Source organism: Sturnira hondurensis, unplaced genomic scaffold (genome assembly GCF_014824575.4).
Source record: "Sturnira hondurensis isolate 20B ecotype Veracruz unplaced genomic scaffold, ASM1482457v3 Scaffold0018877, whole genome shotgun sequence".
Lineage (NCBI taxonomy): Eukaryota > Metazoa > Chordata > Mammalia > Chiroptera > Phyllostomidae > Sturnira > Sturnira hondurensis.
In genome coordinates, this window is record NW_028091508.1 from 686,160 (window position 1) to 748,256 (window position 62,097).

Here is a 62,097-nt window from a genome sequence, read left to right on the forward strand (position 1 = left end):
GAGTACCGCGCCCCTAGCTCCACGATTACTGTTTGGACCTCTTGAGCTCGCGCATCCCTCCACCCAGGCTTTCTCAAGACCCTACTGGAGCCCCGGGCGCCCTGCTCACAGCCGGTCTTCCGTCGAATGTTGTCCGCGTCGGGGATCTGCGCGGCGCTGGAGCCGCCGGAGCCCATGGCCGAGCTACAGCTACAGCCGACCCGGGCGACCTGTCTTCCCGCCGGAGCGCTGCGCCTGGTGTCCTGGGGTCCAAAGGCCACAGGCCTGGAGTGGATCCAACCTTCTAAACCTGGGCGTTCCTCGCCTCCTACCCGCGACCTGGGCGAATAGAAAGCAACACCCTGAATGGAAGGGTCAGAGGGCGGCGCGAACAATCGGCTGTTTCAGTCCGAGCTGCCGAGGTCAGCGCAGGGAGAGGCTGTGCGAGGTCGGGTGCCACCTGCCGTACGCCCTTGCTGTGTCCGCGTTCTCACACTCGGCCCAGGAGCCCGGGCGCCTCCTTCTGCGGGTTCAGCCCTCCCAGCTGGACTCTCCCAGCGCCCATGAGTAAGGCTGGGGTGTCCTGACCTTCTGCCTCTACAGACAGAATCCAGGTCCTTCTGGAAAGGAGGTGATGGGTGGGGAGGGAAGGTATTCGCGTTGGTCCCAGTCGCGAATGGCCCCAGCCTGAACCCCCTCCCCAGGCAGGAGAGCCAGAGGGAGAGGCGTTAAGAACTCCCCCCAAAAAGTGAAGTGGAGAGGGTCCTGAGGCACCAGAGCTGGTTTAAGTGGAAAGAGCACTGCATTTCAGGACTTGATAACGTTATTGTTGTTTAATTGAGTCAATACTTACAAGTCAGAAGACTGAACCAAAATTCCAGATTCCCAGCTTCTCCTGAGAAACCATAAGTCTGATACCACTAGGTCCTCGCAGCTGCCTGGCACCATGCCTGGAACCACTGGACTGTAGCCCAGGAGCAGCTGCCATGTTTAAATGGAGCATGGTGGGCTGTCCTGGTGCCACAGTCCCCACCCAGCCCAACTCACTACCTTATAAGCCCCTCGGGTCTCTGGTTGAAGCTCCAGGCTGGGAACGACTCAGATCTCTGACCAGCCCTGAAGGATGATGGGTATTCACAGCCTGAGAGAGAGGTGCAAACATCACTGTGATCCATAAGAGAATAGTAATAGTAACAACATGGCCTCTCATTTTTCAACCACACTTCATGCGCCAGGTACTTTGCTGAGGCCTTGATTACACTAGCTCACACACTCCACAGTACCTATTAAACTGCCTCCTTCCTGCTTTTATGTGGCAGAGGCTGCCAAGGGGACCAGGTGTGAACTACTATAAAGCATGAATGGGGACCATACGGCCCCCAAGGGGGCAAAAAATATATATTTTATGTATCAAGCACACATATATATACATTCCATGGACACATATACAGTATATCTGTAGTATTAAAATTGCATAGGAGATGGGTAATTAGAAGGGAAGAATCTAGAAATGCTCTTTAGGTGGGGACAATAATGGGGGGAAAGGGGTGTTTAGAAACTTGGTTGTAAAAAACAAGCACTCCAGATGTCCAGTTGTGAATTTATCATTAGCCCTTTTTTCTCCATCATAGTCACACATACACATTAATTTCCCAGGGGAAAAAATGCAAGACATTCATTATAAGTGTTCAAGCTCATACCCACCCTGGAGAGAGAAATTGGAGGATCAGTTGATGCTCCAGCCTCAGGCAGAGGCTTGCATCAGATAACCCTTGAGAATATTGATCTAAGAAATGTTTGTTCCTCTTTCTGATACCGCAAAGATTAAACAACTGGCATAAGAAATGCTTGGCTCCCTTTCATGCACACATTCCTACCCAAGAAAAGCTTTTAGGAAAGCACTCTGCTCCCTAATGGGGCCCAGCACCATGCCAGTCCATAGCTGGGAGTCAGGCTGTGTATTCAGTGTGGGTTACATTCTGAACCTGGGTGGGGGGCAGTGGTGGGGATCTAGGTCCCTGGGACATTACAATAATCACCTCAGGCCAGCACGGGAGGCTGATCTTGGAAAGAGCTTCCACAGCCTCAATCTCTGAGTCAGTGCTACTGTAAGTTAGTCAGGTCCGAGAGTAACTAACTACTCCAATCTGCAAGCCACCACAAGCCTCCAGGAAAATATTGCTGAAGCCCATTCCTGCTGTATATATACAAGTAGAGTTTAAATCAACTTCACAATATTTGTGGCCACATTTTTTCAGTGCATTTAAAAGGGACATTTTGGGGGAAGGATTTCATCTGCAGAATCAAATGGACTGGATTCAGGCCAAATATTTGTTTTTTGCTTTTAAGCTACATAAAATTTGCTAGCCATTCTTTTTTTAAAATATAGTTTATTGATTATACTATTACAGTTGTCCCACTTTCCCCCTTCACTCCCCTCCACCCTGCACACCCTCTCCCACCCACATTCCCCCCATTTAGTTCATGTCCATGGGTAACAAAATAGGAAAATATAGGAAAATATAGAATTCTTACAACTCTATAACAAAAAAACAAATAACATGATTTTTAAATGTTTTTATTGTTTTGTTTTTTAAATATTTCTCCATTTGGAACACTGCAAATGTTACAATTCAGTGTAAGATGAAATTATATAAATCTCATACATTACTTAAGTTCTTTAGCTTCTATATTTCCCATATTATTCTTGCCCTCCCCCTGTCTATTTTCTGCCTGTCCTCTATGTTACTTATTCTCTATCCCTTCCCCCCTCTCTCCTCCTCCCACTCCCCTTTTGCTAACCCTCCATGTGATCTCCATTTCTGTGGTTCTTTTCCTGTTCTAGTTGTTTCCTTAGTCTGTTTTTATTTTAGGTGTGGTTGTTAACAACTGTGAGTTTGCTATACATGTTTTTACTATACATGTTTTACTATACACGTTTTTTATCTTCTTTTTCTTAGATAAGTCTCTTTAACATTTCATATAATAAGGGCTTGGTGATAATGAACTCCTTTAACTTGACCTTATCTGAGAAGCACTTTATCTGACCTTCCATTCTAAATGAGAGCTTTGCTGGATAGAGCAATTTTGGATGTAGGTCCTTGCCTCTCATGACTTGGAATACTTCTTTCCAGCCCCTTCTTGCCTGCAAGGTCTCTTTTGAGAAATCAGCTAACAGTCTGATGGAAACTCTTTTGTAGGTAACTCTCTCCTCATCTCTTGCTGCTTTTAAGATTCTCTCCTGATCTTTAATCTTGGATAATATAATTATGATGTGCCTTGGTGTGTTCCTCCTTGGTTCCAACTTCTTTGGGACTCTCTGAGCTTCCTGGATTTCCTGGAAGTCACTTTCCTTTGCCAGACTGGGGAAGTTCTCCTTTATTATTTGTTCAAATAAGTTTTCCACTCGTGGATGTTCCTCTTCCCCTTCTGGTACCCCTATAATTCAGATGTTGGAACGTTTAAAGATGTCCTGGAGGTTCCTAAGCCTCTCCTCATTTTTTTAAATTCTTGTTTCTTCCTTCTTTTCTGTTTCATTGTTCCTTTCTTCCTTCTGGTCCACTCTATTGATTTGAGTCCCAGTTTTCTTCCCATCACTATTGGTTCCCTGTGGATTTTCCTTCGTTTCACTTAGCATAGCCTTCAGTTTTTCATCTCATTTGCGACCAAATTTAACCAATTCTGTGAGCATCCTGATCACCAGTGCTTTGAACTGTGCATCTGATAGGTTGGCTATCTCTTCGTCTCTTAGTTGTATTTTTTCTGGAGCTTTGATCTATTCTTTCATTTGGGCAATTTTTTTTGTCTTGACATGCCTGTTACATGGTGAGGGGTGGAACCTTAGGTATTCACCAGGGTGGGGCAACTCATGCCACTGCATTGTGATGCTGTATGTAGGGCAGGGGTCTGAGAGGGAATAATGATGCTTGCTGTGCTCTCTGTGGGATTTCAGTCCCTTCTGCCAATTCCTCCAAGAAAACTGGCCTTCCTGGTGCTGATTTTCATGTGGTTGGGTTTGCATACATTCTAGTACCCTGTGGGTCTCTCCAGTGAACTTTCCTGTGAATCTGGGAGTCTCTCCCGGCACCTCAACCCCCACAGGTGTTTTCAATTGGTGTTTTGAAGCTTTATTTCCCCACGCCGGGACTCTGGGTTGTGTAGTCTCTGTCACTCCCCAGTTTCACCTGGTTTATCTGTGAGCGAATGTGGGACCACCCAGTCCGCCAGCCATGCTGTGCCCCTCCACAACCCGCTGTCTAACTGGGTCTGCCCGCTGCCACCCTACGCCTTGGGGTCTGCCAGCTATTGCTTTTTTTGCCGTGACCCCTCTCTGCCTGGCCACCCAGCTCTACCTCTCCTACCGGTCTGGATGAATATGTCTATTTCAACTCCTTGGTTGTCGAACTTCCATACAGTTCAATCTTCTGTTAGTACTGGTTGTTTTTTTGTTTTTAAATTTTTGTTGTCTTTATTTTTGTTGTGCAAGAAGGTATAGTGTGTCTACCTATGCCTCCATCTTGGCTGGAAGTCCAATTTGCTAACCATTCTTGATGAAGCAATACTGAGATTCAACTGGGGAAAAATGCAGATGCAAAAATAGGAAAATATAGAATTCTTACAACTCTATAACAAAAAAACAAATAACATGATTTTTAAATGTTTTTATTGTTTTGTTTTTTAAATATTTCTCCATTTGGAACATTGCAAATGTTACAATTCAGTGTAAGATGAAATTATATAAATCTCATACATTACTTAAGCAAACATTAATACAAACCTATGAAAAAAACTTTAAAGCTTCAAAGAGATTTGAAAGTTCTTGAAAATTTAATTTCTAGAAATATAGCAAAATAAACATTCTTCCTTATAAGACTTTGAAGGGTTTGACTGAACTGTGAAATATTCATAGTGTAGTAAAATGAATTGAAGAGGCAAATACCAAAGTGATATGACTTTGTTTTTTAACATAAATGATGTCAGCAAGGAAAAATGTCACATCATCACAAGAATCACTATGGCTGCTACGTGTAGATTTAACTGAGGCAAAAGTGCAGCTGGGAGACTATTGCAATTATTTCAGTGAAAAATAATGGTGGATCACAGTGCTAGCATGAAAGTTGTGGAAAGGGATCGAATTTAGACTCTGCTTAGAAAGGAAAGTTCATAAGATTTGCTAACATATTGGATGGAAGAAATGAGAGAAAGAGAGGTGTCAGAGATAATTCCAAGGTTTTGACACTAAACAACTGGTAGGTGCCATAAACTGAGATGATGAAAGAGAGTAAAAAGCACCTTTCAAAGAGAAAAAAATGTTAAAGTCTTTCAATTGCTTGTTATACATTCTAGTAAAGATATTACATAGTTAATCGGATATGGGAGTTTGGATTTCAAGAGAGAATTTGGGACAAGGGTTATTATGTATTTACCGTACATATTTCCATTTTTATTTCCATTCATCTGAAAGTTTACTTTCCAATTTCTTCTGTGATGTCTTTGACCCACTGCTTGTTTAAGAGTGTGTTTGATTTCTTCATGTTTGTTAATTTCCTAGTTTTCATTCTCCTATTGATTTCCAGTTCTATTCCATTGCAGTCAGAAAGGACACTTTGTATGATTTGAGTATTTTTAAATGTGTTTGTGACTGAATAAATGGAGGTTCAGTTGCCTGCCACAATGAAAGCCAAACTCATGAGGCAGGTGCTGGTGCAAAAGGAAGAGGTTTTATTCAGGTGCCACATGACCAAGGAGAATGGTGGACTCCTGTCTCAAAAGACCATCTCCCCTTCCTGCTCAAGCCCACAGTCCTCATAGGAATAAAAAGGGGAGGACTTTTTTTTCATCCAAGCCCTATCCATTCATCTTTCTAGTTTTTGGTGCACTCGGTCAGTATCCATTCATTGTTCTAGTTTATGGTGTGCTCAGTGTAAGAACCTCCCCCTGCTGCCAACTTGGTCAATGGCAGAGGCTCTCCAGCAACTAACTGTCTATGGTAACTCCTTCCTTCAAAACTCTGGACCCTTGTAATCTTACAAGGGTAAATGGATGAAAGTCTCATCTTCTGCAGTTTCTTCTGCTGTCAAAGGGCATAGTTCCCAGGTCCAGAGATTTTTACTATCTAATAAAGGAAGAGGGGAGTCAGGAATGGAGGGAGGCCTTTATGTGAAGGAGAAGAATTGCTGGCTTCAGAAGGTGACATACCTGGTGTCTAGAGGATGGCACTGCTGAGCAAGCAAAGATGGTAGACTGCTTTGTGTTTCAAGAGACAGCGTTCCAGACGAGCTTCCCAAGTGAGACCTATTGTGCAAACAATTAAGTATTTAGTGAGGGTTTGGGTTAGTAGTGTAGGGGGAACTATAGTGAAATCAGAAACTGAAGAGACGAAAAGATCCCCATGATCCAATCCTGAGTGAGGCTTTTGGTAACTCATCCAACAGTGGAAGCTACTGTCTGGGAAATGCACAATAAAGTGAAAGTATCATTGTCACTTAGCTTTGGAAGGTGCTTGTCCCTTTCCAAAACAGGAATTTTAAACCTCCTTCAGGAACTCAAGTACAGCTTTCCCTAGCAGTATCTACAACAGCAGCAAGACAAGAGTCCTCCTCAGGCATACCCACTTTATCTGTGTATAGTAAGTAAAAGGCTTGATTCCTGTGAGCTTTAGGAAAATGTGTTATCAGCAGGATGTCATAGGAACTGGTCTATTGCTCAGCTAACTGCTGTTCAGGACCTTGAGTCTTCCAGGTCTTTAGTAAAACTTGGTCTGCCAACTTGAGTGGGTGTAAGGGCTTGTCAGATAGGTAGATAAACCTGCAATGAGCAACCTTGTGCGAAGTTGTTAGGGTTTGCCCTAAACGTACATAATGTTTGATTTTTGATTCATGTTCTGAATCTAAAAGGGGTGTTCCTAAAGCAGAAACTTGGAAGGGTCTCCTATAAACTATCTCAAAAGGGCTTCATTTAAGCCCACTTCTGGGCACTACCATAATCCAGAGCAAGACAGTAGGAAGTGTCTGGCCCCATTTCAAATGTTTCCTGGCATATTTTCACCAGGCTCTTGTTTATTGTGTGGTTCATTTTTTTTCAGTCTTCCTCATAGATTGGGGTCTCCAAAATACATGTACTTTCCATTGAGTCTGTAGTGCTTGTCATATCTTTGGGAAGATTCTGTAGTGAATGATGGTCACTTTGAACACTGCAAGGAAATCCAAACCTAGGGATTATTTCTTTGAGTAGAAGTTTTGCTACTCAGTTGCCTTCTCAGTTCTAGTGGTGTATTCATCTGTCCATCCAGAAAATGTGTCTACAAAAACTAATAAAAATTTAAAATTTCTTGTGGTTTCAGGCATCTGTATAAAGTCAATTTGTTAGTTCTCAAATGGATATATCCTCTTTTTTAAAGAAAAGATAATTAATTAAATGTACTTTATTTAATATTTCCCTTTTATTAAATATTAAAAATATTATTTAAAGGAATAAATAAGCATGCCCTGCTTGTTCAAAATACAAAAATCCAAATTCAAAAATACACTAACATCTGATTGCTTCATTGAAACTTCATTGTATCATTAAGCTTTTTAAAATTATATTTAATTGATTATGCCTCTACACCGGTCACATTTTCCCCCTTTGCCCTTTCCACTCAGCACCCCCCACTCCCTCAGGCAATTCTCACACCACTCTTCATGCCCTGGGTCATGCACATAGGTTCTTTGGCTACTCCATTTCCTATACTGTAATTTACATCCCTGTGGCTAGTCTGTAACTACCTATTTGTACTTCTTAATCCCCTCACTGCATCAGCCATTCTTCCCTACCAACAAAATGCCCTCTGTATCCATGATTCTGTCTCTGTTCCTCTTGTTTGCTTAGTTTGTTTTTTTGGATTCAGTTGTTGATAGATATGTATGTATTGCCAGTTTATTGTTCATAGTTTAGAACTTCCTTTTCTTAAATAAGTCTCTTTAACATGTCATGTAATAATGATTTGGCGATGATGAACTCCTTTAGTGTTTCCTTGTCTGGGAAGTGCTTTATCTGCCCTTTGATTCCAAACAATAGCTTTGCAGGGTAGAAGAGTCTTAGCTGTATGTCCCTGCTTTTTCATGACTTTGAATATTTCTTGCCAATCCCTTCTAGCCTTGAAAGATTTTTTTGAGAAACCAGCTGACAGTTTTATGAGTACTCCCCTGTAGCTGCTGACTGGTTTTCTCTTGCTGCTTTTAAGATTGTCTCTTTTTTTAAGATTTTATTTATTTATCTTAGAGGGGAAGGGAAGGGGAGAGAGAGAAATATCAATGTGTATGGTTGCCTCTCATGTGTCCCCTGCCGGGAACCAGGAACTGGGAACTGGCCTGCAACCCAGGCATGTGCCCTGACTGGGAATCGAACCGCGATTGTGTGGTTCGCAGGCCCGCGCTCAATCCACTGAGCTACACCAGCCAGGGCTAAGATTATCTCTTTATCTTTAACCTTTAGCACTTTAATTATGTGTCTTAGAGTGGGCCTCTTTGCACCCATCTTGTTTGGGACTCTTTTGCTTTCTGGTTTTGCATGTCTATTTCCTTCACCAAATTAGAGAAGTTTTCTTTCATTATGTTTTCAAATAGATTTCCAATTCCTTGCTCTTTCTTCTCCTTCTCCTTCTCCTTCTCCTTCTGGCTCCCCTATGATACAAATGTTGGAATGCTTGAAGTTGTCCCAGAGGCTCCTTACAGTATCCTCAGGTTTGTTTGTTTGTTTGTTTTTTATTCTTATTTCTTCGTGTTGTTCTCATTGGTTGTTTTTTGCTTACTTATGTTCCAAACCATTGATTTGATTCTCTATCTCATGCACTCTACTGTTGTTTCCCTGTAAATTGTTTTTTATTTCAACTGGTGTATTTTTGTTTCTGATTGGACCTTTTTTTATGCTGTTCAGGTCCTCACTAAGTTTTTTGAGCATCCTTATAACAAGCGTTTTGAACTCTGTAGCTGATAGATTGCTTATCTCCATTTCATTTAGTTCTTTTCCTGGAGTTTTGATCTGTTCTTTCATTTGGGCCATGTTTCTTTGTCAACTCATTCTGGCAGCCTCCCTATGTTTGTTTCTATGTATTAGGTAGAGCTGCTATGACTCCCTGTCTTGGTAGCATGGTATAGTAAGTGTAGTAGGTGTCCTGTAGGATCCAGTGGCATAGCCTCCCCTGTCACCCAAGCTGAATACTCAAGGTGTGTCCTTCATGTGGGCTGAGTACATCCTCCTCTTATAGTTCAGTCTTGATTGCTGTTGGCAGGTCAATGAGAGGGATTTACCCAGGCCAGTCAGCTGCAAGGGTAACCACTGACCACTAACCTTCACCCTCTGTGGAGGATCAGTTGTGCAGGGGCAGGGTATTGCTCTGACATGATGTGTAGCTGTCCATTGGGTGCACAGGCTCTGGGGTTTCTTGGGTGGTGTGGGCCAAGGTCAGCCTTGTTCTGCCTGGGGCCACCCTACCTGAGTTATAGAGCAGTCTGAGATGGCTGCTACTTGTGCTGGGCTTGGAAATTCCCAGGTGAAGCCAAGCTGTGAGTCTAGGCTGGCTGCTGCTAGTACCTGGCCTGTGGCCACTTAGCAAGAGGTACAGGGAAATGGGGGCTCTTTGAGGTTGGCTATTGCTTATTTGAGAGGATTTAGGAAGTTGGGAGGCATGAGCCAAGATCAGCCATTCATATGGAAAAGCAACTTTGGTGGCCCTACAAGTTGCATAGGACAGAGTCTCTGGGGATCTCGTAGGTGGGGCAAACAGTCTTAGCCAGGTTGATAGAGTCTCAGATATGGCTCCAATCTTTCAGCTCTGTGGCTTTGTGGAGGGAGGGTTCAGAAGAGAGACAATGGCTTTTGCCCACCCTCTGTCTGAGGTAAAGCTGTCCCCCAGCCCTCACCTTGATTCCATACACTTGAGTTTCTCCCAGTATGCCACTGCTGCCTTTCATGCTGCTACTCAGTGCTGGAGCTCAGAGGGAGAGAATCTGAATAAGTCTATGTGTGAGTTCTTTAAGGGGAACTGCTTGGGACTCCAAAAGTTTCTTCAATCAACTCAATTCCTGCTCATTTTTGCTGCCAGAAAGTTATGGGGACTTATCTTCCTAACACTGGATCCCTGAACTGAAGGGCCTTGTGGGGGTTTAGGACTCCTCTTTCCCAAATTCCTCCCAAATTTTCCACCACAAGTCAATGTGGGACCTGCCCTTTCCACATCTGCCTCTCTTACAAGTTTGAATGGATGTAGTTTCTTTAATTCCGTAGCTGTCAGGCTTCCATTCAACTTGATTTCTGATGATTCTGAGTGATAGTTGTTCTCTGTTTTAGTTGTAATTTTGATGTGGTTGTGTAAGGAGGAGAGCTGTGTTTACCTATGCCACCATCTTGACCAGAAGTTGATATATCTGTACAACCATTATGGAAAACAGTATGGAATTTTCTCAGAAAACTAAAATTGGACCTGCCTTTTGACCCAGCAATTCCACTGCTGGGATTATATCCTAAGAACCCTAAAATACCAATCCCAAAGAACCTAAGCACCTCAATGTTCATCACAGCACAATTTACAATAGCCAAGAGTTGGAAGCAACTTAGGTGCCCATCAGTAAATGAATGGATCAAAAAATTATGGTACATATACGCAATGAAATTCTATGCAGCAGAAAGAAAGAAGGAGCTCCTACCCTTTACAACATCATGGATAGAACTGGAAAGCATTATGCTGAGTGAAATAAGCCAGGTGTTGAAAGACAAATACCCTATGATCTCACCTTTAACAGGAAGCTAAACAACAAAACAAACAAGCAAGCAAAATAAAAACAAAGACACTGAAATAGAGAACGGGGGACAGTGACCAGAGGGGAGTGGGGAGGGAATTTCAGGGGGAAAAGGGGAGGGATTTAGAGGAACCAATATAAAGGACACATGGACAACAACTAAGGGGGGTGAAAATGGGAGGGGGGTGGGGAGCACAGGGGAGTGGTCTGGGATGGGAGTAATAGAAAACTGTACTTGAAAAATAAAATGAAAATAACAATAAATTTTAAAAAATAAAAAAAGAAGTTGATATATCTGTTTATATTTTACTTCCTTTTCTGTTATAGCATGTTCTGTCTTAGGACTGTTTTTGGCACATCTGACAGATTTGGATAATCTTATGAATGGTCCTTTAAAATGAGGGTCCTTCAAATGTGGTCTAATGAGGACCATTATAGCATCTTTTCTATAATGGGTCCTGTCATGTAGGTATTTGAGGATGGAATATACTAGAGCTTCGAGTAGTAGGGTCATACCATGAGTGTTGATATTTTTTTATAGAATTAGAGTCAGTGTTAGAGAATCTCTATTCATCGGTCTGTTTCTCATCTCATTCAGTGTAGCGGGTTTTAAGTTCTCACAAGTCCAGGTCGGGAATCAAAGCCCCAAGAAACAGCAGCCTTCAGCAGCTTGTCTTGCTGCTTTATCAGCAGTTTGGTTTCCCTGGCTTGTTTGGGAACTGTTCTGCTGGTATCCAGGGTAGTACATTATGGCAATTTGGTTCAGTTGATTCACTTCCTTTAGCAATTTAAAAATCTTTTTTGCATGTCTGATGTCCTAATTTCCCAAGGTTAAGAGCCCTCTTTCTTTCCATATTGTCCCATAGGCATGGAGTACCATAAATGCATATTTAGAGTTAGTATAGATGTTAACATTCTTTCTCTGGAATAATTCTAAGGCTCTGGTGAGGGCTCTCAGTTCAGCATTTTGTGCTGAGGTTCCTTCAGCAAGAGTTTGGGCTTCTATTACCTTGTCTATGGTCAGTACCATGTACCCAGCTCATCAATGACCGTACTCCACGAAGCTGCTCCCATGTGTATAATTTCCACTCAGGTTCTGTCAGTGACTGGTCCAATAAACCTGGTCTACTGAAATGAACTTGGTCAATAATTTTCAAGAAATCATGCTGGAGGTGTGAGTTCCCCTCTGAGTCCAGGAGTAGGACAGTTGGGTTTAGAACATTGTTGGTTTGTAAGGTAACATTTGAGTTGTCTAATGAAATGGCTTGATATTTTCCCATGTACCCTGCCTGCCATCAGCCAATACCTTCCCATCTAACATTTCTCAGTAAGGGTTTCTATCCTTTCTTTTCTTTCTCTCTTTCTTTTTTTTTTTTTTTTTTTTTGAGTTTCAGGCAGTTCTTTCTCCAGTGGCCTTCCTCCTTTCAATATATGCATTGATTGACACCTGGTGGGTCTTTCCCTTTTCCTTGCAGGTCCCACCTCTCCTGGTTTTCCTCCACTATTTCTGAGAAAACAGTGACCTGTTTTAATTTCCTTGTTTCCTGGCCATTGTAAACATTAAAGGCTATGTTCTCTAGCTGGAACGGATTAATTCCTAATGCCCTGACTAAACATTGGTGCTTCCTTCTAATATCTGGGGCAATTTGCTCAATAAAATTCATGTTTACTATCCAGACATTTTTCTGGTGTTGTGAGTCAGCATCAGTGTGCTTTCAGTAGACCCAATAGATCTTTTCTAAAAATGCAGAAGGATCTTCATTTGATTTCTGTCCAATGGCACATATCATATTCAGGCTCTTTTGTTTAGGCACCCTTCTAATATGCACTTTTGTAATGTTTTAGGAAAGCCAGGTCCCCACTATCTGGGTCCCAGCTGGGCTCTGTCAAGAGAATTGCCCTGGCTGGGTTGCAGGTCCTGTTGGGATTCTCTTAATGGAGGCGATGAGCCCCTTCATTAGCTTTATTTATAATGACCTGCCTTTCATCTGCCATCAGCAGGATGTTACGGGTGGCGAGTGGCCAAATGGAGGTGACAAGTTCTGCCATCCTCCACATGTGAGGGGTTGGAATTCTTCCATTTTAGTCTCAGGTGGAAGATGGAGTATGGGCCCAGTAGTGATCATCTGGCTGGCCTTCCTGGTTTATTTTGCCTATAGGATATTGCTTCAAAGAAAATTGTTCTGTTCCACATAGGAATGCTCACTAGCAAAACTGGGTGCCCTGCCAGATCTTCAGGAGGGAGACAATTTCTTCATCATACAGGGATGAGGCTGTTGACCCTCTGGACTATTTCAGGAATATCTAGTAGCAGAGGTGATGGCAGGGGAAAACTTCCTGCTGGTAATCCTAGGTCCCCTGGGTTCAGGGCATTAAAGAGATACTTCATTTTTCTTTTCTTCCTGTGTCTTACTATCAAGGAGGCATTTTGAAGCCCATTTCCATCTCTGAATCATTAGGTTGTTCCCTCTCTTTGCTGAATCTTTACTGTGTAAAGACATAAGTGCTCAGACATAAGGAGTTCATCCCATTTCCTTGATTGTTGGCAAAACAATTCCAACTGTTTGATGGTGCAGTAATTTAGGGAACCATTTAAGGGTAATTTTTCTCATAATCTAAAGTATACATAAGCCAAGCAATGTTACAATAGAAAACCAATTCCTCTTAGTCATTGCATTATAATAGTACATGGATCAGTTTGCTAAAATTTGGCCCAGCAGGCTCCCTTCAGGAGTCTAAACAGAGCAACTCTTGATGGCACAAAAGTACAAACCCAAAACCATAGACTTAGTAAGACCCCAGACAAAGTGGTATCATATAAACAAAACTTGGATCCATAATTCCATTATTCCAAACAAGTGCTCACTAGCAAGCCTTACCTAATCTAATCTCCTGTCAATCAGTCCTAACCAGACCCAAATTGCATGAAGCCCAAGTGGCACAAAACCCAAGAGGTGGGGATAAGAGACCCCTGGTGTGCATGCCAGTCTGACTTACAGTCTTGGAGTTCATCTACTCCCCACAAACCTATTTCACTTGACGAGCTAAATGTTTCAGCCTTGAGGAGACAGGGAAATTCACCGAGAAAAGTTCTCTGCAGCTTCTGGGGAAATCCCTACAGTCCCACTCTGGGGTCAGCCTGCAACAGGCAGCTTGGGATCCAGGCCAGGGCCCTCCAAGACTTTGCAAGGTTCACACAGTACCCCCAAAGTTGCCAAAAACTGTAACCAAGCAAATGGAGGTTCAGCTATCTTCTGTAGTGAAGGCCAAACTCATGAGACAGGTGCTGGTGAAAAAAAAAAAGAAAGAGGTTTTATTCAGATGCCACGCAACCTGGGAGAATGGTGAACTCCCATCTCAAGACCATCTCCCCTAACTGCTCAAGCCCACAGTTCTTATATGGATAGAGAGGAGAGAACTTTTTTTAGTTCAAGACCTATTCATTCATCTTTCTAGCTTTTGATGTGCTCTGAGCCTTATGTGTTCATATTTCTAGCTTTTGGCACACTCTATGTAAGAACCTCCCCCTTCCTCTATCTTAGCCAATGGAGGAGACTCCCTGGTGCTCCAACTGGCTGTCTGCAGTAACATATTGACACTTGTTTTGTGTACCAGCATACAATTTGTCCTGGAGAAAGCTCCATGGGCACTTGAGAAGAATGTATATTCTGCTATTGTTAGGTGTAGTGTTTTATATGTGTCTGTTCAGTCTAGTTGTTTATAATATTGTTTAAAGTTTATTTCCTTATTGATCTTCTTTCTAGATGTCCTATCAAATATTAAAAATAGAGTACTGAAGTTTCAAACTATTATTGTAGAACTGTCTATTTCTCCCTTCAACTCTATCAGTGTTTGCTTTATATAGTTTGGGGGCTCTATTGTTTGTCACATAAAAGTGTGTAATTGTTATAGTTTCTTGAGGAATAAACAGTACTATACATGTGGGAATTATCAGTGTATATAGGGGTATGAAAACTATGAAATGTGATAAGATCATCTATGTTGTGAATGAAGGGAGAAAAGAAGAAGGCCCAGGACTAAATACTGGAAACCCTCTAATATTTAGAGTCTAGGAAGAAGAGAAGGAATTGGCAAAGGAGTCTGAGAAGGCACAGCTAGTGAAATAGAAGGAAAATCAGAAGTGTGGTTGTCCAGCTAAGTGGAGAAAATAAGTCTGTTAATAAGAATCAATAATGCTCATAAATTGAAATTCACAGCTAAAATGTGCATAGTTGTAGGTAAATCTGGAAATCCTGTGTATGAAATACTTTTCAGAATGAAAACTATCCATCTTCTCCTTTGCTGACTAATGCCAAGCTGTTGTTACAGGACAGGGTAAGGATTAGCTCTATCAAGAGTCGGAACACTTCTTCTGTAAAGGGCTGGATAGTAAATATTTGAGGCTTTGTGCATTTTGCAGCCTCGATTATGCTGTTGTGCAAAAGCAGCCACAGACAATACTTACACAGTGGACATAGCTGCATTAAAGTAAAACTTTACCTATAGACACTAAAATTTGAAATGTATCTCATTTTAATGTGTCACAAAATATTACTTTTTTTTCCAGCTACCCAAAGATGGAAATAAACACTATTCTTAGCTTGTGGGCCATATGAAAATAAGCACCAGGCTGGGTCTGGCCCACAGGCATGGTTTGCAAATCTACTTTAGATGATAACTTCTGCATTCTCTGTAGGTCTGTGCTCAGTAAGAGTTTCTCTAAGGAAACTAAAATTTGCATGAAGGCTGGCATAGCCTAGAACCAGTGGGGTCTATCATCTAGGGTGCCTCAGAGACTGATGGATACCAATGGAAATACCTGGTTTAAACCCAGCAGTACCATGCCATCATTTTGATAGACACCTAGGACACTTTCTCCTATGTGGGGAAGAAATCTCAGAACTAAAGCCAAACTGGTTTTTGAGAGAACAGGCTAAAGAATGAGGTTTGGGAAAGGTCATGAAGTAAGACAGTTCTGGACAGCATGGCAAGGCAGCACGAGTCATCCTAGGAACAGTGAGAGAATGACCCGGCTGGCCCTGCAGCTCCTAGGTGCATAGAAGGGATATCTGATTAATAGATACATAAAAGGAAGCTGTGAAAAAGGAAAAGGAACACTTCCTACATGCTGATATGGAGACACCTCCAAGATGATTTAAGTGAAAAACATAAGTTGCAGAAGAATGTGAACGAATATGCTATCTCTTCTGTAAAAAGTTGGGAAAATCATATATATTCATATATATCCACATGTATATATGCATATTTGCATAAGAAAATCTGGAAGATACCTAAGAAGTGGTCAGAGTGGTTGCCTGGAAGTTAGTAGGGCACAGCCCACAATGGGCAATAGCAGCTGAAGGGGAACTTTCCAGATAGTTGAAGACTGTCTCAAATAAACATAGTGGCTGCCATAGGACTAAGGGAAGAGACAGGTTGCCTCCCCAGACTGAGGCTCCTTAGTTTTAGATCTTCGTTGATTTCAATAACTGACCAGCTGGGCCACTTGGTCTTATACCTTTCCTGCTTTCAATTTTCCCTCTTGTGTTTTAAAGGAACCAGTAAAGAATAAGCCTGCAAAACACTTGACACCAATAAAAGCAGAACTCCAGGCCTGTGAATTCTCTTCACCTAGGACCTTGCTGAGTGCATCCCAGCTTGTCTTGTATGCTCCAGGGCCTGTATGTGACATTTTTTTTAAGTTTAGGGTTATCTCTGAAGGGTGTTTCACAATTGTGATAAGAAGCACAAGGGTCGGTTCAGTTGCAACATTGGTTTAGAAAGGGAAACAAGTATTTCCAGCCAAGAGTATTTCTACCAATAGACTGACACCCACACTAAACAATAATGTGTTGTCTCCTTAGGATGGCTACAATGACACTAGGTAATAAGAATTTTTCAGCTCCATTATAGTCTTAGGCCCATCATTGACCAAAATGTCATTATGCAATGCATGACTGTATTTCATAATTAAGGCTTTTACCCATAATTATCTTGAAACTCAAAATAAATGTACTCAATGAAAGCTCTGGCCCCCCAAAAGAGTACAAACTGTATGATGCCATTTACATAAAACTCCACAAAATATAAATTTATCTGTAGTGACAGGAAGCAGCTCAATGGTTGCTGGAGGATGAAGGAGAAGGAACAATGGGAAGGAAAAATTACAAAGGGACATTAAGAAACTTTTTGGCAAGATGGTTATGTTCACTCTCTTAACTATGTGGTGGTTTCACATATATCAAAGGTTATCAAATTGTGCATTTTTAAGTATATTTTATTGATTATGCTATTACAGTTGTCCCAATGTTTTTCTCCCCTTTATCCCCCTTTGCCCTGCACTACCCCACCCTCCAGCATTCCCACCCTCTTAGTTCATGTCCATGTGTCATACATGTAAGTTCTTTGGCTTCCCCATTTCCTATACTATTCTTAACCTCCCTCTGTCTATTTTGTACCTACCAACTATGCTTCTTATTCCCTGTATCTTTCTCCCCCCTTCTCCCCCTCCTCCTCCCCCTCCCCACAGATAACTCTCCATGTGATCTCCAGTTCTGTGATTCTGTTCCTGTTCTAGTTGTTTCCTTAGTTTTTGTTTTTGTTTTTTAGATTTGGTTGTTGATAGTTGTGAGTTTGTTGTCATTTTACTGTTCATATTTTTTATTTTCTTTTTCTTAGATAAGTCCCTTTAACATTTCATATAATAAGGGCTTGGTGATGATGAACTCCTCTAACGTGACCTTATCTGAGAAGCACTTTATCTGCCCTTCCATTCTAAATGAGACCTTTGCTGGATAGAGTAATCTTGGATGTAGGTCCTTGCCTTTCATGACTTGGAATATTTCTTCCCAGCCCCTTATTGCCTGTAAAGTTTCTTTTGAGAAATCAGCTGATAGTCTTACAGGAACGCCTTTGTAGGTAACTCTCTCCTTTTCTCTTGCTGCTTTTAAGATTCTCTCCTCATCTTTAGTCTTGGGTAACATAATTATGATGTATTTTGGTGTGTTTCTTCTTGCATCCAACTTCTGGATTCTCTAATCTTCCTGGACTTGCATGTCTATTTCCTTTGCCAGATTGGGGAAGTTCTCCTTCATTATTTGTTCAAATAAGTTTCCAATTTCTTGTTTTTCCTCTTCTCCTGTTTGCACCATGATTCGGATGTTGAAAAATTTACAGTTGTCCCAGAGGTTCCTAAGCCTCTCCTTATTTTTTTTTTGAATTCCTGTTTCTTCATTCTATAACAATTGGATGTTTATTTCTTCCTTTTGTTCCAAATCATTGATTTGAGTCCTGGTTTCCTTCCCTTCACTGTTGGTTCCCTGTACATTTTCCTATTTTTCACTTTGTATAACATGTATTTCTTCCTTCATTTTGCAACTGAACTCAGTCATTTCTTTGAGTATCCTGATTACCAATATTTTGAACTCTGCATCTGATAGGTTGTCTATCTTCTCACTGCTTAGTTCTTTTTCTGGAATTTTCATCTGTTGTTTCATTTAGGCCATATTTCTTTGTCTTGACACACCTGCTACATTATAAAAGGCGGAGTCTTAGGTATTCGCCAGGGTGGAACAACACACTTTAATGCGTTGTGACACTCTATGTGGGGGAGGGGTCAGAAAGGAAACAACACCACTTGCTTGGCTCTTGCCCCACTTTCCATTACTTCCCTTGCTCCCCTCAAGTGGATTGTGCCCTTTCAGGTGCTGATTCCCAGGTGGGTGGGCTTGCGTACATTCTAGGATCCCGTGGATCTCTCCAGCAGACTCTCCTGTGAGACTGGAAATTTCTCCCACCGCCACAATCCCCATAGGTTTTTATAGCCAGGGATTTTGAGGTTTTATTTCCCTGCACCGGAACCCTGGGTTGCATGGATTCTCTTGCTCCCCAGGTGTTCCTCCCCATTTATCCACATGTGAATGTGGTAAATCCCATCTGCCAGCCTCAGTCTCGCCCACCCCAGTCTGACACCGCCTTGCAACATGTTCTCTCTGCCTCTGCTGCCTGTCTCCACCCACTTACCACTCTGGATGAATGATTCTGGTTTAACTCTTTGGTTGTCAGACTTCCATGAAGTTTGATTTTCTGACAGTTCTGGTTGTTTCTTGTTTTTAAATTGGTTGTTATCCTTCTATTCATTACACAAGGATGTGAACTGTTTCTACCCATGCCTCCATCTTGGCAGGGACTCAAATTGTGCCCTTTTAATATGTGCACATTATGAATTATCTCTCAGTAAAGCATTTTCAAATTCACTATTTTCTCTATATTTACTTTAAATTTTGTTATATTTTATAATGTATGCATCTGTTAAATTAGGACAGGAATTATGTATGATTTATTAATAATATTACAACTTTCTCATTGAAAGAGATGTGTAATCACAAATGCATGAGAACTACTGGTTGAAGCTAGTGAACAAGCCCACACACTTAACTCCTGCACTCTGCTGCCCCCTGCTGTCAGTGGTCTTTTTGGCCTCCCTTGACCTCCTAGACTAGCACTCACAATTTCAATAAGGAAAGATGAATTGAGGAGCAAAGGATTTTTCCCAGAGATTTACCTAGAACCAAAATCTTGTAAACAAAACATACATACATATGCATACACATAACCATACATACATACATATCCATGCATACTCACATACACACACATATACTCACACACATACACACATACATACATACATGCACCGCAGTTGGGAAATAATGATGGAACATCACAATGCCTGCTACACAAATAGAGCTACTCAGCATCATGGTTCCTCAGCAAACCTGAAGCTGACACAGCAAGAGTTTTTTGGGGAGAATGAAGTTTTCTTATACAATATGCTTTATATTTTATTACAAAAATTAAACAAAACTGTTGTGTAGAAGACCCATCACACTTTGAACATTCATTCATGGGCCTGCTTCTTTATTTGTTTTTAACCTTTTATTGAAGTATACCCAGTGGTGTGCGGGTACATTTTTAACAACCGGCTCTCCAAATGCCACTCTAATGTGTATGTTGGCTGGTATTTTTGTCTATACTAACAACAAAGAAGGGGAAAATAAAACAACCAAGACATGTTGTGGGACTTCACTTGTTCTTCGGTGACATGAACAACTGCTTTGCTGAATCAAATAATAAGTTTTGAATAGTGGAGGAATATTTCCTTAACGTTTTTTTCTGCCATTTGCAGATACAACACACTTTTTGAAAAATCCTCACCAGCCCTGGCTGGTGTAGCTCAGTGGATTGAGCGCAGGCCTACAAACCACACAATCATGGTTCGATTCCCAGTCAGGGCACATGCCTGGGTTGCAGGCCAGTTCCCTGCAGGTGACTCACAAGAAGCAACCATGCATTGATATTTCTCTCCTTCTCTCCTTCCCTTCCTCTCTAAAGATAAATAAATAAAACTTTTAAAAAAAGAAAAAAATAAACTACTGATGAGTGTTTCATCTTGTTCTTTAAAAAAAATCCTCACCAAAAGATATGTTTTTATGGACTCTGAGAGAAAGAGAGAAATGTTGATGTGAGAGTGAAACACTGGCCCACTGTCTCCTGTATGCACCTAGACTAGGAATTGAACCTGCAAACTTTTGGTGCATGAGACAACACTCCAACCAACTGAACAACCCAGCCAGGGCAATACAACACACTTTTAAGTTTAATTTGAATTATTAATATTTTCTTCATCCCATTAAGTCTATGCAATTGACAAAGTAATAAACCCAGCCCAGATATATAGTGTCTGCTAATTTCTATAGTGTAAATACTCCCATCCTGGTTGATGTCAGCTGCTAATGTGATGTCACCAAGTGTCGAACCCAGACGTAATGCACAGTAGCAACCACTATATAGTATTTCCACATAAAGATACCACAAAGAAAACAGTAAAATAACCAGGAATATTTACTACTTTTGTTGTAATGTAATATATTTGATTCTAAATTGATATAATTTAATTCTTAATGGCGACTGTGATGAATTGACAGCTTACAAAATTCCAGAAAATGTAAAGATGGGCTCACATGAGGAGAATCCAGCACACCAATGAAATACACAAAGACGTGTCATGTATCAGTGGGAAGCCATGCAACCAGCACCCTGACCAAGAGATATAACAAAACTCCTGGTGTCTTTTTCTTCCCTGTGGTTCTTGGTGAGTAACCAGTACCCTGAGTTCCAAAATCATGTGTGTCTGCTTTTGTGGTTCATACACAAGGAACCATACATGCTTTTAAAAGGGAAATAGACTTCATTTTGTGTCCAGCCAAGACAGAGGCATAGGTAGACACACAGTGCCTTCCGCACAACCAAAAGAAGGACAACAACAATTTAAAAACAAAAACCATCCAGAACTGACAGAAAATTGAACTGTATGGAGGTCTGACAACCAAGGAGTTAAAGAAGGAGCATTCATCCAGACCTGTAGGAGGGGCGGAGTCAGGCAGCTGGGTAGAGAGGACTCGAGGAAAGGCAGAGGCTGGCAGACTTGGTGAGGCTGGCAGATTGCGGATGGGATGCTCCCACATTCAGGAAAAACAACTGGGGAGTGAGACAAACCATGCAACCCAGGGCTTCAGTGCAGGGAAGAAAGCCTCAAACCTCTGATTGAAAACACCCATGGGGGTTAAGATGGTGGGAGAAACTCCCAAACTCATAGGAGAGTTTGTTGGAGAGACCCACAGGGTCCTAGAATGTATGCAAACCCACACACCCAAGAATCAGCCCCAGAAGGGCCCAATTTGATTGTGGATAGTGGAGCAAGTGACTAAAAACTGGCAGAGAGCAGAGCAAGTGGCACCCTTCCCTCTCAGGCACCTCCCCCACTGACAATGTCACCATCCAATGACATGGGCTGCCCTGCCCTGGTGAACACCTAAGGCTCTGCACTTTATATGTAACAGGCACGTTGAGACAAAAAAAAAAAAAGAAAGGAAGGAAAAAAAAAACCTGGCCCAAATGAAATAACAGATCAAAGCTCCAGAACAAATACAACTAAGTGACGAAGAGATAGCCAACCTATCAGGTGCACAGTTCATAACACTGGTAATCAGGATGCTCACAGATATGGTTGACTATGGTCACAAATTAGATGAAAGCCCTGGCTGGTGTAGCTCAGTGGATTGAGCGCGGGCCTACAAACCAGAGGATCGTGGTTCGATTCCCAGTCAGGGCACATGCCTGGGTTGCAGGCTGGTTCCCTGCAGGCCAACTCCCAGCAGGGGACGCACAAAAGGCAACCATACATTGATGTTTCTCTCCCTCTCTCCTTCCCCTCTAAAGATAAATAAATAAAATCCTAAAAAAAAAAACAAATTAGATGAAAAAAATGAAGGTTATGCTAAGTGAAATAAAGGAAAATGTAAAGGGAACCAACAATGACAGGAAGGAAACTGGGACTCAAATCAATGGAGTCGACCAGAAGGAAGAAAAAATGACCAAACAAAAAAGAGTGAAGAAACAAGAATTCAAAAAAATGAAGAGAGGCTTAGGAACCTCCAAGACACCTTTAAGCGTTCCAACATTCAAATTATAAGGGTACCAGGAGGGGAAGAGGAAGAGCAACAACTGAAAAGGGTATTTGAACAAATAATAAAGAAGAGCTTCTCCAATCTGGCAAAGGAAATAGACTTCCAGAAAGTCCAGGAAGCTCAGTGAGTCCCAAAGTTGTACCCAAGAAGGAACATACCAAGGCACATAATTACATTTAATTATGTAATTACATTGTGATTGCATTGTAATTACATTACATAATTACAATTAAAATGAAGGAGAGAATCCTAGAAGAAGCAAGAGATAAGGGGACAGTCACCTACAAAGGAGTTCCCATCAGACTGTCAGCTGATTTCTCAAAAGAGACCTTACAGGCAAGAAGGGGCTGGAAAGAAGTATTCCAAGTCATGAAATCCAAAGACTTACATCCAAGACTGCTCTCTCCAGCAAAGCTTTCATTTAGAATGGAAGGGCAGATAAAGTGCTTCTCAGATAAGGTCAAGTTCAAGGAGTTCATCATCACCAAGCCCTTATTATATGAAATGTTAAAGGGACTTATCTAAGAAAAAGAAGATAAAAAATATGAACAGTGAAAGGACAGCAAACTCACAGTTATTAACAACCACACCTAAAACAAAAGCAAACTAAGAGGACAGCTAGATTGGGAGCAGAACCATAGAAATGGAGATCACATGGAAGGTTAGCAACAGGGGAGTGGGAGGAGGAGAAGGGGGGAGAAGGTACAGAGACTAAGTAGCATAGACGGTAGGTAGAAAATAGACAGGGGGGAGGACAAGAATAGTATGGGAAATATAGAATCTAAAGAACTGGTGACACATGGAAATGAACTAAAGAGAGGGAATGGGAGGAGGGGGTATGTAGGGTGGAGGGGAATGAAGGGGGGAAAGGGGACAACTGTAATGGCGTAATCAATAAAACATATTTAAAACATAAAAAATTAAGAAAGATTAAAACTAAAAGAAACAATAAAATGAAAATTAAGAAAGAGAAAAATTTAAAGTGAGAAAAAAGAAAACTGTGAAAACAGAATAAGAAAAAGAAGAAAAACAAAAATAATAAAGAGCCCTGGCTGGGTGACTCAGCTGGTTGAGCATCACCCCATGCACCAAAAGGCTGAGGGTTCAATCCCCAGTCAGGGCACATACCTTTGGATCAATAATAATAGTAATAGTAATAATAATAAAGAAAAATAAAGAAAAAAAGGAAAGAAAATGGGGGAAGAAAGCCTAACACTAACTAGTCCAAAACCAACGAGTCACCACAAACAACTTTCCAGGCTATAAAGGACAAAAACTTGGCCCAGCCAGGGCTTTATATAGGAGTGCTTAGTAATTCTATCATAATGGCGCCTTATGAAGTCAGAACAAGAAATGGAGTGGTCACAGCTATGGATATACCACCATGGTTTTCTCACATTTTGGTCTGAAGACAGGGTGATATCTTTTCATAAGTTCACATTTTGTTTTATATCCTTCATAAGAATTCATTGTTTTCTTCATCTAGGTTTTATGCCTTTCTAGTTATATGTATTCCAAGCCTTTTCTTTTTACTGCTGCTATGATTGGATTATTTTTCCTGTTACTGCCCCTATTTTCTCCATTACCTTGCTAGAATGGAGAAAAGCTATTGGTTTATGTATGTTTATGTAGCAGCAGAGCACTTAAGAGCACAAACTGAGGTGTGGAGAAGAAATGTAACTTTATTTCTTTGTAACTCAACTTAACTTTTTATTTTAAACTCCCTCTGTACCTGGTAGAAGAAATTCAGTACCATCTGAATTCTCCCAACTTTTCTCTAAGGTGGCTTTAAATTCCATGGAGTTTACATAGTGCCAGGAGGCAAAGGACACTGAGTCCCTATCCTCCGTCTCAGATGGCATAGCCTGAGATACCATGGTTTCACTGGCCCTGTCTCTTGTTGTCTCTGCTGTATCGTCCCCCTTTCCCTTCTGAAATAATCCTTTCTCTCTCCTCACCTCAGGCATGTGGGAAACACTCACTCACCTCCATATCCCACTTGACAATGGGCAACTCCCTATCACCTCCTTTCAGTCTAGACAGAGATGCAACATCTTTAGGTCTTACTACTTCCCCAGGTAAGTGTCTCACTTCCTGGGTTATGAGACACAAGTCCCCTCTGCCTTTGGACCCCATGAACCTGTGTGGAGTGATGAGAGCACTGCAGCATAGGTCTCCCTTTTCAGACCTACCATGTCTTCTCACTTCTTTTTTTTTAAAATAAAGATTTTGTTTATTTATCTTTAGAGGGGAAGGGAAGGAGAGAAAGAGAGAAATATCAATGTATGGTTGCCTCTCGTGAGTCCCCTGCTGGGAACTGGCCCGCAACCCAGGCATGTGCCCCAACTGGGAATCGAACCTCGATCGTGTGGTTCGCAGGCCCGTGCTCAATCCACTGAGCCACACCAACCAGGGCGTCTTCTCACTTCTTGTTCCTCCTCATCCTCCTTCCTGTACAAGTCTGCAAAATCTTTTCTATTCTCATTATTTAGTCTTTCAAGTTGGGCTTCATACCATGAGTTATTCAAAAACTAGGAGAAGTTTTGTTTTCTCTCCTCCTCCTTCCTCATCCCTCCTGTGAGGCAATAAATTCATAGCAGTCTCACTTAAGTAGGAGAAGTGCTGCCAGGGAAAACAATTATGAATTATTATCCCAGAGGAAGTGGAAAAGGGTCCTTTCTACAGAGAGAGGGCAGCGTCTCCCCTGAAACTTGGGAAAGGAAGTGAGGATGAGTGTGGCTGCAGATGTTTCTAGCTAAAGATGAGAAATGAAGAAATTTGAAGGGTATCGTGCATGATGGGCTCACTTCGGTCAAAACGTAGGAGAGCGTGTGAATGACATCATGAGTTTGGACACATCAGTCTCTAAGAGCACTGGGAAATGGAGAGGGACTTGACTGAGCAGAAGACATGTGAAGTGATCAGTGAGTGAATTGGGCCTACAGACTTTGGAACAGGAACAAAGAAGACGGTCAGTAGCATCTTTCCAGAATAGGATCTTGTTGGGTTGGAGAGGCAAAGCAAGGAAATTGAGATTGCCAATGGTAGCAGGCACTGATGCCAACTGACTTGTCCCATTTACGGAGACAGGCTGCCCACTCCCAATTGCTGAGTGTGGTTACTAAGGGCTCAAAGCTACCCTCTTTTGCAAAAATTTGTCCTCAGCCAATGGAAGCTGCTTTACCTGGGAGGTCATAGCCAGACCCCTGGAAGAAACCAGCAATCCATGGCCAGAAGACCAGGGAGCACAAAGAGCTGTAGGATCTCCCTGCGGGATCAGGTTGATGTCAGACACCAGCTGAGAACCTATCCTTGTCTGGTGTCTTCCTCTGATCTATCCTATTTCCTCCAAAATCCCTGCCTGGGCTCTGCTTCTAGGAAGCCCATGTTAAGACGATGATATAGTTCAGGTGGTCATTTGGGAGGTAGAGACTGGATAAGGACCAAGAAGGGGCTGAAAGCCTGGGTGAGAAACAGAAGGACTGATCATTTAGGTCAGGGAACAGGTATAGGGAGAATGAAGGTGTGGAACAGCTGCAAGGATGGGAAGATGGACATTGTTGTCGGGAAAGGGACATTGAAGGTACTGCCATTCAGAGTGTGACGAGGTCCAGGGCATAGCCATGCAGTGGGTGGTGTGGAGGATTAGAGAGGTGTAGTCACCAATCAAAGAGGCTAGGCTATCCATGGGGCGTCCACTGGGTATCCGCTGAAGACACCAATGACATTGGCAAGAGTTCAGGTGGAGATGAAGGCTATGAGCCAGCTAGCCAAGTGTTGGGTGACTGTGGGATGTGATGAGGAGGACCCAGGGTGACAAAGAGGAGGGGGAGAAGAAGGTGGTAGAGCCAGGCTTCATGATCCTCAAATCAGCAAGAATTTTACACAACATGAAGGAGAAATTTGTGAGACAAACTTGAGAGCTGATTGGACCCCTCCACTCCATCCCTGAAGCAAGTCTTCGAGGTCTGCCTGCAGCAGGGACTGCCACTGCCATAGCCATGCGTCCCTGGCTGCTGTGTTGTCCAACACCTATCACACAGGAACCTGGACATTCTACGAATGCAGGGACCTTATCTCTCTCATTCAGCAGGCTGACGTAATAGATAAATATGTACTGAATGAATAATTGAGTCAATCAATTAATCCACATTTCATTATCTCTCAGCAGAGGCCACTCTCATAGTAACAGAGCACAGTCTTGAGGTCAGACAGGTGAACCTGACTTCTAGGTCTGAGCCTGGTTTTCTTTCACACGAGTAACACTGAGAAGATCAGATGAGTTAACATGGGGCCCATGGCACTTGGTACAGTACTTGGCAGGTGGTAAATTCCCCAGAAAAGCCCAGAGCTGTCCCTTGTGGAGTAGAGTGACTGGGGGACGCCTGTGTGGTCTGACGGGAAGGGCGGGCAAAAGAGGGTGCGCCCCAGCCTCCGTGCACTCAACTGGCCCAGCCCAGGGCGGAGTCTCCTCCAGGCCGATCCAGGCCTTGTTGTCGCCTGGAGGCACCAAGGTACCCGGCCAGCGCTGCTGCTGCCCTCCGCTATGGCGAGCGCGGCCCCAGCCGGGTGGACGCCGCTCGGTCTCCGGCTCTGGCTCCTAATGGCGGCGCTATTGGGGACTCTCGCGCCACAGGTGAGAAATGGGGCAGACATCCAGCCTCCAAGGTGAGGTCCGCGGGCGCAGAGGGCTGGAGCGTGACAGAGCAGCAGGGGTAGATATCTGGCTCTCTCGAGCTAGTGTGGCACCCAGTCGGCCTTTGGCGAGTGAAAACTTAGCTTTGGGGAGATGCCTGTTGCCCCTACAAACACCTAGCCCGAGAGACATACCAGAGTGGAACAGCGCAGGTGAGCCAACACCCCGCCGCTGTTGCAGCTCCGGGTGCAGATGGAGAGAATAGCCTGGGGCAGCGGTTAGGGGTAGGGTGGGGGCTGGCTTTACCTCGGGGCTTCCTGCAACTTCTGTAATCCCAGGCGCCTTGGCAAATATGGTCAACATAAAGGTCCTCTGAAAAATGCACTTACACACCGTTTTACAAATACAAGTGTGTCGTGGTGTGCCGCCTTCACCTATGACTGGACCTCAGGTTGAGAACTACTGGGAAAAATAAACTGGAGTGGGTGTGGGCATCTGGGCCCAGCCTGTTCAGAGCCCGAGAGTCCAGCGTTTCAGAAATGCAAGGAGAAGGCACAAGAGGCCCAACCAGGAATCCAGTGCACTGGGGTGGAGTCTCCAACGATGTTGGGCCTCCAGCCCCCCGGACAGCCAACCGGAGCACAATAGAGTTGGGCACTGCCAGGTTTAGCTCCCAGCTCTGAATCCACCCCATGGTTGCCAAGTAGGAATGTGAGCCCAGTGTGGTGAGATCTGGTGTTTGCAGGAAAAAAAAAAAATCCAGATTTTGAGTAAAATCTTTCCAGCGTTTTAATTGGAAGTTAATTAAAACCAAATTTTAAACATGATTATGGTCAAACAAAACTCCACTATGGGCCACTAGTCTGCTGCTTCTTCTCTGGACCACGCTCCCTCCTGCATGTTTTGGATCAGCAAACAGGTGGGGAACCAGAAAGGCTACAAGGGAGTTCCCTCACTCTCCCCCCAGACCAGTGGCAAGGGCCCAGGAGCAGGATGTGGCCTTTGCAGGGGTGCGGCTGGGCCATCCGGATGTTAGGGTTCCTGCTGGGAGCTCAGCCTCACACTGTTACACTGTTTGCTCAAGGAGGGGCTAGAGCAGGTGAGTTAGCCCAGCAGGGAACAGATGGAAGCCTACCCTCCCTCAGCCTGGTCTCCTAAAGCAGCTGGGTTCATTTAGGGAGGTGAAGGGGCTGCACTTAGGAGAGGCAGATGGTGTGGTAAAGGAAAAGGAGACCAGGTGCTGCAATCTCAGAGCTGGCGGTTCAAGTCCCAGTTCTGCCACTTGCTACCTATGTGGCTAATTGTCTTACTTCCCTGAGCCTGTCTTCCTCACCTGCACAAAGATAACAGTAACAGCCTATATCCCCTAGTAAGAGCCAGTGTCAGCGACTTTTTTTTTTTTTTGTAAAGGCCTTCAGTCTTCTTTGGGTAACCAGAAGGAATTGGGTGGGGAAAAGTGTGGGACTTCAACACAGTGGGAGCCAGGAGGCTTTGACTCCCACTGTAATTCCTCTCTCGGGTGGAGGAGATCAATAGGTGTAGCTGAGAGCTTCCCCAGTTAGCCTTCCTTCTTTCTCTGTCTCCTGAGGGCTTGGGAGTCATAGCCAGCCCTTCCTGGGTCAAGAACAAGGGCTGGTCCGAGGCCTCTCAGAGAAGGTGGCTGTTTCCCACTGCAGATCCAGACCATCAGTCCAGAGAGCCTCCTGTTCGTTTCCACCCTGGATGGGAGTCTCCACGCACTAAGCAAGCAGACCGGGGACTTGAAGTGGACACTGAAGGATGGTGAGCAAGGGGCAGTCACTCCTTTCTTTTTGGACTCCAAGTTAGAGCGGTGTCACTATGACCTAGAGGATAAGAACATAGGATCTAGAATCTACAAGCCACTATCTGTAGGCAGCTTCACCACTTATCAGCTGTGTGGCCTTGTGAAAGCCACTCTACCTCTCTGAACATCAGTGTCCTCTCCTATAAAATGAAGCTGAGGGTAATGCCTTCCCCCCTCATAGAGTTCTCAGGAAGATTATAATACACTCATGTCAGATGCTTGTGTTGGTGTCTGGCACACAGTAAGCACCCAGTGAATAAGACCTATGCTTCTCTGCGGGGAATGCAAAGGGGGTGACTCATGCTCCTTTTTCCTGTCCCTGCAGATCCCATCATCCAAAGGCCAATGTACATCACAGAGTAAGTGACCTGTGGCCTTTTAAGGAGAGGACATCTGGGATATGGGGGAGGCAGAGTGTCTGAAGGGAGTTTGGATGAGGTGGGGGTGCACGATGGGCATTAGGGAGGGGAACTGGGCCTGGAGCTCTGTCTGCCTCCTGCAAGGGTGGGCTCCTACTAACTAGGAAGTGGGGGGGAAAGGGCATCTTCATGAAACCAGGGGACATGCATCCAAACCTCCCCCACCCCCATTCCTCTCTGCTCTACAGAACGGCCTTTCTCTCAGATCCAGCTGATGGCAGCCTGTACATCTTGGGGACCCAGAAACAACAGGGATTAATGGTGTGTGTACTTCAGTGCTTGGGGATGAGAGAGGCTGGGGCTTCTGTTAGGCAGAGAGAGCACTGAGGGAACAGAGGGAGCAGCATGTGCAGAATCTGAGTGTCCTGCAGAGGGTAAGTCAGGGCCCTGGGCACATTATTGGAAACCTGTCTGGAGGGACCTGTTGAAAGGAGCTTGTGAGGGTGGCTGTGGCTGTGTTTGCAGAGCAGGCCGTCAAGGGGGCCTTTCCAGGCCTGAGTGTTTTAAGGAGAAACGTATGTATCAGTTAGCATTTACTAAATAATGAATGGTCCCGAACTCAGTTTACTTAACTCACAACTTTGTGGGATGACAAGTTAGGGTGAGCAGTCTTGACTGAGCTGCTTAAGCATTTGTGGTCAGCTGCTGGTCAGCTGGATGGCTCCTTTTTTGAAAGGTACTCGTGGTTGGCTGGCTTTCGACAGGGGTCAACAGAGGCCATAGGCCTCTCATCCTCCAGCAGGCAAGCCCGGTCTTGTTCACATGGTACCAACAAGGGAACTAAAAGCAGCAAGGGAGGGCAAAGCTACTGCACAAGAACTTCTCAAGCTTTGCTATTACCACAGTAGCTAAGGTCTCATCAGAAATGTCACATGGCCAAGCACAGAGGAACAAGAGGAACTTCGGCCATTTTTTCCATCTTCCACATCAGGATTGTGATGGGGGCTATTTAATGTGACTCACAGGGAATAGGGTAGAATATGCTTTGTCAAATTCTGACTGCCAGGAAGCCTGCCTACTAGAAAGGTCTTCAGTGTGAGAGTTAGAAGTTGAATTGGTAAGAAATGTTATTTGTGAGTCAGGCAAGGTCCCAGTGGCAAACAGCTGGCACACGCAGTAGGATAGTTGGAGGAGATCTTGTTGAAAGGATTGCTTACAAAGGTGTGGGCAGAGTGAAGTTTCCTGCAGCCCATAGCATAGCATGGGGGGCCACTATTGGCCGAAGCTCAGAGGGACGGGACGGAGCAGTGACCAGTAGTTGGAGCCAGAGGGAGAATGAGAAGAGGGCCACCTGGCAGGAGCTGAGACCTGTGGGGCAGGCAGGGTGGGGAGGGCGGTGACACATCCAGGCCATGATGACTTTGTGGAGAGGAGACAAGGATGCAGGCCCAATCTCACACCAAAAGCCAGAGCATGTGGCTTCCACGGATGTCATTCAAACAAGTGTGTTTTGGGGTGGGGTGGGAGGGAGCAGGGTGGAGAGGGATGGGGAGTGAATCTCCAGTCACATCAGGGAGAGCCATCAGTAATCAAACCATTCCTCCCCACTTCTCTGCATCTAGGATAAAGTTCAGGAGCCCTGACAAAGTACATTACATCCTCTATGATCTGGGCCCTCTCACGTACATGCCTCTTCTCTCACGTACATGCGTGCACATGAACACCATTCAACTTAGTATGCCAGCTTCTGGGCTTCAGCCAAATTGTCCCCGATATCAGGAACACTCCTCCTCTATTTCTGGCTGCCAGTGGGATGGCAGGGGTTGAGGGAGCAGGGGGCTCTGTACATTGTGCCCTCCTGGAGACTCAAGCTTCTGGAGGCTCCATCTCAGCCTGAGCTTCTCAATCACCAAAGCAGAAGAGGCAAATGTGACCCACACACAGATTGTCAGTGTCCTCATGGCAGTGACATGTGTCTTCTCTCCTCCCCTCCTGCTGGCTAAAGCATGCCTCAAAGCCATACCTACTTGAAGCAGAGAAGGAAGTGCTACCCCACCAGAAGCCAGAAGAGCCACAATATTTGTGAGAAGTGTGCCCCTTCCCCAGCTCTTTCTTATTCATCCCTCCAGTCTCAACAAAATCCAAACTCCTTCCCAACTAGTGATGTTGCCTCCAGCTACCCTCATTTCGATCACTCCTCCCCTCTCCGATCCCTGGAGGCTCACCAGCTTCACCCTTGCAGAGTGACGAGCTCTCCCTTCCTCTCCACTGGCTGTCCCCCTGCCCAGAACATTGCCCTTCCATGTGTCCCTGTGACTCACTCCCTCACCTACCAAGCCAGCCACCTTATGAAAACTAGTATCTCAGATCACTTTTTAGCCTAGTTCTCTGGGTTTTTTATGGTATATGCATTTTTTGCTTGTTTATTTTCTCTCTCCCCCACACACCAGAAATGTAACTGCAGAAAGGAACTTTATTGGTCTTGGTTACTACTAGGTCCTGGCATTAAATGGTTGATGAATGAAGGAGTGAATGAACTTCCTCCAGCAGCTTTTCAGTTCTCCAACATCTACAATAGGTGCCCCTCAGTTTCTTTCAGGAACACTAACCACACTGTAACAATTACAGGTGGTAATGACCTCCTTTGTTGTTGGTCCTGTGCCCCTAGGAAACCCCAGCTCTCTTTCCCTCAGTTCTGCGTGTGCCTAGGGTGCTATCTGGCAACAGCTTTGTATGTGGAGTTTGGGGATTTTTCTATATGTGTAACTTTTCATTTTTACATAATTTCAAATATAAGAAAAAGTGGAATAGTACAAAAAATTTTTTTATTCCTTTTATCCAAGTTCATTATTTTTAACATCTTACCACATCTGCTTTTGCTCTCTCTAGGTAGATGATAAACAGATAAATAGAATGTCAAGAATATTATGTATGTATGAAATTTCTTTTCTGCCCTGGCTGATGTGGCTGAGTAGATTGAGAGCTGGCCTGCACCTGGGAACTGAAAGGTCACTGGTCCAATTCCCAGTCAGGGCACATGCCTGGGTTGAAGGTCAGTTCCCAGCAGGGGGCACAAGAGAGGATGTTCTCTCTAGAACATCAGTGTTTCTCCCCTTCTCTTTCTCCATCCCTTCTCCTCTCTCTAAAAATAAATAAAATCTTTTAGAATTTTTCTTTTTCTGAAACATGCATTCAAGAGTGAGTTACAGACATTATACTCTTTACTCCTAAAGTGGCACGATGTATTTCTAAGAACAAGGGCTTTTTCCTACATAGCCTGGGTATAAATGAATAAAATAAGGAAACTTAACATTGATGCAATAGCATTATGTAATTCACAGCGCATGTTAATTTCGTTTGGTGTTCCAGTGGAGCCTTTTATTGTTTCCTAGTCCAGAATTTGAATCAGACTCACCATAGCATTTGGTTGTCATGTCCCTTGGGATCCTTAAAACTGGAATGGTTCCCCAGCTTCTCTAAGCCTCTCTGGAAAATGGAAACAATAATTGTGCTTCATAAATAGGTTGTATGAGTTTTTCTGCGTTTACTTCTTTCTGGAACTTTTCTCCTCAGAAACTGCCATTCACGATCCCAGAGCTGGTTCATACCTCCCCATGCCGCAGCTCAGATGGTGTCTTCTACACAGGTAAACATCTCTCCATCCTGTGGTACAGGTCCAGGAAGCAGGGACAGGGCTAAAACCATGGAAGGTTAACATGGAAGGCCAGCCTGGCACAAAATGGACAGGCTGCACACCTTCTCCCAGGCTGTCTTGAGGCCTGACACACATTCCACCTCCACAGGCAGAAAGCAGGATGCCTGGTTTGTGGTGGACCCTGAATCAGGGCAAACACAGATGACACTGACCACGGAGGCCCTTTCTACGCCCCGCCTCTACATTGGCCGCACGCGTGAGTCGGGCCCCGGTTCTGGGTGGCCCTCTCTCTTGCTGCCCAGGCCCAGGCCCAGCAATTGTTCTCCAAGATGAATTGGGCCAGTCTGTCAATTTGTCAGCCAACAAGCATTTCATTGAGCACTGAACAAAGACCAGAGGATAGAGCAGTAGCCAGAATAGACCTGGTTTCTGCCCTTGTGATACTCACAGACTCTACTCCAGGCTGGGTGCTCAGAACCCCACCTCCATAAAATGACACCCTCTGAGTTGGGGGATGGGAGGAGTGTCACACAGGCCTGTGTGGTAACCTTGCCTCTGGGCATTCTCAGAGTACACAGTCACCATGCATGACCCCCGGGCCCCTGACCTTCACTGGAATACCACCTACCGTTGCTATTCAGCACCCCCCATGGACATCTCCCCTGGAAAATGTGAGTGCTACCTTTCTCTGGCCCCATCTTGGAGCAACGTCCTCAATTCAGGGAACCCTATGTGGTATCCATGACCAAGCCCCACCACAATCTGACCTATTTGACCTCCTCTGGGGTCCCACATGAATGATACACCTTTGATGGATGACCCTAAATGACTGTCCTCAAATGACCCCCCTCAACACTCAGCCTGACCCTCCTGTACCCTGAGCAGCCCCAACATCCTCACTCCTTCACACTCCAAATGTGCCCAGCCAGGTCACCCTGGGTGACTCCTTACATCCTGGGTGTCCCCAAGCAATCCACACACATCCTGAGCAGTCCCCTTGTGTCCTAACTGAGCCCTAATGTTGAATGACCCTTGACAGATAACCCTAAGTGACCTTTCCCCAGATAACACTGACCACATTCTCAATATTATGACTATTCTACCAGACTTCCTAAGTGACCTCACAGGGGCCCCTAGGCAACCCCTGGTACACTGACTCACTTCATAGGACACATCACAAGTAATTGCACCAGGGCCCCTGACTGACCTCTTTCACATGCTAAGTGATACCCAAGTGACCCACAGGACATTCTGATTGCCCATCATAATTCATCATTCTGAGCCTAAGTGACTGACTGCTCCACATCCTAACTGTTCTCTCTCAAGTAACATGTGAGTTACCTTCAGATGACCCTGATTGACCCCTACATTCTACAAAGCTCCCAGTTGACCCTGACAGATCCGAGTGCCCCAGGGAACTTTGACCTTCCCATGTCCTGCAATCCTCCAGGTGATCTCACCTAAATTGCACACACTTGGGTAGCCCTCCAGATGGCCCACTCTCAGAGCAGTTCCTCCACCCCAAGATGCTCTAAGGTCCCTCACATCAGAGCTCCCTGATCACATCTCCCCAGCCATCTTTCTTGGCAGATGTGAGCTACCTGGCATCCTGTGGGATAGGCCTGCTGCTAACTGTGGACCCAGAAAGTGGGGTGGTGTTGTGGACACAGGACCTGGGTGTACCTGTGATGGGCATCTACACCTGGCACGAGGACGGCCTGCGTCAGCTATCCCATCTCACACTGGCTCAAGACACCCTGCACTTCCTCGTCCTCCGTTGGGGCCACATCCGACTACCTGCTTCAGGTCCCCAGAACACAGCCACCCACTTCTCTGTCTTGGACATCCAGCTGCTGTAGGTACCTATGCGTGGGGGCTGGGGAGGACCCTCTGGAAGTGTTGTAGCCCATGCCCAATTGGCAATGTGATGTTTGACCATGACATAACAGTAGAATTGAGCCAGGGGTAAAAATATCTCAAAATATCAACCAAACTTGTTGATTAATAACCAGTGCCCCGCACCAGTCCTTGGGTGCTCCAGGACCTCCTAGGTAGCTCCACTGTTCAGCAACTGACAGGGTAAAATGTGCCTAGGAGGTTGTCTCCGGGTCTCCACTCCAGTGCTACAGCTGGCATCTGTTTGCCTGGTAGGGGCTGTGCCTTCTTGATTGTTAAAGACTGTCATCCTGCCTTATAGCACTAAAAACCTTCGAGTCTCCATCTTGGGGAGCCAAGTGATAGACTGGGAAAGTCAGGGCTTCGGCACTCATTCAATTTGTTCTGCAAATATTAATTGAGCACTCACTCTTGTATCAGCTATTTGTTAAGCTCTGGAGTACAGTAATACAGCCAGCATTCCTACCTACGGAAATCTCAGTGTCTAGTAGAGGAGATAGGTGTGTAAAGAGGCAATTATGATATTATAAAGGATAACAGAAGAATAGGTTTTCCATGGGAGTGTATAGGAAGAGTACCTAAATTGAGACTGGTGGAAGGAGGCAGTCATGGAATGCTTCCTTGAGGAAGGGACATCCAAGTTAAAACCTAAAGGATAAATAGGAAATGAAAGAAAGAGAGAGCTTCAAAACAACAAACACTTATTATCTTTCAAGATTCTGTGGGTCAGCTGGGTGGTTTTCTGGTCTGGAAGGCCTTAATTAATATGAGTAAGTCAGCTGGTGGCTTGGCTGAGCCTGGATGATCTAGGGTGGTCTCACTCACATGTCTCATAGTTGGTGAACTATTTAGCTTAGAAAGTGTCAGATAATGTCTTTTGTGCCCCAGCAGGCTAGACTGGTTTTCTTCACATGGTGGTCTTGCTTCCAAAGAACAATATGGGAGGACAAGTCTCTTACACAAATACTTCTCAAGACTCTACTTGTATCATACTTACTACTGTCTCATTGTCCAAAGCAAGTCAGATGGCCAAGACCAGAAGTGATGTGGGAGGGGACAATACACGAGTACAATAGTAACGGAAACCACCCACCACCGTCACTCATCTTTCTCCCCTTTCCTTTCCCCAACTAGGATGACGCTGTATATAGGGAAGGATGAAGCTGGCTTCTATGTTTCCAAAGCACTGGTTCACACAGGGGTGGCCCTAGTGGTGAGAGAGGGTCTCTGAGTGGGCAGAAAGAGGGGATGGAGCAGGAGTGCCCCCCTCACTCATGATTCCATCTTCTTCTACAGCCTCGTGGACTGACCCTGGCCTCCAGGGATGGCCCCACCACAGATGAGGTGACACTCCAAATCTCAGGAGAGCGAGAGGGCTCGCCTAGCACAGCTGTCAGATACCCCTCAGGCAGTGTGGCCCTCCCTATCCAGTGGTTGCTCATTGGTGAGATTCCCTAGTTCAAATTTGGCATAGATGAAGATGAAAGACCTCATCCTCTTCCAGGCTTCTGAGCTGGAAGGCTGAAGTCATCTTCAGTACACTGACTTTTTCACTGTCCCTTAGGACACCATGAGCCACCCCCAGTCCTGCACACCACCATGCTGAGAGTCCATCCCACCCCAGGAAGTGGAACTACTGAAACTGAACCCTCCAGGAGCACACAGTCTCCAGCCCTCTTATTGGAGGTCAGTGCTGAAAGGTCAGAGAGCTTAGAGGGAGACTAGGCCAGTGGGTGGGCAGCCACTAGACATTTTCCTTGGGCTTCTAGGAATAATATTTGAGGTGGGTCAATTGACCTCACATAATTTCCCAGAATAAAAGCATTTGTTGTTAGAAGGGTCAAAAGTTATTGGCCATCTAAATTGTGAAACATGAGTCACGGTTTTCTTTGTTCTTCTTCAGTGTCAGAGTTACACAGAGTTTATCAACTGAGAGATAAAAACAGAAAAACTACAACAGTTTTTCTCGTTGAAGAGGGTTGGACAAGAATCACTAGTAGTTCAAGGTTAGAAGGAATAGACATGCCTTGGAGCAATGATTCTCAAATCTGGCTACTTACTAGAATCACCTGGATGCCCACCCCCACCCCCCACTGAATTAAGAATCTCTGGAGGTGGATATCTTCATTTTTGGTAATTCCCCCCAAGTATTTGCATTCTTTCAGTGACACCCCAGGAGATGCTGGTCATCAGCTAGGTTTGGAAGCCCAGTCTCCTGGAGCACCGTGATACTTCAGCACCGCGGAGAGAGCCCTGACCCCCATCACAAGGACCGTTCACTCACTGACCCTTATGCTAAACCCAGCCCTATGCTGGTTGATGAAGGGTTAGGGGTTCCCAGTGAGAGGGGTTGTAAAGAGTGAAAGTCCCTTTGTCCCCAGCTCCTGAGCCTGAGTCAGGAGGAACCTTGGGACCCGGAGCTGCACCCTGAAGAGGAAACTTCACACTTGGATCCAGGACTAGGACCTCAAGACCTGCTGGCAGCCAGCCTCGCTGCGGTCCTCCTAGGAGGGTGGATTCTCTTCTTGATGAGGCAGGTAAGCCCACCACCCCAACCTCAGGTCTGTCTTAGGGTATCCTAGGGACAACTCTGCCTCTCCTCTTCAAGACCACTCAGCAACTGTCTCACCCAGCTCTGATTCTGCCCCCTGCCTTCTGCCCAGCAGCTCCCCAAGCCCCTGTTACTGTACTTTGTGTGTTCATGGTCCAGTGCAGGCTGTCTCAGGCACAGCTGCTGGGCCCACCAAAGGGCAGGGCCTGGCCAGGGCCGAGCTCCTGTAGGCCCTTGTGTTTCAGCAGCAGCAGCTGGTGGAGAAGCAGCAGCAGGCTCCCCTGGCACCTGCAGACCCTCCTGCCATCTCACAGGATGCTCTTTCCCAGCTCTCGGGGACCACCCCACAGGACCAGAAGAGGCTGCAAAGCCCTTCTGAGAAAACTCAGCCACCTGAAGACCCTGAAGGTGAGCTTAAGTAAACAGAAAAGGGCATTGTCAGGGACAGAGAAGAGAGAAGAGCTAATAAACTACCTTTAAAGGCAGTTTATTAGAAGCCACTAGTGGGGTAGCTAAGCCTAAATGAATTAATGAGAGTATTTAAAAATAGTGCCTGCTATGTAGTTAAGCACTCTAGACATGCCTGCCATCTTTTTTTATTTTTGTTATTTTCAAGGACTGTGCATGCAGATAGAACTGAGTGTAAATCTAACACCTCTATCTGTTAACTTTCATGAATTGCATAACTCCTCTGAGCCTTGGCATTTTCATCTATCACATGAAAATAGTAACACCTCATTACATCACCTCACTGGGAGAGGTCACCACCACCATCATTTATTAAATCGAACTGAGGTGAAGGCACGTGTGCTAAAATAATACCACACTTGGTAACACTAATAATAAATTACCTAGGTACCTTCCCCTCTTTAGGGCTTTTAATTTTTTTTAATATTCTTTTTTTTCTTCAATTTACTCCTGTGGGATACCCCTCAGGGCCTTCCTCATGCTTTCATTGGTCTACTTCTTCTACTAATCCAAGCTTTTTATTCTGCTTCTTTGGCTCTGGGCTGGGTTGTCCTTCAGTCCTTTGCATAAGCTGCTGCTGTCACCTCCTGGTCACTGCTTAAACCACAATCTTATACCTTAAAGCCTTAACTAAGGTTGAAGTTCACCCCATATGTAGCTCGGGGATCTGGTTCTTTTCCTAACTTTCACCTTTGTGTTCACCTTGCCTCTAAGGAAAGGGAATAGCTCCCCTTCCTCAGGGGTCAGTTCTCCTCAAAAGTTCCCACCACAGAGTCCTCTCCACTGAGCCTTGAGAGTTGCAGTTCCTGTCACTTTACTGGCTCTGGTAGGTTTCACTGCACCCTGAAGCCCTCATCTCCTTAGACCTGCTGACTCAAGCAGAGTCTTTCCCAGACAACCCAGGTGATTCTTGACAAATGGCCCTGCAATTCCTCCTTGCCATCTTCCTTTTCTCACAACTGTCATTCACCCCACAGCCTGTAAGACCCCAGTCATTGACAAGATGTTAGTTCCTTCCACAGATGTCTCCTCAATTACCTTATAAGTCAGTATTACTAATAATCCTCTGAGGAAGAGAAAAGAGGATGTTGGAATCCAGCCCTGGCTCAGCCAGGACATCTTGTTATATAAAATACCTATTTTTGCTTATTCACCATAAAAAATAAAGTGATATTGGTGCTTCAGGACAAGAACCCAAGAAAATAAAACACCCAGATGGAGCCTGGTGCCTCCATTATGACTCTGTGGTACCAGTGTCTAGATAATACTGGATTTCCTCTGTTATTTTTTTAAAGATTTTATTTATTTGTTTTTAGAGAAAGCAGAAGGGAGAGAGAAAGACAGGGAGAGATTAAGAAACATTGATTGCCTCTCACATGCCCCCAACGGGGGACCTAGCCTACAAACCAGGCCAGGAATCAAACCAGCAACTTTTTGGTTTGCAAGCTGACGCTCAATCCACTGAGCCACACCAGCCAGGGCTTCTGTTAATATATATCTTTTAACTTATTCTTTCACTTCCTTTGTTTAAGTGCTGATAAACTCTTAACTTTGGTGTTTTCATGACCTCTAGGCCAAGCCCAGAGAGGACAGGCAGTTGTTAGGTGGCGTGATAAATGCTGTGAGAGTGAGGTCACACAGGGAGCTGTATGAACACAGAGGAGGGCACATAGCTCAGATGTGGGGAAATAGTAAATGTCCTCGAAGCAATGGCTAAGCTCTGGTCCCAAGGATCAGAATTAGAAGTAATCACCCAAGTGAGCTGGGGGTAGTGCAGCAGAAGTATCCAGGGGGCGCCAACACCACAAGCAATGAATGGTTCAGAGGTGAGAGAAGGCAGGGTGTACATTCTGAAAGCTGAAAGGAGTGTTGCAAACTCATGCCCCCTGGATAAAGGAGTGAAGCTGCCATGTAGAAGAGAGAATAGGGAATAGCTGGGACCATAGCAAACTGGAGATTAGGTGCCTTGTCTAAACTGCTTTACAGATGAGAAAACCAAGGTCACAGCAGTTAAGTACATGCCCAAGTATGCACACAGAGTAAGTGGGAGCACCAGGCATTGGACTGGGCAGTCTGGCACCAGGATGGGCAGGGGAGGAGGGAAGTCTGAAGCAAGGTGAAGGCAGGGTGGGTCTGGACTGGGCAGTGGTGGCTTCCTAAGACCTCACCCTCCTCTCCCCCTAGCTGAGCAGCTCACTGTGGTGGGGAAGATCTCCTTCAACCCCAAGGATGTGCTGGGCCGAGGGGCAGGCGGAACTTTCGTTTTCCGGTGAGCGGCAGCCAGGAGCCAGGCTAGAGATGTGGCCCTCACAGCTCTTTCAGTACTGTGCCTTGGAAAGCTGTTATCCCAAGGATCCCCCAGGAGAGTGCCAGTCCTAAGTTTTCCTTTACCTGCCTTGTCTGAACCTCCATTCTCCCACCTACCAGGGGACAGTTTGAGGGGCGGGCAGTGGCTGTCAAGCGACTCCTTCGTGAATGCTTTGGCCTGGTCCGGCGGGAGGTCCAGCTACTGCAAGAGTCAGACAGGCACCCCAATGTGCTCCGCTACTTCTGCACAGAGCAGGGACCCCAGTTCTACTACATTGCCTTGGAGCTCTGCCCTGCCTCCTTGCAGGAGGTGAGGCTGGAGTGCAGGGAGGTGTGGATAGATGGCCTGGAGGTCCTTGGCTGCAAAGTGACTTTTGTCCCTCACTGCTCCTCAGTATGTGGAAAGCCCAGAACTGGACCGCTGGGGCCTGGAGCCTGAGACAGCACTGCAGCACCTCATGTCTGGCCTGGCACACCTGCATTCCTTACACATAGGTACCCACCCACCTCCCGTTCCCCACTGTTGCACTGCCTTCCTCACCTCCTCTCTCAGCTGCCTTCCACTGTCACAGTGCACCGGGACCTGAAGCCAGCCAATGTGCTCATCACGGGGCTTGACAGCCAGGGCCGAGGCAGGGTGGTTCTCTCCGACTTCGGCCTCTGCAAGAAGCTGCCAGCTGGCCACTGTAGCTTCAGCCTGCACTCAGGCGTCCCTGGCACAGAGGGCTGGATAGCACCTGAGCTCCTTCACCTCCTGCCCCCAGCCAGCCCTGTGAGTTGTCCTGTCGCCCTGGCCCAGAGCCTCTTATGCCCAAGGCCCATATCATGGTTGTGTGAGCTTAAACCTGTTTCTTCATCTATAAAGTGGGATAATTAATTCTTTCTTACCCAGAGCAGTGACTCTCAAACAGGGACTATTTTACCACCTAAGGGGCACTGGACAATGTCTAGAGATATTTTTGGTAACCACACTTGGTGGTTGGGGGGGCAGTTGTTACCGGCATCTGGTGGATAGAGACCAACGATACTGCTAAAAAATATCCCGTGATTCTCTCTCTGTAATAAAATATGATCAGGCCCAAAGTGTCAATAGTGCTGAGGTTAAAAAAACTCCGAGCTATAATGGTTTAACTCTTCATTGTGATGCAGAATCACTGGGGAACCTAAAAAAAAATCAGCTGCCCAGGCCCCACATTCAGTGATTACAACCTGATTAGCTGGGGTAAGGCCTCAGGGTTTTCAGGTATAGCCAGGGTGAACCACTGAGGTCAATGGTCTGGGAAGCATCCAATGAGCTAATATAGTTGAAGCACAGAGCAGTGTCTAAACCCAGAAACATTTGAGTTTGAGGCCCCAGGAGTAGATTATTGAGCCATCAATGTGTGTGTAGAAGTTGTACTCACGGGCATGGATGACAATAGCACAAAAGGATAGTCACTAAGCAAAATCACCCCCACCCCTAAAGTTTAGAGAAAGCTGGAAGTGGCAATCTGGACGAAGAACCACAAGCACTGTTAGGAGCCTGTACAGGTTCTTTTTATTTTTAATTAGTGGTCAGTATTTTAACTTCTGGGAAATTGCACTTAAATATCTGGGTTTCTGGATCCTCTTGGGAAATGAAAGCTCTAACACCCCAAGAGAGTGCCTTGAAGGCAACCAGCTGAAGTTCACTACCAGCTGCTGCCTGTGGACAGAGCCCTTTCCACTGCCTCGTTGCCTCATGCCTGGCCAGCTTCATTCAGTGATGTTACCTGCTAGATCTGGAGGAATGACTCTTGGAAACCTGAACTAGAAGCTCAGTAGGGACAAAGATTATGGATGAAAAATATGGACCCTTTTCAGTGGTGCAGGGGGAGGGGGTTTAGGGCTAAGGAGATGCCTCTCAGGAAGCACCTCTGAGTTCTACCCTGAACCAAACTCCCCATGGAGAGAATTCGGCCAGGCAGGATTCCTGGAAGCAGACTTCCTCCTTATGCTCTTTTCTCTGGCCCCAGACCAGTGCAGTGGACATCTTCTCTGCAGGCTGCATATTCTATTATGTGCTTTCCGGAGGCAGCCACCCCTTTGGAGAGAGTCTTTATCGCCAAGCAAACATCCTTGCAGGGGCTGCCTGTCTGGTTCACCTGGAGGAAGAGGCCCACGGTGAGGGGACCTAGCACAACAAAGAAGGGAGGAAGCAGGCCATGAGTCTGGGTAGTCTAAAGCCATCCCCTTTCTCCTACAGACAAGGTGGTTGCCAGGAGCCTGGTTGAGGCCATGTTGAGCCCACAGCCACGGGGACGCCCCTCTGCTCACCAGGTGTTGGCCCACCCCTTCTTTTGGAACAGAGCCAAGCAGCTCCAGTTCTTCCAGGTTAAGGGAAATCTTGGGAATGGGCTCAGAAAGTCCCAAGTTTAGATCCTGAGGAACAAGAAGGGGAAGCCAGATTGGTTGGGGGAAAAGGGAGTTGTCTACCTGCGCCAGGTCGTCTGGCTCATATAGACCAAGATGAACCCCAAACTTCTAAATATTGCCATTTTGGCCCTCCAGTCTATTCATCACCACCTCCCCAGGCCCAGCTGCCTGGGGTGGGTGAGAACACACCATTACTTTCACCCCTAGTTGTCACTTGTGCTGTACCTGTGCCCAGAGAGCCCATTCCAACTTGTATGACCTTGAGCAAGGGACTCTACCTCCGAGCCTGCTTGCTCATCTGTAAAATGGAGAACAGTATTTACCTCATGGGTCAGGAAAGACCTGGTGGGATAACAACATGGGAGGGAGGGAGAACTCCTGGCCTTGTGACCTCTGGAACTGGTCACAGGCTCAGGAGCTCTGTGGGGGTCCTAGGATGTCAGTGACTGGCTGGAGAAGGAGTCTGAACAGGGGCCCCTGGTGATGGCACTGGAGGCAGGAGGCTCCATCGTGGTCCGGGGCAACTGGCACAAGCACATCTCCATGCCACTGCAGTCAGGTAGAGGCCAAACACTGGGTGGGCCAGGAAAGCCAAGGGAAGTCTAGTGGGGACAGCTTTGCCAATGATTTTCCTGCCCATAGATCTGAGAAGGTTCCGGTCGTATAAGGGGACTTCAGTGAGAGACCTGCTTCGCGCTATGAGGAACAAGGTGCGTTCTAGGGCTCGGGTGGGGCTTAGCTCTTGGCAAGGACTGGTCACTGCTGAGCCAGGGCTGTACTCTAATCCCTCCAGAAGCACCACTACAGGGAGCTCCCGAGTGCGGTCCAGCAGGCCCTGGGCAACGTCCCTGACAGCTTCGTTCAGTACTTCACAGACCGATTCCCACAGCTGCTTCTCCACACACACCACACCATGAGGAGTTGCGCATCTGAGAGCCTCTTCTTGCCCTACTATCCACTGGCCTCAGGGGCCAGGAAGCCATACCCAGAGGCAGCTGGGAGCTAAGGACAGCCAGCCCAGGAGCTAGGCCTGGGGCTAAGGCTGGCCTCAGCATCAGACAATACCTGCAGACTTGGCAGCCTGGGGACAGATACTGGAGCAAAGATATGCTGAAAGCCCAGGTGCCAGGTACCCCTTGGAATACAAGAAAAATAAATTCTCATGTGTTTAATGTATATAAAGGCAAGGAAAAAACAGTCCTGAATCCAACAGCAATATTCTGTACATACGGCAGGGTTGAGAAGGGAAGGGGCCACAGAACCCACACTTGAACATGTACAAAAATAACTTACACAGCAGCCCCCACCTGCTATGGCTCTCTCCACAGCCACCAGGGTTGGGAGCACACTATAAAAACCAGCACTGTGGGAGCTAACTACAACAGGCCAAGGTGCTGGTAGGGGGGAAAGGGTCACCAGTCCAGAGGGGACAGGCCTATGAGGAGGCCTTGAGGCGATTGGTGGCCGAGCGTGAGCTCAGCAGCTTGTCCACCATGGTGCGGGCATATCGGAGCCGGCTGGCCAGCTCCTTGGAACAGCCGTATTCCTCCAGGAGGCTCAGGCGGTATGTGCGAAAGTCCCGCTTCTCATTAATGTAAGTCACAGCAGCCATCAGTGGGCACAGGATGAGTTTGGTATGGTCCTATGAGGGAAAGAAGGGGATGGGCAGACAGAGGATAATTGGTGGATTAAAGATGTAGGTGCTAGTGTAAGGAAGTATAAGGAAGACAGCCCAGCTGGTTGAGGGGCCTCATTCCACTCTGTTCCTGCTATCAAGAACAGGTCCCATACCCCCCACTCCCATCCAACTCTGTGAGCCTGATGATGGGTGCAGATCACCAACTCTCCCTGCCCCAGCTCACCTGGAAGAAGTTGATCTGCACAGAGCCATTACTAAGGTGCAAGATGATGGCACTGCGGGTGCGAAACCAGGTACGCAGGTAGGGCAGCCGGGCCAGCTCATCACCCTCCCGTGGTGTGATATTGGCCCCTGCCTTCAGCAAGTGTTCGCTCATGTAGTTTCGGAAATACTTAAGGAGGGTGATCTAGTTGGAGAGTCAGGGAGTCCAGAGTTAGAGCCCAAACCCTGGCATACCACCCACTCCCAGCGGCACCAGGCCACACGAGCCAGCCAGCACTCACCTTCTTCATCAAGGAGTGGGGATGGGAATTCACGGTGAGGTAGGACTCTGTGCCGTCACGCTCTATGTACTGCAGGCTATCACCATCGTTGTAGAGGATGAGGCGTGTTGAGTCATTGAAGAGCACCCCTACGCTGTTGTCACACAGTTGATATCCTGGTGGTAGTGGGGGGAGACCTCAGAAAGGGGAGCAGGGAACAAGGGAACACTGGGAGCTGGCAATGGGAGGTCTGGGATGGAGATAGGAAAGCTGAGAGAGGACTTCACAGCCAAAGAAGGCAAAAGCCTGTAACAAGTCAAGGAATCACAGGCTGTCCCTGGGCCACCCACCCAGTCTGGAGGAAACCTACCAAGGCCATACTTGTCCGAATAGTCCACCCACTTGCTGACCCAGAAGATGGGGATGCAGGCAGGATCCTCAGCCTCCTCTGGGATGGAAACAGACAGACGACTGGTCAGAACCAGTCTCTTCATCTCAGGTGGTCCACACCAGAAGGCTTGCTGGACATCCCACCTGGGCTCAGTCAGACAAGAGGCCTGGGGCCACACAGAGCAAAGCAAGGCCTCTGCTGCCAACAAGCTCAGACAAGCAGCAGGACACACATGTAAGCAGCAAGTTATAATGCAGAGCACCAAGTTCTACTCGTTCATTTAATTGATCCATTTAATCAAAGGCCAACTGTGTGCTGGACACTGTCACATGTACAGTGAGCAATGACCAAAACTCAACCTTCATGAAGTTTGCATTCTAGTCACAGGGACAGAGGCTAATCAAAATAAATAGAACAAAATAAGTTGCTTCCATCATAGGGAGAGTCAATGGCTGAAAGATTATCCAGCTTTCCAGTTTTGAGTGATTAAAAAAATTGTAAGAAGAAAGGCAATTCCACACACATCAGAATGTTAAGCACAGTAACAGCAATAATCCTTTCTTTTAAACACAGAAAACCAACATGGAAACTTTGGAATACTTCAGGTGAGAGGTGTTATAGATAATACAAAGCACGTATAGGGATGGCAAGTGCTAGGAGCAGGGACAGGAAATGCTGGTGAGGGGGGAACATCAGAGCAGACATTTGAAAAACAAGAGAGTGTGAGCCATGCAGATATCTGCAGGAAGAATGTTCCAGAAGAGACTGGGCAAGCAAAGCCCTGAGGCTGAGCACATCCTGGTCTATTTTTTCAATGGTCTAGAAGGCTAATCAGGAATTCTCTGAATAGAAGAAACATGTGTAAACATGGACCAAGGTAGTACAGAGAGGCGCTGGGAGATGAAGCACTTATGGAGACAGAACAGATGAGTCAGAAATTGGAAGGAGCCAGACCATGGAGGGCCTTGGGCTAACTCACTGGGGTTGTAATTTACAGAAATGGGGGAAACTAAACACATTATGGGGACAGAAGCCTGGACAAGCCACGACACTCTGCTGGCTGAGACTTCCCTGCCCTTTAGAGATGCCTCAGGCAACCTCCCACCCCAGGCCACGGCAGTGCCCACCTTGCCTCACCAGCCCCCGATCTGAGGGCTTAGAGGCATTGACACTGTGCAGTTGCTGCAGCAAGTCACCAAGGTGGCAGTCCACTGCCTCACTGGTCTCTCGGACTGCTGGTTCTTCTTTTCCTCGGGGCTGCTCAGGCATGGGGTTCTCTGTGCCTAGGAGAAAATAAGAAATAGTCATTAGCTGGGTGAAAAACTGGCAGGTTGGGAGGGGCATAGGATGCCATGCCATAGCTAGTGCTCTCCCCAGAAAAAACCTTTAACTGCTATTGCTTTAGGTAGACTGAGTCAGTGCCAGGTTATTACAGTTCATACTCGAAGGACAGGCACATAGTATCCACTGGCACCTCCAGGACCAGGCCGAGCCCTTTAACATGGCTCCATGGCCACATACGCAATTCTGGAAACTCAGAATTAAAAGTACCTTTAATACCCAGGAAAACGAAAGAGTCAGTAAATTGTGGAACAGCAAGATGAATCAAGCAGGCATTAATGAAAATGTAAGCGATTTCTCACCCTAAAATTTGCTTTACATACTTATATACGTCAAAAAAAGCCTGAAAAAAAAAACCATGCTAAAACTTTAACATGGGTTATATTTGAGTGGTAGAAGCAGGATTTTGTCAGGTCTTTATTGCTTATATGTTTAATTCTTTCCCCACTAATATGTGCTCATTCTCCTTGTGTAATAGCAAAGTCTTCTTTAAAATATTTAAAGATCAGAGTTTTTAATTTTAAAAAACTATGCTGTGATAAGGACTTAAATGTAAAATAACATTTAGAATTTGCTTTTAAAACTCTAGCCAAAAAAAGATGAGGTGGAATAAATAAAAATAGAGGCAAATAACTATTGAAAATGGATGATAAATACATGAAGGTTCATCATACTGTTAGTTCTCTGTACTTTTTTCTTTTTGAAGATTTTATTTACTTATTTGTAGAGAGAGGGGAAAGGAAGGAGAAAGAGAGGGAGAGAAACATCAATATGTGGTTATATCTCAAGTGACCCAGTAGGGGACCTGGCCCGAAACCCAGGCATGTGGTCTGACTGGGAATCAAAATGGCGATCCTTTGGTTCACAGGCTGGCACTACATCCGCTGAGCCACACCAAGCCTTGGCCTGTACTTTTGAGTAAGTTAAAAAATTTCCAGTGTAAGAAGTTTTTAAAAAATGTTTTCTGGCCCTGGCTGGTATAGCTCAGTGGTTTGAGCTCGGGCCTGTGAACCAGAGAATCATGGTTCGGTTCCCAGTCAGGGCACATGCCTGGGTTGCAGGCCAGTTCCCAGCGGGGAACACACGAGAGGCAACCATACATTGATATTTCTCTCCCTCTCTTCTTCCCTTCCCCTCTAAAGCTAAATAAATAAAATCTTAAAAAAATGTTTTCTGTCCAAAAATTAAAGCCAAAAGAAGGAAAAAAAAGCAATCCTTAAAATAATGCTGCTACCTGATAGCCCAAAGCACAAATATCCAAGTTCAGACTGACATAATCAAATAAATACATGGGAGAGAAGCAACAGCTCTTCCTTACAGAATTCCAATGACTAAATACAGAAGGAGCAAGGAAAGAGAAACATCACTGTCAGAATACCATGGTTAAAATCGCCAGTGGCAAGATCCACCATGACTGCTAAAACCAGTGGGCAAAGTCTGAGGAGAAACACGACAGTCTCAAAGTAACTCTGGACAAGGTATGTTTTAATTACAAAGGAAAAAATAATGACTGCAGTGGGGAAGCCAATCAAACACCAACAGGACCAAGTGATCAAGACTGACATCACTAATAAAAGAAATGTCAATAGTTAACACCAAAAGAAAAAAAGGAAATCCTTAAAATAACAGAGGCAAATGAACTTATATATTAAATTGATATTTATACTGAATTGATGCTATATCCACAGACAAAAAGTATTTCAAGTGATTTTTTTCACGACTTAATGTTTAGTGAAATTTATTTCAAGGACGGATAGAACTGCAAGAAAATAAAACATGTTGAAAAATATATATTAATGTAAGGAAACAAGATTTTTAGCTTAAGAAAAATACAAATATAAAATCAAAGAAGTAAAAATCCTATAACTTGATATTTGAATCACACACTTAATAATTACCCAAAGAAAAGTAGTTACTTCACAGTGGAGAAAAAGATGGCTACAAACACAAGATTATATCAACATTAAGTTTCCTGAACTTGATAACTATGCCATGTGCTGGGGTTCTGTAAAAGAATCTTTGTTTTGGAGAAATAGATCTTGAAGTATTAAGTTGTAAAGCACAGGATATATACAAGTTACTCACAAATAATTCAGAAGAGAGGGAGGGAGAAAGGGGAATGATGAAGTGAATGTGAACCAAAATGTGAATTGTGGCCCTGGCTGGTGTGGCTCAGTGGATTGAGCACTGGTCTGTAGACTGAAAGGTTGCCAGTTCAATTCCCAGTCAGGGCACATGCCTGGGTTGCAGACCAGGTCCCCCCCAGCTGGGGGCATGGCAACCAATCACTGTTTCTCTCACTCATCATGTTTCTTTCCCTCTTTTTCTCCCTCCTTTCCTGTTCTCTGAAAATAAATAAAATCTTTCTTTTTTAAAGATTTTATTTATTTATTTATTTATTTATTTATTTATAGAGGGGAAGGAGAGAGGGAGAGAAACATCAATGTATGGTTGCCTTTTGTGGATCCCCTGCTGGTAGTTAGCCTGCAAGGAACCGGTTTGCAACCCAGGCATGTGCCCTGACTGGGAATCGAACCGCGATCCTCTGGTTCGCAGGCCTGCGCTCAATCCACTGAGCTACGCCAGCCAGGGCTGAAAATAAATAAAATCTTTTTAAAAATGTGAATTGTGGAGCTGAATGAAGTGGATATAGGAGGTTTTGTCTACTCTCACACCTATTCCTAAGTTTGAAATATAACAAGTTAACAAAATGTTGAAAAGACATGAATTGGAAATATTACCATAAAGTCAAGATCCTAATCCCCATATTATACATTTCCTAATTCTGTCCTCTGAAGAGACCTAGAAGTGACAATAACCTAAAAAGTGGCAAGTGGTTTTATAAGAAGATATCCATCCTTTTAAAATCTTAATAACTTGAATCTGGTGGGTATGTACCTGCCCTTAATTCTCTGAATATTCGAAAATTTTTGTATTTTCTTAATGAACCATATAAGAGTGATGTTTAGAATTTTTTTGAAAAACAATTTTTCAGGTGGGGCATTTAGTCCACTCTCCTCTTTCTGGGCCTGACAGGTCTGATTCAGCCTTGTTAAGGCCTATCTTTCTTGACATTTTGCCATGGGAGCGTGGGGTGAGAGACTCAGGACCATGGCCTGCCCTACTACACACCCGAGCTCAGGGGCCATCCGCCCACACATCTAAAGCCTAGGCGTGCGCGTGCGCGTGCGTGTGCGTGTAGGGTCTGTTGTCTATCCAAACCTTCCCCTACCTTTATTGAGGACTGAGAGAGGCTTCCGGTTGCTGGGGTCCAGGCTGCTGGAAGCGATGGAAAACCTGGGTGGAATGGTGAGGCAGGTGATGGGGAGACGGGCGGGGATATAGCCAGAGGTAAAAAACTCATCATTGAGTAGTTCGTGGATGGTGGGACGGGCAGTGGGGTCCGTCTGAAGCATCTTCTGGATGAGGGAGGCAGCCACAGGATTGATGTGCTGGAGCAGTGAGAGAAGAGCCATAAGCAAAATGTGACAGCACCTCAAGTGCAGTGCTGTACAAGGAGCTGCAGGCCCACCCCACATGCAGCCCCCTGGTGTCAAACAGACCCCAATCAGTCACTTCAAACAATGCCAAGTTCCCCACTATCAGCTTTGCTGAGTTGACAAGTGTCAGACTCAATTGTGAGAATGGTTATTTCTCCTTCCTCTTCAAACTCAAACTTGATTCAAGGCTATTTTTTCCCAGTTTGCTGTTGCACAATTCAAGTTGCTCTCCACTAAAGTAGCACTTATGAACACAGGCTTTGGGGTCACAGACCGGGTTTAAGCCCCAATTCTGCTCTTAATACCAGCCGTGACAAATATCTTCATCTATAAAATGGGAACATGGCACCAAGCCTGGTGAGAAGACTCCACAAGATATAGACCTAGCACAAGTCAAATGCATAGTAACGGCCTAGCATTAACTCTGCACTCACTATGTGCCAGGAAAGTATCCTAAGCACGTCATACATATTCACTCATTTAGTCCTCACAAAAAACATCTAAGGGATGGAGATCTCTCTTACACCGCTCTCTTGCAGATGAGGAAACTGAGGCACAGACATTAAAAGCCTAAGAATACACACCTACTAAGTGGTACAGCCAGCACCCACACTGATGCAGTCTAGCTGCATTCAAGGACCCACACTCTGAACCACTCCACACTGGGTCTGTCTGACAGTTAATGACTGTCATTATGGGGTCAGGGCTCTTTGGCTGCACGCAAGGCAAAAAACATGAAAGCAGCCATGTGCCAGGCTTGCTTTCAATGTATTTATGCTGGTTGTGGGAAAATGCACACCAATTTGGACTCATGGTGATCCACAACTGTGAGCACTTCCTGTGTGCAAGGCATAGTATGAGCATTGCCCTCCATTTCACAGACAGGGAACCACGGCTCAGGAGATCAAGGCCACTTGCCCAGTTACATCAAGACAGTCCACTGCCAAAGCTTAAGCAGAACTTCTACTTCTGCCTCCTACTTCCTTCCCATTTTTTTGGTATTTGTTTTTTTACACATATTCTGGGTAATCTACCCAACCTTTGAAATCTAAAAACTCCCTCCCCCTGGGGGAAAAAATGTTTTTGTGCACATATGTCTGGTTCTATATGTAGTTTCAGACATGAACTCTTTAAGGCTCTGAAGCTACCCAAGGTGTGGGGTTGACTTACCTTTGTGTCCCCAAGTTCTAGCTAGGCTCAGTAAATAGCTTTGTGGAGGAGATGAACAAAATGTATTAAATTTAAATTTCAGTGTTTTTAGTCACCTTAGGAATATTGTATTCATTCTTCTTGATCCGTAGGTAGGTCTCTTTTAGGCAAGATGTCTCAAAAGGTGGTTTGCCCACTAACAAGGTATACCTGTAAGCACAAGGAGGGATTTGGCTCAAGGCTATCAGCCAAAACACAGATGCAGGAGGAATCAACTCAGGGCCAGAATGAAGGCCAGGCATCCTCTGGATATTCACTCTGTCCCTGAGGGCACTTTCCAAGCCCACTGAGCAGCCCCAGGAACCAGGACACTGGCAGAGAGATTCCTCAACAGATTATAGGTGATGAGAACAGGATTCTTATGGGCAATTTCTAGGGCCCCAGAGGCCACCATCCAATACAGACCAAGTCAAAGTGGTGGCTAACCTGCTCCTGCAGAGGCAGCTCTGCATTTACTAGTTCTGTACTTAAAGCCTAAAGTTTTCATTTGAAATAGCTCCACTGAAAAGAAGTATGAAGGCCATTGCCACAACTCAGGCACTCTGCCCACCACCCAGCTCTGATGGCCTTGACCAGGACAGATGCCAGACACCACCTCCTGCCAGCTCTAACTCCTAGCCTAAGCCCTCCCACACAATGCCACTTTCTAGATCAGTTATTCTAGAACTTTTGCACAGAAGAATCAGCCAGGGATCTGGTTAAAATCCAGACTCTGATTCAGCAGTCTGAGTCCTAAAGTTCTGTAATTCTTACAGGTCCCTGGATGATGATGATGTTGCTGACCTGTGGACCACACTTTGAGTAATAACAGGCCCAGGCTACAGGAATCCTAAAGGACATACCAGTGACAAGAAAATATTGGGAAATTAGGTTGTTTTTCGGCTGGCTGTCCTCTCAAGCAGCCTTTTCATAGGCATCTGGTTAATAGGTAAGATGTCCAAAAGAGCCCCTGCAGGGGCCAGGTGGATCTTCCAACTTACATGATACACCCAATGGACCACACATCCACCTCGAAACTGTGCCCTTTCTTGCTCAGCACCTCAGGAGCTATGTAATTAGGAGTTCCACACAGGGTCTTCTTGCGTTCCCCATCATATTCAACTTTGGTTGCCAGTCCAAAATCCCCTGGGTGAGAGGAAGGAAGAGGAGTACTCAGATGCTAGCCTCTGCCAGCTGTCCATGCGGATGACTTGATTCAGGTTTGACCACTGAAAACTAGGGTCATCTGATGCCCCAAGCTCTAGTCCTTGTATGAAGCAAGGCCTACCTAGGAATCCTCCCACCCTGCTGGCCCAAGGAGGGAGCCTCTCGATGATCCTCCTAGGTCCTCCCCTTAGACAGGAGGACTATGCTTTAAAAGGGAATTGACAAGGGTAGAAAAACTCAGGGATCAAGCAAGTCAACTTCAAGACTGCTACAGGCAAGTTAGTGAGGTAACAGGGAGGGGCTGGGGCTCTGGCAAACCAGAAGGATTCGATATGGAACAGCTGCCTATCACCCTAGCAAGGAGCTGCCCTGAGGGAATGCTGTCCCTGTACCACTGGAGTTTCCAATAGTTTAAAAGGAGCTCCAAATATAAGAAATGAAAACTCACTTAAATTCTTTAAAAAATATATTTTGTAGAAAATAACAAGTGTTGGAGAGAATGTGGAAAAAAGGGGAACCCTTATCCACTGCTGATGGGAATGCAGACTGGTGTAGCCACTATAGAACAGTATGGAGTTTCTTCAAAAAATTAATAGCGCTACCATATAGCCCAGCAATCCTTCTGCTGGGTATCTACCCCCCAAACTTGAAAATACTTATTTTTAAAGACACATACCCCTATATTCATTGCCATATTATTCACAGTACCTAAAGATATGGAAACAACCTAAATGTCCTTCAACGAATAACTGAATAAAGAAGATGTGACACACACATAAAATGGACCACTACTGGGCCATAAAAAAGGATGAAACACTGACATTTACGACAACATGGATGGATCTTGAAATCCATACTAAGTATCATACTAAGTAGAATAAGTCAGATAGAAAAGGACAAGAACCATCTGATTTCACTCATATCTGGGATGCAAAACAGAAAGCAATAAACAAACAAAACAAGTTCATAGACCATAGAATGGTGGTTATCAGAGGGGAAGGGGTATGGAAGAAGGATGAGGAGTAAAGGGGGTCAAATACATGATGACGGGAGGAGACTACGCTCTGTGTAGTGAGTACACAAAATACACTGAAACTTAGAGAAGTAATCAACAGCCCAGCCTTCCTACTCTTCTTCCTTCCTCCCCAATCTCCTTCCTATTTCCCCTCTCCCAGTCTCCTCTTTAGTCCCACTTTTTTGTTGCGTTAGGAACCCCTGAAGAACCAGCACCTCACCTATTTTCACCTCCAGATCCTCGTTCAGGAAGAGGTTGCCTAGCTTGAGGTCCCGGTGAATGACCCGGTTTTGGTGCAGGTACTGGCAGCCAAGGACGATCTGCCGCAGATAGTAGCGGGCCTCGGGTTCGGTCAATGCTTTCCTCCGTTTGTGCAGCTCCAAGAGAGACTGGGTAGGGGGAAAAGAGAGGAAGGAGGAAGAACGGAGTAGGGAGCGAGCGGCGCTCAGTACCGAAGTCGAGGGTGAAAGCAGTATCATTATGTAAAAGCAGCCCAGAACTGATCCTCCCGCTCTCCACCGCCCGACCCTACCCTCCACCCCCGCCATTTTTCCTCCAGGACAATTAGGATCTGGGCTCTACCATAAACCTGGCACTCCCGTTTTCTACCAGCTCCTTCCAAAGCCCCTGACCAGGGACTCCTCTGTCAGTCCCACTCCCTAAGCTCAAAGTCCCCAGTATCCCCTTCCCTTGTCTCTTCGCAGCACCAGATCCCTTTCCTGAACCTCCGAAGTCTGTCTCCAACTACCCTCTCCCTGACCCAACCCCAATCCAGAAGCTCCAGGTCCATGGTACCCCTTCCCCAGGACTCCACCCGTAGCAACTCCGGAAGCCCTAGCGTCCATTACCAGAGTTCTCTCCCGATCCCCCCCGCCACCCTCTGTCCAACACCCAGCGTCCAGGAGCCAACTTCCCTAGCAGCAACATGGCTCGGGCTGCACTTAACCGAAACCCCCTCCCCTCGCAGCTCCAAGCTCTGCTCAAGTACTTTCACACCCCTAGCTCTCTAAAGCAGCTCCGAGTCCTGGGCTCCCCTTCTCCAGCAACTCCGGGTCCGGGCGCTCCAACCCCCGCCCCTGGGCAGCTCTAGCCACCCCCCGCCCCCGTCCCCAACGACACTCACTCTCCGGCGGCAGAGCTCCAACACCACGAACACGAAGTCGTTGTCCTCGAAAAAGCCGTGGAAGCCTACGACATGCTGGTGGGCGAGGCTGCGGTGAATGGATATCTCCATGGACATCTTCTCCTTCTGGTGAGGCTTAAGCAGCAGCGACTTAGGCACGATCTTGCCCGCGAACACCTCCTTAGTGTCCGCGTCCGAGATCTCGAAGCACTTGGCAAACCCGCCCTTCCCCAGAAAGCGGCCCCGCAAATAGCGCCGCCGACTGCGTGGGTCCACTAGGACATCCGGGATCTCTTTCCCCGGCGGCGCCGCCGGGGACCCCGGAGCTGCACCGCCGGGCCCCCCGGCTTTCCCTGGGTCGGCTGGTGCCCGCGCCAGCTTCCCTACTGTAGCTGCCGTGCTCATGTTCCCGGAGTCGCTCAGGGGCCCTGCAGAGTCTGGGAAGAGGCTTGACACAACTCAGCTCCACCTCGATTTCAAACGCGGCGCCGGGAACGTTACAAAAGCCTACGCGCCTCTGATTGGCCGCGGGGATTTAAAATCCTAACCCGCCTGCCGCGCGGCACTCTGGGTGCGCTAGGCACCGCAGCCGCCTTTACTGCTTACCCAGCGGGAAGGCGGGGGAATTTGATTGACAGGAACTCAGGAAGAGCGGACGCGTGGGACGCCTGGGAAACGAGGAGTGCCGGAGCCGTAGTTCAGGGTTTCTTCTCCTTCTCTCCGCTCTCCAGGAAGTACCTCCTTCCACTAAGCTTTTCTTAACACCTTCCTCCACCCCCACCCCCGCCTTCTAAAATATAAACTCAGAATAAACCCGGCAGCGCCAAGAGATAGCTTGGGAGAGCCTTAGAACACGCCTCCAATGTCATTAGCTCTCTTCGGAGATACCCCCAATAAATTAAAATCTAGGTAAAACAGGATGCTTGCGAGGAATTTGCAAATTCATGTCAAGGTCCCTATTCCCCTCCTTCAAATAACAGCTGCTCCTATATCTTTCTGGCTTACAGAGCAACGCTACCAAACGTATGGTCCAGAGACCACCACCATTACCACCATCACCTGGGAGCTTGTTAGAAAAGCAACTTTTCAGGCCCTGCTGCAGACCTCCTGAGAATTTGCCTTTCAGCGTGAATGCCCAGGTGATTCCTACACATACTGAAGTTTGAGAAGCTCCATACCAGTGTCTTGCTTGCTCACTGCTGTTTTTTCCAGTGCCTAAAAAAGGACGCCCTCAATGTTTGGTCAGAGGGGGAGATGGAAGAGTGCATGGCAAACTGGCAGGCCAAGGCCAAATCTGGCCTGCAGGGATTTTTAGTTTGACCCCCACTTTTCAAAATTTGGGATTCATTTAAAGCACTTTAGAATCAAGACATGTCACACAAAATTCAGATCTGTGGCTTTCCTTGAAAAGCAAAACAAAACTAGCAGCTCTGGCAACACTGTAACAGCATACTCCCCCAGTTTGTCAAAGTTCCCAGATCCCAACCCGCTGCCCTTGACCTTTATCTGTTTGCCTGTCTTCTGTAGATACTTGAATGGCAAGCCTGGAGTGGCAAAAGTTAGAAAGTTAGCTAAAGTTAGAGGCCCTTTTTCTGTGCCCCTGTTGCCCTACCCTGTCTTTGATAAGACAGCAAAAATCACACCACACTGTACCTCTTTACCCGCCTTTCAATAAACTGAGAGGCACTGATGATGTCTTTCCTACCCCATGTTCCAAGCTCCCACCACAATGCCTGGTAAAAAGGAGGAACAGATGTTTGCTGAATAAAAGGGAGGGTTTTTAAATTATTATTTTTTATCCCTGAGGTATATAATCTTCTTCCTTGTTTACTGAAGTTGATTTTATATAGAGAAAAAGTATATAGATCATAATTGTACAGGTCAGTGACTTTTCACAAACTAAACACACCCCATATAAACAGCACCCAGACTGAAACACTATTGATACCCCAGAAGTCCCCCACCGTGCCTTGTGTTGGGGGTCCCCAAGACTACCCCACCCAATTCAATGATTCACTAGGAGACTCCTACTCAGCATATAGCCCTACTCATGGCCAAATATGATTTATTACAGAGAAAGGCTGTGAAGCAGAATCAGCCAGGAGAAATTTCAGGTGCACAGAGCAAAGTCTGAAGGAAACCAGGCACAAGCTTCCTAGAGTTCTCTCCCAGTGAAGTCACACTGGACACACTTAATTCCTCCAGCAATGAGTTGTGACCACACCAGCAAAATATCATTAATAGGGAAGCTGATTAGTGACTCATTGCCTAGGGCTTTAACTGGGGGCTGGTCGTGTAGACACCCTCTGCCTAGCACACAACAAATTCTGAATTTCCAGAAGGAAAGCAGATATTTAACATAAAGCACATTTCACACAGTTTAGGCATAGCAAGCCACTCATCGCTTAGTGAATGATGAGAAGCCTCCCAAAGCCCAAGTTCCCAGTGACCAGCTAAGTGCCAATTTTGCAAATAGGCCTTTCTAAGGTGAGCAGTTTCAGGTCTGCTTCATTAACTCTTTTCTACATAGTTTAGCCTTGGCCCAGGCTTCTTTACAGCAAAGTTATTATCAGTAGGACCCCCACACAAAAGGATGAAACCAACCTGCAGGACTGATCTCAGCTATACCTAGTAGGGGACCTGGATTTAGCCAGTTAAAGTAAAATAACTCCCATTAGCCACAAAAGTCTACCTCAGAAAGCCAGGTAGCCTCCTCCTTAGTTTCTGTCTGACATGTTTTTACCTGGCCCAAGGTATCAACTCAAGTCCAGCACAGCTCTGGCCTGCAAGTTAAGTTGACCCGAAGCCTTCTATGGCTGAGCCAGAATGGTGATGGGCAAACAATACAATCCCACGTGGTCTCCCTGAAAATGAGTTTACAATGTTAGGATGCCCCAAGCAGGACAGACATTGATCAAGCAGTGGAGGTTAATAGCACCCCCAGTGTAGGCATCTACTATGAGACCTCCTGCCCTAGAGTTCCCAGTCTGGTATGAAATATTGATCCAGTCCTTGTTCTTCAAGAGACTGCCTGAAGGGAATCCATTCCAAACAGTGCTGCATGTCCATGATACCAGTTATCCACCTTGTGAGCTTGGATGGCTCTTGAAGGCATTCTGATGGAGAGTGCAGGAGGCTCCTCTGTTGTCATAGTCAATGCTAACAGGTGTAACCACAGGCTCAGCAGTCTGAACTCAAAGCACTCACAGTGCATGGCAAGGCAGCAGTGGAAAGCTTTCAGGCAGAGGGAAAGACTCCTGGACTATTTCTGACAAAGATGAGAAATGCCTTTCCCATTCTCAAGGCTCCCTAGGTATCAGCTTTTTGGTTTTTCTCCACTGTTACAAAATTAGTATGCCCCACCAATCAACAATCCTAACTTCACATTTTTTTTGGTTCTGCAAACTGTTTCCTTTTTAATTTAACAATGCACCATAAACATTCTTCCATGCAATGGATGAAAATATGCTACTGAAACATAGAGTGCTACAGCTGGATAATCAGAATGACACCTAAAGCAAAGTATAAGCATAAGATTAAAGCCCTGGGCCTGGCAAATGCCTGCCAGGGACACTACACAAAAGGAATGTTTCCAAAGCCCCTTTGTGGGGTCTTATAGCCACCCCTGAGTTCCCTTGAACCCCTTGGGTAGAAGGGGGTCCTGTAAACTTTTGTGTATCCACATAACTGCCCCCAAGCCTCCACCAATTTGTCTGGTTTTCTTTATATCATCTTCTACCCTAGTCATCTCATCAAATTCTCTTACCATCTCCTAACTGCTCAAGTGCATATTGTGTATGGCCTCTTTGTGTTTCCTAAGGCACTGAGCTAGCCCCTTGTTGGTTTTTCTTTTGGCTTTCCTGGTACATCAGCCCCAGATGGGCATGCTTTCCTGCAGCCCTTTGTCTGATACCTGGGTTTCTTTCTTCTTTTGGCTCTCTGGTTTTCCCCAAGTCACTGGCTTTCCCTCTTCTTTTGGCTTTCCTTCCTCCTCTTCTAGTACTTCGTCTAGTATCTTCTGTCTTTCCCTTGTTTTCTATTCTCCCCTCATTCTTTAACTTTCCCTTGTCTCTCAGAGTATGAGCTACTCTGGCTTTTCAGCACTCTGAGGCTTTTCTTTGTTTTCCATCTTTCCTTCATTCTCAGGCTTTCCATTTTCACTGCAGAATTTTTTCATGTTGAGATGTCCCTCCCTCTTTTCCTGTCCTGCAGAAATTCTGAACAGGTTCCTCCTTTTCTAGCCTACCAAGTGCTGAGAACAGACACATAGACCTTTTTCCCCTCAGTGCCTGTTCCTTCTCACCCATTCCAGTGTTCCTCAGGCAGCGATAAAGAATTCCCTTGCACTGACCTGAAAGAACCTGGAGCAACAATTAGGAGTTCGCAGATGGCTCAGGGCCCAACCACAGCAAAGGAGACACATTTTAAAAATCATCTTACTGTCATCTAGTCCTTTCATCTGGAAGGACTGTACAAAGAGGCATAAAAGCCCTTAACCAGAGCCCTGGTTGGGTAGCTCAGTTTGTGAGAATATTATCCTGATACATCAAGATTGTGGGTTCAACCCTCCATCAGGGCACATACAAGAAGCAAACAATTAATGGTAAAATAACTGGAACAACAAATTGATGTTTTCTCTTCCTCTCTCTTCCCTTCTCTTTAAAATCAATAAAATTAAAAAAAAAACGCATTTAACCATGTGGGGGCAACTTTGCCCTCAAGCCACCCCCCGCCCCCGTCCACCACGGATGAAAAGTAAACACTAGCAAGACATGATCTGCCTGGGGAGGAGAGGTGGCCAGTTTCTCAGAGGAAAAAGGCCTGGAGCCCCTTCCTCCAGGGGCTTTTATTGGGTTGTAATACACAGGTATACAGGGAGGCAAGGATCAAACAGAAGATAACATTTCAAAGAAATCTGAGGGCTTAGTCTGAGTCAGAGTCTGTCAGGAAAGGGGCTTGTAGAAACTTTGGGAGACATACTTATTTCCTGCTCGGACCCTTAACATGAAAGCACTCTTAGCAAAGCAAGTTTCACAGGATTTTTAGGAATTCTTTCTTATGCCAGATTTCTCCCAGATACCTTGCTGTAGCAAGGCAAAGAGCTGCACCCCTCCCCATCAAGTTTTCAGGCTTAAGTGGATTAGAGCCAGGAAGCACTTCTTCCAGAGGACATGCGGACTCCGGCTATGTCACATAGCTGGGGGGCAAGGGTCCATTGCTCTCTCTTTGTCCCAGCTCCCCCCAAGTCCTTCCATGACGGTCTCCCAAGTGATCGAGTCTGGCTTAGGTTGCCCCTCACTGTGAGAAGTCTTACCCAGCATCAACATCGACCATGCTTTTCAGGGCAGAGGGAGGAAGCGGAGGCAGCATTTGCTACCAGAGACAAGCCTCGTTTCCTCTGTGGCTTGCAATCTGGAGGTCATTCACTCATCTTTAGCAATGGGGGGTAGTTATAATTCCTGAAACCAGGCAGAGCGGTTCTCAACATAACCAGATAAGACATATTCAGGAACTGGTCAGGATGTGTTATAGACTAAGATGTCTTCACCCAAAATTAATATGCTAAAGCCCTTAATCCTCAGTACCTTAGAACATGACTACAGTTGGAGAGAGGGCCCTCAAAGAGGTGATTAAGATAAAATGGAGTCATTAAGATGGGCCCTAATCCAAAATGTCAAGTGTCCTTATAAGAAGAGACTAGGGCATAAGTGGATTGAGCGTGGGCCTGCGACTCAGACAATCGAGGTTCAAGTCTCAGTCAGGGAACATGCCTGGGTTGCAGGCCAGTTCCCTGCAGGCCAACTCCCAGCAGGGGACCCACGGAAGGCAACCATACATTGGCAAACATACATTGATGTTTCTCTCGCTCTCTCCTTCCCTTCCCCTCTGGAGATAAATAAATAAAATCTAAAAAAAAAAAAGAAGAAGAGACTAGGGCATAGACAACACAGACAAAGGGATGACCATGTGAAGACACAGCAAAAAGGCAGACATCTGCAAGCCAAGGAGAGGCCTCAGGAGAAAACAAACCTGCTGCCAACCTGATCTTGGACTTCTGACCTCCAGAACTATAAGGAAATAAATCTCTGTTGTTTAAGCCACCCTCTCTGTAGTATTTAATGGCAGCCCTAGCAGATTAATAGAGGATGAAATTCTAAATTTTCAAAAATTTCAAAAGGGGTCCACATAGCACCCTAGGAAAGATGAATCCGTTTCTAGAGATAGCTACATTTGAATAATCAACCTACCTTAAGTCCTCAGGTGTCTGTACTTGGGAAAAATGCAGAGGTAGAGTCAGGATATCAGCCCACTGTGGCAAGTTGCAGCAATCCAGAAAGCTGAGCACAGCAATGCAATACTTCCCCCAGCCCCGCACCCCCATCCCACAGAAGGCCCAGAGGCTGATCTGTCAAAAGCAGATGGAAGGGTCACAGTCCCTATTATGTGCCCTCCCCCAACCAGCAGCTGTTCCCAGGGAACACAAGTTAAGATGCAATTAGCCTCTGATCAGAGATAGAGAGCTGGTCAGCAGCTTAATTTTAGATAGTCCCTTCTGAGACCATCTATGGTCGGTCTCAGAAGCCCTTTTCTATGGCATTTGTATGTGACCCAGAAGGTCCAGCCAGCATCCACGATTCCTGTTTTCATAATTCAGAGCTCCACAGATGGGACCCTAAGTCTTCAGTCGTTCCAAGGTCTAAGTCCTGTTCATGGAGCCTGGGTCTGCTTTCAGTCCACCACTGCTCCTGTTGAGGCTGAAGAGGCATACCCAGCCAGTCTGTGTTCAGCTTCTAGTCAGGTCTCAGCAATCAGGATCGGTGAATTTGCAATTCCTATCAAACCAGCTGCTTTTTCCAGCAGCAGCACAGACATGCTGCAGCGCCATATAACCATGGTCCAAATGTAAGTGACAAGCATGACTTCCTTTTCATCTTCTCCATCTTAGAGTCCAAACTGACCCACTCAAAAATATGCACATCAAAATGGACAGTCAGCAGCCAATATGTGTCAGATATTTGATTTCAGCAAGAGCTTATTACCAATTTAACTGCTTTTTCAAATTCCAAATGTGTAGTTCCATCCAGAGACTGCCTCTCTTTTAATGTGTTGAAAGATCCAGAGGCTCCAACAGACACAAATCCTAGCAATGATCATCAGTTATGGAGACTTATTCTGGTTCCAATTATAATTTAAATTCCAATTCACTAGTGGCATTGCGATCCCACTAGTTGGTGGGATACAACAGCAAGAAAGTTGTATCCCACCAACACCTTCTTAATTTAATTTATAAGAATTAAAATTAATCTTCCTTTGATTGGGAAGATCAATCTAGCATTTGTAAAACTATAAGCATATAACATTTTAAATCAACTTTACCATATATCCAAATACAACAGCCATAAAATACAAAGCCATTTTTAAAAACTTTCCTTCTATTCTCATTGCAAATTTACTCAAACCCCTAGGAGAAAATTTAACATTTACAGGGTTATCATTGCAAGCCTGCAACATTACCTCTTTTCTGCACAGGCCTCTTCCAGTAACAATACCCCAAGGGTATCTCTCCACTATCATAAGGTCAGAGTTTTAGCCAATGGACTCAACCAATAAGAACAAGTTAGAGTTTTTTTCATTCATACAGTCAAAGGTCGTTGAGGACCTACTGCATGTCTGTTTTATTTTTTCCACTTAGAAACACTAAAAAAAAAATAAAACATTTAAGATACTTCCTTTAATTTCCTTTCATTCTTTAACAGCTTTTTCATTTCCCTTATAATCCTTGTCAACATGGAGTTTCAATTTCATATATGTGCAGTAATGCCCGTTAATACAATCTATCTGCACAGCATCAGTAATAATACTCTAATAGTGAAC

At 45.5% G+C, this 62,097-nt stretch overlaps 3 protein-coding genes and 1 pseudogene across 8 annotated transcripts in view; 1 reads left to right on the plus strand and 3 right to left on the minus strand.

Annotated features, from left to right (window-relative positions):
• Nucleotides 1-393, minus strand: part of CHP2 (calcineurin like EF-hand protein 2) — a 3,724-nt gene extending 3,331 nt beyond the window's left edge. Inside the window, exon 1 of the mRNA XM_037070662.1 lies at nucleotides 110-393. Coding sequence (XP_036926557.1) covers nucleotides 110-176 — 67 coding nt within the window. The 5' untranslated portion in view covers nucleotides 177-393. The remainder of the gene's footprint in view (nucleotides 1-109) is intronic.
• A 26,401-nt stretch (nucleotides 394-26,794) lies between these two features.
• On the plus strand, nucleotides 26,795-43,428 carry ERN2 (endoplasmic reticulum to nucleus signaling 2). 6 transcript variants are annotated; one of them, XM_037070601.1, is made up of 22 exons: nucleotides 26,795-26,921; nucleotides 28,598-28,703; nucleotides 29,072-29,105; nucleotides 29,354-29,426; nucleotides 32,679-32,751; nucleotides 32,909-33,016; nucleotides 33,330-33,431; nucleotides 34,351-34,615; nucleotides 35,791-35,869; nucleotides 35,953-36,100; nucleotides 36,221-36,342; nucleotides 37,038-37,193; nucleotides 37,438-37,615; nucleotides 39,860-39,944; nucleotides 40,103-40,292; nucleotides 40,378-40,477; nucleotides 40,555-40,754; nucleotides 41,977-42,124; nucleotides 42,207-42,334; nucleotides 42,812-42,935; nucleotides 43,019-43,086; nucleotides 43,170-43,428. In XM_037070601.1, the coding sequence occupies exons 1-22, from the start codon at nucleotides 26,832-26,834 to the stop codon at nucleotides 43,380-43,382; spliced, it is 2,790 nt and encodes a 929-aa protein (XP_036926496.1). In that variant the 5' UTR covers nucleotides 26,795-26,831; the 3' UTR covers nucleotides 43,383-43,428. The 6 variants fall into 6 exon arrangements, 5 of the variants coding, with proteins under 5 accessions (XP_036926496.1, XP_036926499.1, XP_036926497.1 ...); XM_037070604.1 differs by having other exon boundaries at nucleotides 42,207-42,280; XM_037070602.1 differs by having other exon boundaries at nucleotides 37,453-37,615.
• A 101-nt stretch (nucleotides 43,429-43,529) lies between these two features.
• PLK1 (polo like kinase 1) lies at nucleotides 43,530-55,220 on the minus strand. The gene is made up of 10 exons (XM_037070606.1): nucleotides 54,223-55,220; nucleotides 53,320-53,488; nucleotides 51,919-52,063; nucleotides 50,995-51,088; nucleotides 49,462-49,681; nucleotides 46,016-46,171; nucleotides 44,868-44,945; nucleotides 44,519-44,673; nucleotides 44,239-44,421; nucleotides 43,530-44,018 (listed from the first exon to the last, which is right to left on the minus strand). Exons 1-10 carry the CDS (start codon nucleotides 54,625-54,627, stop codon nucleotides 43,812-43,814), a joined length of 1,812 nt encoding a protein of 603 aa, XP_036926501.1. The 5' UTR covers nucleotides 54,628-55,220; the 3' UTR covers nucleotides 43,530-43,811.
• An 811-nt stretch (nucleotides 55,221-56,031) lies between these two features.
• Nucleotides 56,032-58,793, minus strand: LOC119003967 (transcription elongation factor A protein-like 4; annotated as a pseudogene).
• Nucleotides 58,794-62,097: the final 3,304 nt, after the last annotated feature.

Excerpts from the sequence above, each read along its gene's own strand:
- ERN2 (XM_037070601.1), top strand. The coding sequence starts at position 26,832 with ATGGCGAGCGCGGCCCCAGCCGGGTGGACGCCGCTCGGTCTCCGGCTC. Across the intron at positions 36,101-36,220 it reads TATCCAGTGGTTGCTCATTG|GACACCATGAGCCACCCCCA; the intron begins GTGAGATTCCCT and ends ACTGTCCCTTAG. Across the intron at positions 39,945-40,102 it reads GGCGGAACTTTCGTTTTCCG|GGGACAGTTTGAGGGGCGGG; the intron begins GTGAGCGGCAGC and ends CCCACCTACCAG.
- PLK1 (XM_037070606.1), bottom strand. The coding sequence starts at position 54,627 with ATGAGCACGGCAGCTACAGTAGGGAAGCTGGCGCGGGCACCAGCCGAC. Across the intron at positions 51,089-51,918 it reads TGGTCCATTGGGTGTATCAT|GTATACCTTGTTAGTGGGCA; the intron begins GTAAGTTGGAAG and ends TTGTGCTTACAG. Across the intron at positions 44,946-46,015 it reads TCGGGGGCTGGTGAGGCAAG|AGGAGGCTGAGGATCCTGCC; the intron begins GTGGGCACTGCC and ends TTTCCATCCCAG.